Source organism: Thamnophis elegans, chromosome 3 (genome assembly GCF_009769535.1).
Source record: "Thamnophis elegans isolate rThaEle1 chromosome 3, rThaEle1.pri, whole genome shotgun sequence".
NCBI lineage: Eukaryota > Metazoa > Chordata > Lepidosauria > Squamata > Colubridae > Thamnophis > Thamnophis elegans.
In genome coordinates this window covers 103,870,124-103,942,212 of record NC_045543.1, presented here as the reverse complement: position 1 = coordinate 103,942,212, position 72,089 = coordinate 103,870,124, and the positions used below count along the sequence as shown (strand labels likewise).

The 72,089-nt window shown below is 39.0% G+C and overlaps 1 protein-coding gene across 1 annotated transcript; it reads left to right on the top strand.

Annotated features, from left to right (window-relative positions):
- Nucleotides 1-46,440: 46,440 nt before the first annotated feature.
- On the top strand, nucleotides 46,441-71,867 carry RGMB (repulsive guidance molecule BMP co-receptor b). Its single transcript, XM_032213972.1, has 3 exons — nucleotides 46,441-47,014; nucleotides 53,375-53,883; nucleotides 68,364-71,867. The coding sequence occupies exons 1-3, from the start codon at nucleotides 46,870-46,872 to the stop codon at nucleotides 69,018-69,020; spliced, it is 1,311 nt and encodes a 436-aa protein (XP_032069863.1). The 5' UTR covers nucleotides 46,441-46,869; the 3' UTR covers nucleotides 69,021-71,867.
- Nucleotides 71,868-72,089: the final 222 nt, after the last annotated feature.

Below are 72,089 nucleotides of genomic sequence, written 5' to 3'. Positions count from 1 at the left end.
TACAAAAGTTTTTAGGGGTCAGCTCTGCATGAGTTCTTGTGTATGCATGCAAGTGTGTCAATCCTATGAAGTGGACCAGATTGGGAAACTGAATCTGCAAAAAGACTAGAACTATGCTTTATTGCAAGCATAATCTCACAAGTCTATCTGAATTTTCCCTTCTTCTTCTACCCCATGGAGTCTGCAAAGAATATAGTATAGATAATCCTATTCCCTCAAGCATGAAAGCCCCACAATTCTGAAAATATAAACCAGCGGAACATATGCAAATTTAAGCAACAATGATCAATCTGAAGATATGTTAACAGTCCTGTGGTCTTCAGAATTCCACTTAAAATGTTGTGAGGAATCCAAATTAAAGAATCCCTGCCAAAGTCTATACAACTGTGAATACATCCAGCAATAGGGGGGGTCACCACAGGGAAATCACTCAGAATACTGTTCCATTGTCAAAGTGCTCTTACAATTAGAATATTAGCTCTCCCGTCTGATTTAGGTCCTGAGAAAAATGGGGTTATTGTTGTAAAAGAGAAGAACCTGAGCGACTCCATTTTTACATTTTACCTAATGCAAGCAGCACCTTTGTAACACATTAAATTAAGACCTTATATAGAGGTCTTAATTTAGGGGTAGGGGTAAAACAAGGCTATAAAGTTGATGGAGGAAAACCAGGCCAGATCAGCCTGACGTTACTGGAAACAACAAGAGTCAGTTTCCAGAAGCTGATGCAAGGGGATTGATTGTCTTGGTATGGTCCTATTATATCTTCTTATGTTGAAAGAAGTTGAGGTGAATTCCGCAAGGAGATTTTGGGTCTGGAAACCATTCAACAAGTTGCCAAGATATTGTATAACACAAAATTGTATAACACAGACATATAAAGAGGTAGACTATCACTCCAAAATGTATTTAAACCTTGTTTAACACGAGTTTCACACCAGTGGTGGGTTCCTACCAGTTCAGACTGGTTCAGCCAAAGCAGTAGTGGTTTGGCGGCCTGGATCACTGGAACCAGCCACGACCAAGGCCTGTCACACCCCAAAATCAGTTCTCTGGGTGGTGGCGTAGGCTCTGCCATCTTGTGTTTTGCTTCTGCGGAGGTGGCAGAACAATTTTTATTGAACTGTGCATGCACGCACAATGCACATAAAGTGCGTGCTGCATGTCCATGAGCAAACTAGCAGTAGTGACTGCCGGAACCCACCCCTGTTTACACTCCTGATTTAAAGGATTATCTAATTGTGTTGTTCCAACAGCTTCATTGGTTACATTCTGTTTTCTAACATAGTTCAAAGGGCTGTATATGACCTGTAAAATTCTACCCAACACTGTTGAAATATTTACCCAGGTAAACTGGCTAGGAAAGAGGTTAGATATTGGTCTTGTTCCTTTACCAAGTTCCTAGAAAAAAATCTTAATAGAAATTGCTGTTGGATTATGGAACTATCTTCTAAAGAATGGTTAGCCATCCCAGTTACTCTGTTTGTTGACAAAAGTATTTATTTATTTATTTATTTCAAAAAATGTAAACACTTCTTAAAAAATTAAAATTTAGATCTAGTACAATTAGCATCTATTGAAAAATACTGCCAAGTCATCAGCAATATATATAAGCTAAATAACTGTATAACATGCATATACACTTTCAACAAGTAAATTAATCTACTGTATTTTTTAAAAAAAATATTCAATAAAAAACATTATATACTAAACCATTTAAGGGGAGAAAACTAGGGGAAAATACTATCCTACAGAAACAAAAATCCAAAGAAAAGAAAAAATAAAATAACCAAACAAAACTGTAAAATGCAGACATAAAAACATATAAATTACTGTATATCTAATGCTGAATATGAAAGAAAATATTAAAAATCAGGCTATTCAAATTATATAGCCCTTTAGTTTCTAACATAGTTAGAAATTATGATTTAGGTATTTTAGTATAGTTAAGGTTGAGTAGGTGAAATACATATTTAATGTTCAACTCAAAATATTAAACATACTGAGAACCTTGAAAATGTTTCTTGATTCGTGAATGAAATTCGATGGTTAGCTGGTCTCATTTATTCATTCATTTTCCCCATTTTGGAGACGAATTCACCTTCAACAACCATATTATTTAAAACTCCTTCTCCAGCCTGGTACTTTCCAAATGGGTGAGAATGGCAATTGCCATAATTCCTATTTGGCATGGCTCAATTTCAGATATCTAGAGAACGTAAGGTAAGAAAATGAAAGTCCACTTGGATCAATAGTTTATACTTAAAGTGGGAAACCCTGAACAAAGACATGGTGACTAAGGGTTTGACCACAGATATTTCCTCCTGTAAGGTGGGATGTCTCCTTATTCCTCCTAGAGAGACTCTCTTCCCTTCCATTCATGATTTCACCACAGTATCACTGCTTTCTGATTTATAAGTATGTCCCACCCCACAAAATGGCTTTGACTGTAAAAAGGACATTCTCTTTACATTCTCCATGAAGAAGACTATGTCTTTCAGCAATTCCATATATGACATGCACAGAGCATGAAGATCAAACAACTATTTCCAAAAAAATCCCCAACTCTATGACCATCAAAAAGCATTTGTCCTTTTTCTCCTTTCACTTGGAAAAAAAATATTCCTGTTCTTTGAACTCTGGAGCATCCACTTCATTCAAGGAGATTCTGAACAATATCCAATTGAATCAGTAACCCGTCTATGAGAATAAAATAAAATCTGAAACAGTGCAGCCTTCCTTTATGAAATCAAGATAACTTTTAACAAAGCAGATCATGAATGAACAGGAAAAATCCTGAAGTTGTTTCTCAGAATATACCCTTTTATGAAGCTGTGCAATTTTTATTACATACAGAGATAGCCAAACTAGACTCTTTTGGTCACATGTTTTAAAATGTAAACAATTTTTCTTACAGTTGATAGACCTTTAAAGAATATTTAAAGATTCCACTTGAAGCTCTTATTTAACTATGAGGACTTACTTCATGATGGGTTAAGCCTAATAACAATGAATGTTAAATCTTTTATTCCAGACATAACTAGACATTAGCAATCATTTCCATCTTCATTCAGCAGAGTTCAATTCAAGCTTCCTTGACTTGCAGGAAATCCTTGTCATGCTTCATAGTTCATATTTAGGCATATCTGAACCAAATAAATTCTTTTTAAGGCAGTGATCAGCAAACAGAAACACAAATTTTAGACATGGGATATGAACAGAGGATAGACTAGAAAAACATTATTAGCTTGGCAAAGCTGAGGGGAGTAGTGTAAGGAGGAGAAAATCAATACAACGTAAGAACAGGATCAAAGATAGCAAGAAGGTGCTTTGAAGAGCTGTGAGTTGTTAGTAGAGATAGTTTGAGGTGACCAACATTTGTCAATGCAGTTACCCAGAATGTAACCCCTTTTGGGGGCACTTAGCTAACTTGTTTAGCTCAACTGAAAATCTACAAACTTGTTCCAAGAATTTAAGTTTCCAGAAGCTCTATCAAGCAAGTTGGCTAACAACCGAGGCCCAAAAACATGTATCAGGACAAAAATGTGCCTCATGCTTAACTCAAGTCTGCATCAGTTTACAATCCCAACTAGAATGTTTGGAAGATCTGCAGAGCCACAAATTGGTTACTATTGTAATGTTCTGCTGTAATCTATTTTCCAATCTTAGCCAGGAATACCTGTTTAGAAAAGCTTGCCAGGCCTGATTTTGGAACTAATTAGAAAGAGGACGCCAAGATCCATCTGTAAATAGAAATAACACAAAGCAGAGGGGCTCAATTCTGGAAAATGTTACAAAATTCCTCTCAGCTTTGGCAATTTTCTTCAGTAATTTTCAGGACAGCCTTTATCAGCTAGAGAGGTATTAAATTACAGCAAAAAAAAAACTTGCTGGAAAGATGAAAAGCAAAATATTCTTGGTCCCATATATTGAAGATATTTTTTAAAAAAAAATGGTTTCCATTCTTTGTGAAAACAAAAGATATCTTATTCCCTCTGATATACATTCCAGAACTCTAAAGAAAATGGCTTTTCAATACTTGGGAATTTTTGAGAGAACTGAACGTATCTTGACAGCACCACACTGAGAAAATGAAAATAGCACAATCTATTCTTAATACTATTTTGAATATTTCCAAGCAATGCTTACCAAATTCTAAGTACTGGTAAATTATATTCATGTCTCAGAGTAAAATAAATGGGAATGATAGATCAGCAGCAAAGAAGGAATATATTCATAAGGAAAATAAATCAAATAGGACATTCTGAGTTGAAGTTTAGCCATAGATATTTATTGTAAATCTTTTCCCTTGGTTTTCAGTTGTAAGACAGGAATATAGGTGCTCTTTCTCTTTGTCTATGAGCATTCAAATATTCTTAAACCTTAAATGTATTGAGTAAGGTACATGATAAGGAGCATTTCTACTTTTTCCACTTCTTCATTTTGTCAGAAAACCTGTCTTATGTTTCTTGCATAGCAGCAAATAGTTGTATTTACTATTTCCTCCCCATCCTGAGAAATAACTGTAGCAAATATTGCTTTGGTACAACCCTCCAAGAAAGTGGAGGTGATTTGTAACATGTGACAACAAAAGGTGGCATATTGGGGAGAAATAGGGAAAAGTTGAAATCTAGAAGATCCAGTATTTTTGATCACCAAATACTTATGTGGCATATTTATTTTTCATTCTTTTGAAAGCAGATGGGAATGATTATATAAAAAAAGAGTGGGATACCAAGGGAGAAAGCCAAAAACATAAAAATAAAACCCACAATCACACTTTTATTCTCAACAAAATAAACCCAGGCAGATTTAGAAAGGAGTGATTCATCTACCATGTCCAATATCTTTCTCCACAATACAAAGTCATTGGGATAATTAAATAATTCTAAATTTCCTGAACTACTACGGCACTTCTTGCTTCTCTGTAATTCTTATTTCAAGTCCCTTTTTTTCTTTTTTTAAAGGCTAAATGTATCAGTTTTCTTAAATTCTGATAATGTAATTATATCACAACAAATATAAGAAGTGAAGTTATGCCAAAGTATTGATGAAAAGAGAAAAATGTTGTCATTTGGGTGAACATATTAAATGTTACATATTATATAATCTTGAAATGCAGGATTTCCAAGCTATAATTATTCTACAGTTAAATGATGCTTGCAATGACATTGGTTCAGCTTTCTAAATAATTCCCAGAGTACTTGACAGTAAATATTTAAACAGCTGGAAGAATCATTGAAGAAGAATTTTATCTGAACCATAATCTTAAGAAAAATGCTGTGAAGTAATTTTGATGACAATCTAATTTGAGAATTACCAGATTAAACAGGGATTATAGTGATGAAATACAGAGAAGTCCTAGCTAATCTGAAGACAAGATACTGGCAGACACTAATCCAATTTCAGCTTTTATTACTCTTTCAACTTCATTGCCTCTTTGACCAAGTTACCGGTAGTATATGCAGTATTCCTTTGCTTAATTTGCACATCTATCCCAAATTCCAATTTCAGGAACAAAATAAGCAAATAGTAAGATTCTTCTAAATTGAGTAGGGTTATATAATATCATGGGACACAGTGGCTCAGTGGCTAAGATGCTGAGCTTGCCAATCAGAAAGGTCGGCAGTTCAGCGATTTGAATCACCAGCGCCGCATAATGGAGTGAGGTCCGGTTATTTGTCCCAGCTTCTGAGCCCCTAGCAGTTCGAAAGCATGTAAAAATGCAAGTAGAAAAATAGGGACTACCTTTGGTGGGAAGATAACAGCGTTCTGTGCACCTTCGGTATAGGTATAAGATGCACTGGAGTATAAGATGCACCAAGATTTTGAAGAGGCAATTTTTTTTTAAAAGGTTTTGCATTCTGCAGACCTCCCAAAAATGGCCCGTTTTTTGTCAAAAAAAAAAGGGCATGCATAGCCTTTAGGAGGCTTATCGAGTGCTTCTGGGGGCCTGGTGGGCAAAAGCAAACAAAAAATGCCCATTTCTTTGCTCATTTTTGCCCTCTCCAGGCCCCAGGAGCACTCTGGAAGCCTTCTAAAGGCTATGCACGGCCATTTTTGCAAAGGAGACAGGGTTTCAGGAAGCAAAAAAATGCAGTATTCAGTGTATAAGACACACCCAGTTTTTCACCCTCTTTTTTGAGGGAAAAAAGGTTTATCTTATACTCCAAAAAATACGGTAATCTGCTGGACACATGACCACGGAGATGTCTTCGGACAGAGCTGGGCTTGTCAGCCTTGAAACAGAAATAAGCACCACCCCCTAGAGTTGGGAACAACTAGCATATATGTGTGAAGGGAACCCTTACCTCATATAATATCTGTAAATAAGATGCTAACATATCAAATTTCAAAAATATTCGCACCAAATGCCTAATAACATTCTGTGAATTCATCCTTAAAATGGGTAGAGGATTCAGAGCACAAAACTGGAATAACAATACTTATATGGTTGTGTATTTCCTTCAGTAGGAAAGACCTTCAGACTTCCTTATCTACTGAGGCCTGTTGATTATGAGTTCTTTTTTTACAGACAGTTCTCTGTTCTGATTTGTAAATTTGCATATTTTAAAAAAACTTTTTTTGTGTAATTCATAGCATTTGGTAGTCTAGGAGATTTGTTTAGTATCTTTTCTTTAAGTATTAGATGAAAGATCCTAGTGCTTTAAGAAAGACAATGCCCATAAGGAGTGCAAAGGAGATCAAAGTGATGCAAGCAGTATCCCAAGGTATATTGAAATTTCCAGGTCTTTTCCGTATGCATCATGTCATTTATACAGAGTGTCCTTGAGTTGCAACTACAATTGAGACCAAATTTGTGTTGTTACTGAGATACTGGAGTGTGTTTTGCTCCATTTTATGACCTTCGTTGCTACATTATTAAGTGAATCATTGCAGTTATTAAGTTAGTAACATGGTTGTTAGGTGAACCTAGCTTCCCCATTGACTTTGTCAGAAGGTTGCAAAACATGTTCACATGACCCAGGGACACTGCAGTCATTATAAATATGAATACCAAGCATCCAAATTTTAATCATGTGACCATGGATATACCGTAATGGTTATAAGTGTGAAAGTCGTAAGTCACTTTTTTCAAAGTTGCTGTGCAACTTTGAATGATCAGAAAACAAATTGCTCTAAGGCAAGAATCTACGTATATATCCTAAAAGGTGGGAAACATGTTCAGATTGATTAATCAGATTGATTTCATGAGAGGTTGTATCATCTACAACAACACAGTACCACATTACATTTTCAGCATAGAAGATGCTAAAGTAGGAAAGCAGAAGTATGGGTCCTCTTTGTCTAAGATAAATTACAAGGCTTTGGTTGATGTTTCTGAAGACTGAAGTTAATATTTAGCATAAAATTTAAAGTGATGTCTGATTTGAAATAAGAATTGGATTTTTAGTAGGATAGAAATTATTCCTAGCATATACAGGTGAAACTCGAAAAATTAGAATATTGTGCAAAAGTTCATTTATTTCAGTAATGCAACTTAAAAGGTGAAACTAATATATGAGATAGACTCATTACATGCAAAGCAAGATAGTTCAAGCCGTGATTTGTCATAATTGTGATGATTATGGCTTACAGCTGAAAACCCCAAATCCACAATCTCAGAAAATTAGAATATTGTGAAAAGGTGCAATATTCTAGGCTCAAAGTATCCCACTCTAATCAGCTAATTAAGCCATAACACCTGCAAAGGGTTCCTGAGCCTTTAAATGGTCTCTCAGTCTGGTTCAGTAGGAATCACAATTATGGGAAAGACTGCTGACCTGACAGTTGTGCAGAAAACCACCATTGACACCCTCCATAAGGAGGGAAAGCCTCAAAAGGTAATTGCAGAAGAAGTTGGATGTTCACAAAGTGCTGTATCAAAACACATTAATAGTTATGTGGAAGAAAAAAGTGTGGAAGAAAAATAGCAGTAGACTTATATACCGCTTCATAGGGCTTTCAGCCCTCTCTAAGCGGTTTACAGAGAGTCAGCATATTGCCCCCAACAATCTGGGTCCTCATTTTACCCACCTCGGAAGGATGGAAGGCTGAGTCAACCCTGAGCCGGTGAGATTTGAACCGCTGAACTGCTGATCTAGCAGTAGCCTGCAGTGCTGCATTTAACCACTGCGCCACCTTGGCTCTTGCACAAGCAGCAGGGATGACTGCAGCCTGGAGAGAATTGTCAGGAAAAGGCCATTCAAAGTGTTGGAGACTTTCAAAAGGAGTGGACTGAGGCTGGAGTCACTGCATCAAGAGCCACCACACACAGACGGATCCTGGACACAGGCTTCAAATGTCTTATTCCTCTTGTCAAGCCACTCCTGCAGCCGTCTACCAGAAGATTTTGGAGCACTTCATGCTTCCTTCCGCAGACGAGCTTTATGGGGATGCTGATTTCAAGCAGGACTTGGCACCTGCCCACACTGCCAAAAGCACCAAAACATGGTTCAATGACCGTGGGATTACTGTACTTGATTGGCCAGCCAGCAATCTCACCTGACCTGAACCCCATAGAGAATCTATGGGGCATTGCCAAGAGAAAGATGAGAGACATGAGACCGAACAATGCAGAAGAGCTGAAGGCCGCTATTGAAGCATCCTGGTCTTCCATAACACCTCAGCAGTGCCACAGGCTGATAGCTTCCATGCCATGCCGCATTAAGGCAGTAATTGCTGCAAAAGGGGCCCAAACCAAGTACTGAGTACATATGCATGCTTATACTTTTCAGAGGTCTGATATTGTTCTATGTACAATCCTTGTTTTATTGATTGCATGTAATATTCTAATTTTCTGAGATTGTGGATTTGGGGTTTTCATGAGCTGTAAGCATAATCATCACAATTATGACAAATCACGGCTTGAACTATCTTGCTTTGCATGTAATGAGTCTATCTCATATATTAGTTTCACCTTTTAAGTTGCATTACTGAAATAAATGAACTTTTGCATGATATTCTAATTTTTCGAGTTTCACCTGTATATAACAGCATTCCTTTTATAAAGTTGTTATTGCTATAGTTGTTGTTCTATATTTTAAAGTTTTTATTGTGCTTAATAATACCGTATATACTCGAGTATAGGCTGACCCGAATATAAGCCGAGGCACCTAATTTTACCACAAAAAACTGGAAAAGTTATTGACTTGAGTATAAGCCTAGGGTGGGAAATGCAGCAGCTACCGGTAAATTTCAAAAATAAAAATAGATAACCAATAATGTTTTTGAATATTTATTTCAAAGAAAAACAGTAAACTAGCGGTGTATTCAATGAAATACTTCACTCACCTCATGATGCTGATGTCCCGCTGTGATGATGATGTCCCGTGCAGCCGCGGGAGCGATGTCCCGCCTCCTATGACACACGGCACAGTGATTCCTATCATTGGATCACTGTACCAGAGGGGGTGGGACATCGCTATGTGGCTGCTTGCCATAACAAGGAGGAGGTGGGACATCGTTGCAGAGCGGCAGGAGGGGGAGGAAGGGGAATTGTAAGACAGCCCTGCATTACATTAGAACGTGAGGAGGGGGGATGGTGCGGTGCGCGCTGCGCGGCAAACTGACACAGAGGGAGGGGAAACTCACAGGGGCACTGGGCCATTCACGAGTGTCACCCAGCGGCATGGCCCCGCCCCTTTTTCTCCTCCATTTCGGGCAAATTTTTCACTGACTCGAGTATAAGCCGAGGCGGCTTTTTTCAGCCCAAAAAGTGGGCTGAAAAACTAGGCTTATACTCGAGTATATACAGTATCCACTATGTCACAACATACGTTTTGTGTGTGTGAGGAGTATCATTTTGCTGTATCATCCTGTGCAATGTTGAAGAAACATGGAGGTAGGGCATAAAAGAACACAGAAAGCATGGATTGGACCTTCCGACCAAGTCTGCAAACTAAGTTCCAGGAGGAACTGTTCAAGGATATGGGGTATGTTTAGCTTGCAGAAGAGGTGATTGAGAATACATATGATAGTAATCTTCCAAGTATCTGAAGGTTTTTACCAAGAGGAGGTAATAGATCTTTCCTCTGTTGCTTAGAGGGTAAACAAGAAGCATTGAGTTGAAACTACAGGGAACAATGTTCATGCTTGACATCAGAAAGATGAAATGCATTGTCATATATCATGTGAGCTCAGTGAAATGGAGAACATATGACATGCTGTCTTTTACAAGAGCCAGATAGTTGTATATCAAAGATTTTATAGTTGATCCTGCATTGAACATAGAGTTGGACTAGATCAATGGTTCCCAATCTTTATGACTTGGCAGCCGATGAGGGGGCGAGAGGGGAACCAGCCCATGTAAGTGATGGCCAATGCACAAGTCACCTGCATGCCGGGCTGCCACTTGTGCAAGTTGAGATGTGCAAGTGCACATGTGGCCTGGTTCTGAATAGGCCATGGCCTGGGGGGGGGGGGACCCTGGAATAGATGACTTCTATGGTCTCTTCCAACTCATTCAGTGGGAGTCTTTTTTTCATTCTATAATTCTGTAGCACTTCCTTTCCATTCCCCTTTTTGGAATCTCAGGCTGTAAGACAACACACTGAGTGCAATTTGGAAGATGACTGGAAGGCAACCAGGCATGGGATTTATGGGTCAGCAAAACAAATAAACTTGAGGTTGGGACAGTGTTGACTGTAATCGCCAACAGGGCAAGATCCCAAATCTTCCCTCCTGTTTTTATATTAGTCTCCAAGACTGACTATTCCTAGAGTCAAGAAAATAAGAGAGAGAGAGATTGTATAATAGAACATATAATGTATAACACATGTGAACTGCTTTTTTAAAATTCTAGAGTTGGACCTAGTTTTTTTATTATTATTTAATTTTTACTCTAGGAAAATCAGGGAGAAAAAACCCTCCAGAAGTTGGAGGAATTTCATGGATAAAATTCTTATAGCTTGCTGTGTAATATGTAGTTATAATTTATCTATATTACACAATTATCCTAATTTCTATGGCAACAATACTATATTTAACTACCGTGACAACTTAGAGTTTTACTTTTTTTAACATTTGCTTCATAAATGTGGTCTCTATAGTCTGACATTAATTGAATGGCATTGATTTTAGGAAAAATAGGAGCAGAACACTAGATGATGGTCAATATCTGGGGAAAAAAAGTTTAAAAGTTTACAGCAAAACAAGGCTCATAAATGTCAAGGTTGATAAAAAGCGAAGTACAATTTACAAAATGCTACATAAAGAAGCTAAATAAAACAATGACCTAAAGAACAATGACCATGCTGAATTCTAAGACAAAGATGGGAAAAGTCTGAAAATACACCATTGATTCGGGATACCCTGGACAAATCAAAATCATATCAAGCCCATAATTCTGTCCTCACAGTGGCCAAAAATTGCCAAATAAAACCACCAATTGTAACTGCTATGCAGAAAAATTCTACCTTGATTCTGTACTACGTGAATTGGTATATCATGATTAATAGAAACTGATACTTTTATCCTGCAACAATATGACTAATCTGCTTTTAAGTCAGCATGCTGGTGGGTGATACACTCCTTTCTTTTTGCTCCTGAAAACAGGGACACTTAATAATTTTTTTTTAAATGTAATTCTTAGGCTTATACTACCCTTCTCCCAGGAATGCTGCACAGTCTTATCTGAGAATACATTCCATTGAATCTAAGTTAAATTATTTCTGAATAGAAATGCATCAGATTTTACTGTTGGAATATAACAAAACAGAATTTGAAAAATTATGATTAATTATTAATCATAATTAATATTATGATTAATACAGGAGTAATAAGCCAAGGAAAATATCTGAGTTTAGCCAATGCCTGAGCAGAATAGTTTGATGATGGTACCCAATTAATAATTTAATGTTGGAAAGGATGCTGAAAATAGGAATGTCTCGTACTGGATTATGTGCTGGGCCATTTTGCCTCTTTGTGTAGATGGGTTTGCATTTTGACATTATTTCACAGCCACCAAATTTGGCTATTGATTATGAATATTTATCAGCCCTTTTATCAACATTTGTACACCAAAATCAATCCTACAAGAGGAATTTTTAATTCATGGTAGCTGCAGTTATAGTGGAAACAGAAAGAAACTGGAAACTTAGCATTAAGGTAGTCTGTAAAGATAGGTAAATGACATTTCGAGTTAAATCAAATATTTGTTAGCTGAGATTATCACATTTGTGAAGCTTAGATATATGTTTTAATTTAGACTGAGTTGCTCCACTTAGAATAGATTGTGCATCAATGATTCAAAGCTGTTTATATTGAACAAAATACTGTAAGGGGCCGCTGAAACATAATTGTGTAATTCTATATCACAAAAGTTGGCTAAATGCTTGAAACATTACAGTTTGGTTACATATACTGTATAACTGGATTATTTTTTTATAGCTAAATGGGTTAACCTAAGCAAATAAATATAGTTTAAGATCTATAAGGTAATATATAAATAATAGGCTTTCTTACTCTAAAAGCAAATAGTTGTACTTGCAATAATTATTCCACATAATTTAGGAATTACTGATAGTGTCCTCAAAATATAGCATCTTTGTACATTAGAGTAACATATAGCACAATGATGTGAAAGTTTCCCCTGGGAAAAAACCCAGAGAAACCCACACTCACTCATCATTTTCCTATACTTTTATATTGAAGAAATATTAAAGTTTTAAGATATTAAAGGGGGGGGTGAAATGTCGTCACATATCTAGATGATTTGGGAATGTAAGAAAGATCTTTCCTTGGTGTCTTGGAAGATCAAAAATTCTAATGATTTTATCCTGCTTTGATCTGATCCTATCCTGAATACTGCATCTAACTTCTGCATCTACTTCTGAGCATGATTATTGAAGGAATCTGTGAAATTAGAAAAGATTCAGAAAAGAGCAATAAGATTGATCAAGTACTTAGAAACAAAATCCAGTGAAGAGAGGTTGAAGGAGTTGGGTATGATAAGCCCTGAGAAGATGTAAAAGATGTCGCCACTATGTAAAAAAGATGTTGAGACTCTAGAAAGAGTGCAGAGAAAAGCAACAATGATGATTAGGGGACTGGAGGCTAAAACATATAAAGAACAGTTGCTGGAATTAGGTATATCTAGTTTGATGAAAAGAAGAACTAGGGATGGCATGATAGTGACATGTTCCAATATCTCAGGGGTTGCCACAAAGAAGAAGGAGTCAAACTACTCTCCAAAGCACCTGAGGGCAGGAAAAGAAATAATGGGGGAAACTAATCAAGGAGAGAAGCAACCTAGAACTAACGAGGACATTCCTGACAGTTAGAACAATTAATCATTGGAACAATTAGCCTCCAGAAGTTGTAGGATAAGTGAGGGCAAATATAAAAAAATAATGACAATTTGAAAGGAAGTCTGTTATACTGTATAGCTGTTCTCCATCATGGAAAATAATGGACCCAAATTACAAGAAGGCAAATTTCTTGTTTTGGGGTAGAATTTAAACAGGTCTTTATACTATATAGCAGAATGGTCCTTTGCAAGTGTTTTAAATTGAGGAATAACATTTTCTATAAGAAATATTCTTTTGAGAAAGATACTGTGCTATAATCTAGTGTACAATTTGCTAAAGAGTTGTAGCTTTTGGGGCTTTACGAGATAATTGAACTGGTGTTCAGTGGTATAAAGCTCTTAAATCATTCTAAGATTTATCACTGAGCTTACAGTCCAACATTTAGAAGAGTAGCATGAAAAAAGGATTGCATTTCTTGCCCTAGCTGGTCCTTTTCTGAGAGTTGTCTTAATTTCAGAAATCCCCAGAATCATAAGGGAATCAGTTTTCAATAAGGGCAGAATCACAAATTTTGTTGGGATTAGTCCCTGTTTAGTTTTTAGGAAGATATGAGAATTTAATCAGTCTATTATAAATATTGATTTATATTCTCACTTTGGGATTCTTACATTCTTTTTTCACTGGTATTAGGATGAGCCCATGATAGTTTTCTGCCAAAGAAATAGTGAAGATGGTACCCCCTCATTCCAGATACAGAAGTTGACTGGTCTCTCATTTGAAATGCATTTTTTTCAACTGAGTTTAGAGGAGATAATTCAACTCCATTCTCTAAGCAACTGGGTAGAAAGAGCTGTGATGACAGTCAGTCTCATTTTTCTTAAAGACAAGCCAGGCAAGGATTACATTTTTTTTTGTTTAAGCTTTGGCAAAAAAAGAAATGTCTATGCAGATTTGTCTCCTGGAATTTCTGAGGCATCATACCAATGAGAGAAACTTTATTTGCACCAACTTAGATTCCTATATGGATAACATTTGGAAGGTCATGGTTGCAAGCACTATACACCAGGGGTGTGAAACTGGATTTCTTTGAAGGCCAGATCAGCATTATAGTTCTCCTCCATGGGTGGGGGGGGGGGGAGATGGTGCAGACACCTCCTGCAGCACCCAGGTCGGCCCTACAGGCCATATTTAAGGACCCCACGGACCGGATCCAGCCTGTGTGCTTTGTGTTTGACACCCCTGCTATACACCAATGACAGAAGAATCCAAAGGAGGGGAAAAATCAAAGGAATCACAGTCACATACACACATCATTCATAATCTTTAATTCATGCTTTCCCATTTCTGTATTTGTTTTATGCATTATATCATTGATGTACATGCATATTCCAATTCCATTGTGCAACAACTATAAGACTTAGATTCATCAGAAAGTGCCACAGGTTAATTACATGACCTAAGCTGATGGTTCACTTCTACATTTTAGATGATAAGTTCAACATTACACATAATGGAGAAAATGAGAATAGATTATGTATTTGGGTATGTTTTATGTATGATATCATTTTTAAGGCCCAAGAATAACTATTAAATATTATCAAGAAATGAATGTAAAGAAACATCATTAATATAATATCTATCAACAAATAAAATAAATTCAATCCATATTACTAAGAATCTATTCAGGTTAAATATCTTGTAAAATTGAAGTATAAATTTAATGCATAGATAAACCCAAATTGAGATGTGGTAACAATCAATGCATTAGGTAATATTCTAAAACCTTTTTTCAATTTGAATTAAAATCTATGTCAGGTTTACTTTTAAGTTTTGAAGTTGTTTGGGAAATTAAAGCATACTCTCAAAACTTTGTTAACCATTCTTTTGTTGAAGGAATCATAAACCTTTCCAGTAGTAAATATATAGTTACGCTTAACTATTTGCAACTAATTAATGGTATGTTAGAAACTTTTAACTTCCATGACATGTTTAAATTCCTGATTTATTATATTATTATTTCATTCTTTCTCATGTTACTTCTTATGCTTCTTTATATTTTCATTTTAAAGTTTTCAATTTAAAAAGATTTAATTCTTAAGATTTTATTACAATTTTTATTTATAAAAATGCAAATTGAGTAAAGTAGGCTAATGAAAGTATTAAGAGCTAGCACAGGTTCTATGTAGTGTGCAAGTTTCAAAACAATATCATTATTTTGGAATCTGATTTTAATAGCAAATGTACTTCTAGAAACTCTGATACCCAGGCCAATTTCTAATATCTTTCATCTTGATAATATTTTGTATCACTGATGACCCACTTCATATAGGTGCACATTCTATAACTGCATTTTTGAATGTTGAGCTACGGATTCATACAATCTCTCAGTTAGTTATGTGTTGTTTCTGAAACTTTCACTTTGATTGCAGAATGAATTTGCCTTTGACTTAAGAAAACAAAATTTCATCTTCAAAAACCTGTTCTTTAATGCAGGAACATTTTCTGATTTCTATCCTAAAGAGTTAAGGTAGCCTGCTTTCTTGGTATTTGGGAGATTTTCAACTCACTTAATATGGCTATGATTTAAATTCCCCATTAAATCATTTTATTCAAAACGAAAAACTAAAAGCTTCTTTTAAGTAGTTGCCAGGAGGGATTTCAGAGAAGGAGAGGAAGTATTTCTTTTCCCCATCCAGCAACATGGTTAGCAAATGATAGCAACTGAATGTACGATATAGTTGAAGAAAAATAAACTAATTTCTTAGAATATCTGTATTGTGTCATTGCATCAGGAGGCAAAATTATCCAATCAGAAAAAAGCTGTCCAAGTTGGAAACTACATGTATTGTTCATCTTGTTTCTACTGTTATTTCTTCATCCCACCTATTCTGTGAAAGCTCAAGATAGCTTATAGCTTCCTATAATTTTATCTTAGAACAACAAACCTAAAAGATACATTGGTTCTTGCATGATTGTTTGCAAGAAACTGAAATAAATGAAATAGTTGATTTTGGGAATTGATGATTAGAAGTATATGGGATTATAGAAATGATGGAGAAAATTAGAGTAAGAGTTTGGTGCATTTTTTATTCATATGTGTACCAAAGTAAGTCAGAAGTCATTCCCTTTTCTATTTTCTTTTTTTTTTTTTTTGCACTTCTTTTTTCTATTTTAATCTTTTTTTCTTTCTCAAACTTTTTCTTTCTTGTCTGTTTATTTTTTTAACTGTTTTTGAAAATCAATAAAGATTTTTTTTAATGTACATTAGTTTGCAAAGGAACTGGCCAAAAGTTATCAATGAGCTCAGTCATTCAAGTGGAAACTTAAATCTGAGTCTAATATACAGTAGCTAGAAGTCCCAAATAATGAACCAGACAACTAAAATGGAAGAAAGCCCAATAATTTACAGGTAAATTCACCCAGTAAATTTCCATGACTGATGATGAACTTGAACTGAAGACTCTTCAGTCTAGTCAATACCTAGACCCATGATGGCGAACCTATGGCACACGTGCCACAGGTGGCACACGGATCCATGTGTGCGCTGTCTGGCTGGCTTCAGCCTTCCTTTGAGGCTATTTTTGCCCTCTGGAAGCTTCCTTGAAGTGACTTCCAGTTTGCTCGTAGGGTGGTTTTTTGCCCTCCGGAGCCTTCAGGGAAGCCTCCTGAAGGCGCCTGAAGGCACCGGAGGGCTAAAGTGACTTCCGGTTTGCCCATAGGGTCGGTTTTTCGCACTCTGGAGGCTTCAGGGAAACTCCTATAAAGTCTCTGGAGCCTGGGGAGGGCGAAAAAAGCATGCCAAAAATGGGGGGAGGACTGGTCATGCGTATATGCGCGCTGGGGTCATGTGCATAGCATTATGGGTGTGGCATGCCCCTACACAATCCTCCTGTGCTCCCCCCTCGCTTTTGGCATGAGAGCCACAAAAGGTTCGCCATCACTGACCTAGACAATGCCCCATTAAATATTGTTATGGGGGGGTACATTTAGCCATGATATTTATATGTAATCTCAAGTTCAAAGACTATGTATATCATCTGCTAAGAGAAGAATAATACATCCTGTCTTTCTTTTGGGCTTCCTACAGAATATGAAACATCTGCATTCCAAGTAACACATCTGCCAAAAGCAGAACTTCCTCAAAGAACATGTTTATACAATACAATACAATACAATAGCAGAGTTGGAAGGGACCTTGGAGGTCTTCTAGTCCAACCCCCTACCTAGGCAGAAAATCCTATACCATTTCAGACTAATGGCTATCCAACATCTTCTTAAAGACTTCCAGTGTTGGGGCATTCACAACTTCTGGAGGCAAGCTGCTCCACTGATTAATTGTTCTAACTGTAAGGAAATTTCTCCTCAGTTCTAAGTTGCTTCTTTCCTTGATTAATTTCCACCCATTGCTTCTTGTTCTACATTCAGGTGCCTTGGAGAATAGTTTGACTCCTTCTTCTTTGTGGCAACCACTGAGATATTGGAACACTGCTATGTCTCCCCTCGTCCTTCTTTTCATTAAATTAGACAGACCCAGTTCCTGCAACCATTCTTCATATGTTTTAGTCTCCAGTCCCCTAATCATCTTTGTTGCTCTTTTCTGCACTCTTTCTAGAGTCTCCACATCTTTTCTACATCGGGGCGACCAAAACCAAGTGTGGCCTTACCAAGGCATTATAAACTGGTATTAACACTTCATGTGATCTTGATTCTATCCCTCTGTTTATGTAGCCTAGAACTGTGTTGGCTTTTTTGGCTACTGGCTCATTTTTAAATGGTTGTCCACTAGGACTCCAAGATCCTTCTCACAGTTACTACTATTGAGCAAGGTACCACCTATACTGTACCTGTGCATTTCGTTTTTCTTGCCTAAATGTAGAACCTTACTCTTTTCACAATTGAATTTCATTTTATTAGATAGTGCCCAATGTTCAAGTTTGTCAAGATCCTTTTGTATATTAAGCCTGTCTTCTGGAGTGTTGGCTATTCCTGCCAGCTTGGTGTCATCTGCAAATTTGATGAGTTCCCCATTTATTCCCTCATCCAAATCATTGATGAAGATGTTGAAGAGTACTGGGCCTAAAACAGAGCCTTGGGGTACTCCACTGCATACTTCCCTCCATGTAAATGCAGTTCCATTGAGGACTAGACGTTGAGTGCGGTTGGTCAGCCAGTTACGAATCCATCTGGTGGTGATGCTGTCTAACCCACATCCTTCTACTTTATCTAGTAGTAGGTTATGGTCTGTCTTATCAAATGCCTTACTAAAGTCCAAGTAAACTATATCAACAGCATTCCTCTGGTCCACTAATTTTGTCACTTTGTCAAAGAATGCAATTAGATTAGTCTGGCATGATCAGTTTTTGACAAACCCATGTTGGCTTTTGGCTATTACTTTGTTTACTTCTAGCTGTTCGCTAATTCGTTACTTAATTATCTTTTCCAGAATCTTTCCTGGTATTGACGTCAGGTTTATAGGTCTATGGTTTCCTGGATCTATTTTTCTTTCCTTTTTTGAAGATGGGAAACACATCAGCTCTTTTCTAGTCCTCTGGTAGTTCCCTGGTGTTCCAGGATCTCTGAAAGATATTGTTCAGTAGTTCTGAGATCTCGTCTGCCAGTTCCTTCAGAACCCTGGGGTATAATCCGTCCGGTCCTGGTGATTTGAACTCGTATTATTGGATACATCATATTGGCACAGCTAGTGAAACCAACTCTAAATGTTTCTGCATTTTTTAGCCTAATTAAAAGAACAAATTGTTCCCTCCCCAGATATCCCAGGCCACATTGTCCAATGTACATAGCTGGCAGGCTGCTTGGTCATTCCTCTCTTCTTTCAACTGCCACCTTGTTATGATGATCTTGGTTCCCACAGGAAAACTTTTTGTTTTGATTGTTAGCCTGTCTATTTTCTTCCCCCTTCTCTTTCCTCTTTCAGTGTTTGTGGCAACTATGAGGCAGCAAAAGATGGCTTCAGCCAGGTTCACTTCAGAGTTGACAGAGTTAATGCAGCAGAATTTTCAATGTTAGATTTTGGCCCATAAGAAAGCTAAAAAACTAACAAGTAAAGCACAGAATTACAGTAAAGCAAGACATAAAAAGAAATAATATATCTACTGAAGGTTGACAAAATATCATTCAAGGACTGGAATCTGCTACAGTTTGAGCTAAAAAGACACCTTTTTATTTCAACAGTGGAAGTACTATTATAAACAGAAATAGATATGTAATTTTAAAGTCAAGTTGTCAATATAGAAAATCGTTCATTCTCAGCAACTCTAAATCTTACTTTGTAGTATATTGAATTATTGTTATCATTGATCAACTATTTATGCCTCTTGACTGAAGTGCCTTTTGTTTGATTAGCAGGAAATATTCCATGCTCCTTTTCTGACAGAGTACTTGAAGGAAGAGTGGAAACCAAAGTGATGTTATTAAGTAGCTTGTTGAATATGGAGGAGCTTCAAGAATCAAGTTAAAATGAGTGAGCTACATATATAACCCATCAGCCACAGACTGTCAATCTTTTCTTTTCATGCAGAATAGTCCTGATTTTATTCTACTGTTACAATTTTACTTTTTCACACACAAAAAAGCCTGAATAACTCATATGGTTCTATGCCTGGAAAATCAGTCCACCAAGTAGACAATACTGAATTCTGTGGACAAATGAAGCCATTGGCATAAAGAGACTGAAGCTCTATCCTTTATTACCTGCAAGTATGTCTAATTTTGTTAGGTTTGATTGCTAATACTTTGAAGAAATCTATCTACAATCTCTTGATGCTTTTTGTCCTGAGAAAGAGGCTTCTATACTTTCTTCCACATTATCAGAATGCTTTAAGATTATTTGGGGCGGGGGGGGGGGAGTGTCTTTTGTTTTTGTGTATGTAAGTGTGGTTGCAGATATGTGTGTGGTTTAACTTACTATTAAAGGCTAAATCCACTTCTATAGTTTTTCAGCTTCCCTGGCTGCCAATTCCTCAGGAACACAATGGGAAGAGTTGATATCTTGCCTTAGAAATTATTTGAAGCATATGAAGCCATCAACACTGAAGGGATGCCTGTTCAGGATAATTACTTAAGATAAGTACAAGTAGATTTCGACTTATGGTCACAACAGGAACCAGAACTTCCAATGCTTAGCGAGACAGCAAAGTAACTCATGCCCAATTTTACGATGTCTTTTGCTGCGGTAATTAAGGGAACATCCAGTCAAACATATGGTTATTAAGTGAATCTGCTGTCCACCATTGACTTAGCTTGTTGGAAGCTGGCTAGGAAAGTCACAAATGATGATCGTATGACCCCAGGACACCTCAGCCGTCATAACTATGTGCTAGCTACAAAGTTCCCTAATTTTGATCATGTAGCTATGGGGATGCTGCAATGGTAATAACAAAGATCAGTTACAAGTCACTTTTTTCCAACACCATTGTAATTTGCAATGTTCATTAAACAAATCGTTGTATGTCAAGGACCACCTGGATCACAAATCTATACCACACCCCATGAAATTCTTACATGACTTTTCCATGCTTGGAAACTGACTTTTCTCTGGTTTTTTTTTTTTTTTTAGTGTATGGCATATATATGTATTGAATATTATAAGGCCACAAGTTCAGGCCCCTGGGAACTGCAGGAAGGGCTGGGAAAGAAAGCTTTCCAAAACTCTCAGTAGAGTTGTTGCTAGCCATTCATAAGATTCATGCAACACAGTTTGCCTTGCTTTGTTTTAACTGGGTTTTTTTTTGGGGGGGGGGATATGCTCCAATGCAAAGAGAAAGTGTCAAATAAGGTATTTGCACTGCATGTAGTCTGCATGGAATGAGTTGCCTTCTCCTAATCAATGTTGATAGTCCAAGGCTGAATGGGAATGAAGTGACACAAGGCAGCCTCCTATATTGATATTTAAAAAAATGAATACTGGTATTGAAAGGAATCCAAGCCTTAGGCTTAGGATTTGTCATCATATCCTCTAAACAATGATTTGTCTGTTATTTTCATTACTGCTTTTTTCTGTATAAGGGAAGAGATAGGAAGGTGCAAAATAATGATGACAATTATACATTCAATGATAAAAACAATTTTGCTTCAGGGTGAGAAATTCAGTTTCAGAGACTTGCCTACTCTTGGTCTTTCCAATTAGGGAAATCTTTTTTTAAAAAAATCTTAACTCTTGTAGTCCTTCACTCAGTTTTAGATCATTCTGCCCCAGGCAGACCCCAAAGATACATATCATTTTCTGTCTAAAGCTGTAATAAGTAATTGGAGTAAGCTCTCTGCATTTAAATCAACCTATGCTAGAGTCCCTGAACCCCAATTGTTTTTAAATTCAGCCATTTGAGCAATAGAAAAAAAGAAAATTAGCTAAAACTAACTGAAGTGAAGAAATATTTTAAGCCGGTATAACATTAGCTATAGTATTTCCATTGTTGTTATCAGCTCAAAAATAAATCCAGCTGTGCAGTATGAAGGAACACTGAAACAAAGCTTAAAATATAAACTGCTAAAAGTAGCATGAAAAGAGTTCTTAAAATAATCTTGTAGGATTTATATTCAGAATAAAACTAGCAGTCACACTCATTCACACTGGGAAATGGGGATTGATCTTGTTACATGCGCACAGGTAAAATTAACTTTTACGTATCATAAAATTCTGAGGATCCTGCTGAAGTCCTGGTGAACAATTATTATTGTCTAAGTGCAGGCTCAAGGTTGATCAAAGTATAATGTGAATATCATTTGAATGGCTAGCCCCACAAAAATCATCAAGTATGAGCAATTTTTTGTATGTGTATAAGGAAAGTATCATTCTAGTTTTATTGGCACTGTATAAATTAACCACATTTCTCTTCAGTTATTGTTATTGCAGGCCTTTCTACATTTTCCAAATGGCTAAGTTTTATGAATGTTTTCATGTTTCATTACTGATTTGTGAAGAGTTTGATAGCCCTGAAGCATTTACCCTATTATTCCCTAATAGGAACTTCAGCTATCTCCTGTAATTGTTTAACACCAGATTTCTTAATGAGACTGCAAATCCAATATTAGAAAGACTGCTGTATTAGCTACTTTATTTAAAAAGTAGCAACTACTAGCATCTTGGTTTTTCCCCCAAGAGGGTGTTGGTTGTATGACAATATCCCTTCTTAATAAACAATATTTTTATGAAATGGTATAAAATCAGTCATTCCTAGTACTTATGTTTCTTATAACATAATGCAGATTAATGTCAAATTCCTTAAGCGTGTCTTCCCACCTATGCTAAATTAATGAGTGAATCAGGAATTGAATTCTGGATTTTCTTATTAATGGCTACTGCTCTTAATGTTGTATGCATTTACTCTTTCATATAACTCTTTTATAACTATTAGAGCGGAAATACTGTAGGCAACTTATGACCCATAGCCAGTATGAACCTTCTTAAGCCTCAACTTTGAAAGTTTGAGAGCACCCAATGCTTCAACAATATATATAAAACACACACACACACACACAGAGTATATGTAGATAGATATAGATAAAGATATAGATATAAATATATAGTTCCAGAACCACAGATATAAAAAGAAATCATTACAAACACAAAATGAATAAAGATTATAAAATTAAATTCTGCAGCAAAATTTGGCTCAAGCAATGAATCATCCTTTATATCATTATAAATTATTTTTCATAATATGCACAGTCTCAGACAGAAATGTTGCCACCATATACGTATTTTGAATCAGATAAATGGAGAGTGATCTAAATCATATCTGATGTCTATGGCAATAACGGAAGAAATGTTATTAGTAATATTGGAATATTACAAAATACTATAGAATGATTCCCATTGACCTAACAGATTTCCAAGAACCAAGGACATAACTTTTCCAATGGACAACTGCTAATCCAGGGTTCCCCAGTCCCCAGTCCATGGACTAGCACAGTGACGTGCAGTCAGCTTTATGGCTGGTGAGGCACTTTTTAGACTTGTGGACTTCAACTCCCAGAATTCCACAGCCAGGCATGCTCAGTTCAGATTTAAAGCGACAGCATTTTTCCCCCTTGCAAAATATGTTTTCCCATTCTTTTTCTTCTCCCTCCCCCTCCTTCCTCCCTCCCTCCCTCCCTCCCTCCCCCATCTCTCAAACAGACACATGCACACAGAGAACTTGGATCCCTCTATCACTCACTCACTCACTCACTCTCAAACAAACACAAACACAGAAGTTGGATTGTATATATTTTCCAAAGGCTTGAAAGCAACTCCTTTGCCATACCCTCCCCCTTCCCCTGCTGCCTTCCGATTGGAGCCTTTTCAGTGAAGCTGGGCTTATATAGTTTTATCCAGCTCTCTCTCTCTCCTTCCCTCCCTCCCCCTCTCTCTCTCTCTCTCTCTCTCTCTGTGTTTGAAAAGGCAACGTGGGTTCTGCATGCAATCAAACTTTTTGAATTCCTCCCCCCTCCCCACACATGCACCTCTCCCAGCTGTTTCAGAGAGGATTTCAACTCTGCCCTCATGAAAGGCCAGAGCTTTGAGTCAGACTGAGCTAGTTGCTCCCAGCCTCTAAAAAGCCTCTAAAAATGCCCTCTACAGGAGGCGAGAGAACACGTGCCTCATTTGCATAAGGAATTCTTTGCTTTTTAACCCTTGGTTAACTCTTAAAAGGCGAAAAATTCCTTATGCAAAAGAGGCCCCTAGTTCTCTGGCCTCCTCCTATAGTTAACACTAAGCACTGTTCCAAGTCACTGTGACTTAGAATCTGGTAGCAACTACCTTGGCTTTAATTATTTTTAAAAAATTCTTTAAAATTCTTTCCTTTTCCTCATGACTGGTGAGGCCACGCCTCCCCTGCCTCTAGTGACTGCACATCCCTGGACTGGCACCAGGCCACAGCATGCCAGAAATCAGACTGCCAAATAAGCAAAGACCCATCTGTGGGATGCAGGTGGCATATGAAACCACGCCCCCTCTGGTCCACAGAAAAACCTCTTTCCATAGAACAGATCCCTGGTGCCCAAAGGATTGAGGCTGCTGTGCTAATCTACCTTGGATAATTGAAGAAGGCCATGCACTTAGTTGGGCTGGGCTACTAAAAATACAGGAAACCAGGGCAGAGATGTTAATAAAGTTGTTGATAGTGCAGCTTTGTGTTGTTCTGTTGAAATAGTCTTGTTTAAAGGTTCCCCTCACACATATGTGCTAGTCATTCCCAAATCTAGGGGGGGTGTGCTCATCTCCGTTTCAAAGCTGAAGAGCCAGCACTGTCCGAAGATGTCTCTGTCGTCATGTGCCCAGCGTGACTAAATGCCAAAGGCACATGCAACGCTGTTACCTTCCCACCAAAGGTACTTCCTATTTTTTCTATTTGCATTGTTACATACTTTCGAACTGCTAGGTTGTCAGAAGTTGGGACAAGTAATGGGAACTTACTATGTTACATGGCACTAGAGATTCAAACCGCTGAACTACCGACCTTTCCGATCGACAAGCTCAGCGTCTTAGCCATTGAGCCACTGCATCCCTTGTTTACTTGTATCCAAAATACACTGTTTGATAGCTTCTTTGGATTTTGCGTATCTCATAGACATAAAAGATGGTAACAAGCCACATTTCCTTAGATTTTTTCTTTCCAGACAACTTATCCACCTAAAATGATGTTGATTATATAAGATTAAAAGACTGAGCCTTCTAGGCAGTATAAAAATCTTAGCCAATACATTGGCCTATTTTTCAAAAACAGTCTTCCAGAAAAATAAGTCATGGGTAATGAATATATATAAAAACAACCATTACAATGCATTTATTGTTTGTTTTTTTTTGTTTTTTTAAATATATTTTATTCATTTTCACATTCCATTTTACAATCACTTATATACAGAGTATTTGCTATAAAAAAAATAAAAAAATAAAAAAAAATAAAAAAGAAAACACAACTCATCATTCACAACCCCACCTGACACTTCCATCCTCCATACACCCCATCTACCCCCTCCAACTTTCCTTTCCTCCCTCTAACACTCCCCTCCTACTTCCCTTTCCCCTCAAACCTTCCTTCTCCCCTTACTCCCAACACGCCCTCCTTACATTCCCCTTACTCCTTCCTTACTCCTCCCTCTTCTTTCCCTCTACCTCCCTCCTTGGTGTATGCCTTTATTCAAGTGTTGTTTAATCTGATAAAAAGTAAAATAAACCAAGGAAAAAAAAATATAAAGAAAAGAGAAAAAAAAAAGGAAAAAAAACAACCGTATATAAGTGCATTCTTGTTCTTATTGAGACTATGTTAACACCCACCCACCCACCCACCCCCCATAAATCCCCATCCCTAATCCTCCCGACTTCCCGGGGCCCACACCTGGCACTGCCTTCTATCTAAAGTATCTTGTGTTCGTCTGGATTAAAAATAAAAGTAATATATTAAAGGAAAGAAAAACAAGAAAAAAGAAAGAAAAGAAAAAAGAAAAAGGAAAAAAAAGAAAAAGAACTCTTTGTGTTAAGCTCAGCCCCCCCATCTTTATCTATGCTTAAATAGTGTAAGTCATTCTATCTATATTTTATTCTCGTCTCTTACTTCTTTGTTATTTACCCCAACCTCCTGTAGACCCTCCTGTTCCTCTTCCTTAACCTTGTATTCAGATAAACATTTGTACAAATTTGTATAGACATCAATATACAATCTAGCTCAAAAATAATCCCTTCTAGTAAAATTTAAGCAGCGTGGATCATTCCACATATTCAAATATTACTTTACAGAAGAATAATCAAACTTTCCCTTCTAATAGGATTTAAACAGCGTAAGTAATCTTTCTTAACCTTATTTTCAAACAGTAATTCAAAATAATCTAACCAAACTTTCCCTTCTTAGTAAAATTTAAGCAGCGTGAATCAAGTATTACTTTACACAAAAATCAGTTTACATTCTATCTTAAGATGATCCCGACCGGCTTTCCCTTCTAATAGGATTTAAGCAACGTAAATCATTCCGCATGCATTTTACCCTCATCCCTTGCTTGTCTGATATTTACCACTATCAAATTTATGCAGACATTAGTTTAAGATCTAGCTCAAAATAATTTCACCAAACTTTCCCTTCTAATAAGAATTAAATAGCATGGATCATTCCACATATTCAAATAATACTTTCAACAAGAATCAGTTAACCTTCTGTTTTAAAAAATAATCTCGTCCAGCTTTCCCTTCTAACAGAATTTAAACAACATAAATCATTTTGCATCCTTTTACATATATACATTCAATATCACCCCACCAATATACGTAAATCATTCCGCATGCATTTTACCCTCATCCCTTGCTTCTCTGATATTTACCACTATCAAATTTATGCAGACATTAATTTAAAATCCAACTCAAAATAATTTCACCAAGCTTTCCCTTCTAATAAAAATTAAATAGCATGGATCATTCCACATATTCAAATGATACTTTCAACAAGAATCAGTTTACCTTCTGTTTTAAAGTAATCCCTTCTAACAGAATTTAAACAACATAAATCATTCCACATTCATTTTACATATATACAATCAGTATCACCCCACCAATAAGTTCCGCTTTTTCTACCGGAGAGAGGTCGCAAACCCCCATTCAGTCCACAACTTTGGCAAATATTTTAAAAAGTCTAAATCCTCGATCTCCGCTTTTCTGCTTCTCCGAGGGAGGAAAGGCTACCCCCTCCATCTTGCAGCCATGTGGTCTGTTGCTTGCCTTCTCCTTCAGCTTGTCTCTCCTCTTTTCCAAGTGAATCAGGAAGTCCCGCCTTCAAAGTCTTGTAATAGAAATCTCGAGCCTCCGAAACAGAGTTAAGACGAAGTCTTTGATTCTCAAATGTGACCGTAATGCTGGCTGGGGCCTCCCATCTATATTGAATCTGTTGATTTCTAAGCTCTTTAGTTAAAAAAGCATAGTCTCTTCTTGCTCTCAACATCTGGAAAGGTATTTCTTTGAAGACAATCAAGTCCTGGTCATCAAATCGCAGACTATTATTATGAAACTTTTGCATAATCGCGTTTCTGGATTCTTTTGTGGAAAAATATATAATTATGTCCCTCGGGAGCTGTCGCTGTTCCGCTACCAACGAATTCTGGCGATAGATTTTCCGAATCTGCCAATCAAAGTTAAGTCCCGGGCTTCCCACCGCATGACTGAAGGCTTCAACAAAGGTCTGTTTCAGATTCTCTTGCTCCTTTTCGCGGAATCCTCTGACTCTTATTGCGAATGCCTTCTTATTAAAGTTTATCATCACGAGCTGTTCTTGAGTGTCTCTAATTTTTTGTTGTAATATTTGAATATTAGTAGTCAAATTAAAATTAGCCTCCTCCAAGCTTTCCAATTTATTCTCTATTTCAACAGAATAATCTGACAGGGCAGACACGGCTGCAAACGTATTCGCCTTCATTTGGTCAATTTTAGACTTTAAATCATCATATAGCTCCAATACAAATTCCTTAATTTCTTGTTTAAAATCATTAAGCATTTGAAAGAAAAATTCCTGTGTTAAAAATTCTCCAGTAGAGGGTGTAGGAGACAAGGGCTGCGATTCCAGTATAGATTCTTTAGATTCTTTAGGCACATTTGTAGAGAGACGCTTCGATTTTGACCTGGGTGCCATTATAAATAAACAAATAAACAGCGCTTTCGCTCCCCTCTGTTTCCAAAAAAAAAAAATTATTTTGTTAAGGAGCGGTCTGCAGGAAGGTAAAACCGGCTAAGTACATCCCCTATCAGTCACCAACGGGGAGAAATCGCCATTTTGAAGTCCGTTTAAACAAAGAAGCCTCTAAGACAAATGGTGCTGGTGTTTAAGATAGTAATAAAAGCATAAATCTCACAGGGGTGGGACCCGCCCGTATTAATCCTAGCTTCAAACAACTTTGCTTTGTCCTGGGGGGGGGGCTCGCCTGTCTGGGGCTGCAAAAAAGGCAGCTGAGAAGAACTGGCTGGAGATAAAAGCTCCGCTCATGCTGGATCTAATCTCTGTCCACAGCCAAAAAAAAAGAGAAGGCTGTGAATTACGAATAGACCCTAGCACACAGAGCTACTCCCTGCCCTTTCTTAGCCAAAAAGGGGTGATATCTATGATCTTATTTAGATATACAAACCAGATCTCTGAGAGGAGCTCGGTTGAGCCCTCCTCGGCAACAGGCTCCGCCCCCCCGGTCCGCATTTATTGTTTGTTTTTGAAGGTTATGTGAACCTTTGAAGGGGTGAGTTGGGTTCAAAGTAGATGTGATCAAAGTACCCTATCAAATCTTTGACTATCAGTTTGAGGCCTTGAATCAAGCTGATGTTCCCATGCTTTCCCCCTTCACCGATTTGCAAACATTGTTTCAGCCTCTTTTCCATGAACAGACAAAACAGAAAGGGACGAGTCTGAGTGATCAGTTCCCCCCATATACACACTTATCACAGTGCTGCTGTCTCACCCATTCCTCTAGAATTGGACAGGCAATTTTGGGGGGAGGGGGGGAACAGAATTACCATACTGCTTGATGCATATATCAAACATAATAAGGAGTCCCATAGATAAATTTACTTCATTTCTTCAACACTGTAATAATCTTTACAGGCACAATGCTGAATCTTATACAGAAGTGATGTAATTGTTTTTCCTGGAAATTCTCAAAGGTCAAAAGGAATAAAATAGCCACCTAGTTTATAGAAAAAAACTTAAAAGAGTACTAAATGATGACCACTGGACATTTTTGTGGCCTAGAAGTTTGGGGCTTTGCGTTTGCATACAACATGAAATTCTATTTTGTATTTGTATTGAATTACTTGTTCTATAGTGTAGTCACAAAGTCTCCAATTTTAGCATAATTTATTATAAGTCTTTCTTCCTTTCAACAAGGTATTAAGGACTATAAAGATCTTCACACAAACACGCCCTTCCAGTTCAGACAGAAAGGATAGCACAGAGTATGGCATAGAGTAAGAATTTGTCTAGTGGTCAGAAGCATGGATGTAAATGTGAACTTAGTAATTTGATTGTACAATTTAAATAAAAATGAAATACAAAGAAAGTTATTATGCAGTCCTATTTCATCTACTTATTTCTAGGAATATGTCCTTGGGCTTTATAGTGGAGTTTCAGATAATTGTTCTAATGCAGATTTTATACAGGAGATATAGCTTCCAGGCTATTGATCAGGCGAGCCATTTTCCCCAACACCTATCTAGCAGAATTGAATCAAAATGGGATTTAAGGGCAATAAAATCAGGATTTAAAGCCCCACAGAGCCTTGCAGTGTATTTTTCTGCCAGATGTTGGAATACTGAGTAATAGTCAATTGTTGACCTGCCAGTTCTAAAGCTAGATTGTTCATTTGCAATGCTGTTTTTGGATTTCTGCCAATCTCAAAGTTTTAGGAAAAGTTGTCTCACATTTGTTTGCTGATTATACTCAACAACTGGATGGGTGATAGTTTGTTGGGTCTCTCTGGAACCTTTTTTATAAATAGAAGAAATAATTGAGGAAGCCCCGTCTTTGGAAATTAACAAAGAAGAATCACTAACAGTAAAAAGTTTTGCAGCATTGGTGCCCAACGGAATAATACAAATTCAGTGGTACCCATATGTTTTCATCAGCATGATTTTTCCCCTTTCTCTTTCTTTAGTCCTTCCTCCAAATCTCACTGCCCCAAATGGGGAAAAATAGGCAGAAATTCAGTTACTAAAAAAAACCCAGCAGCAGCATCTTGCAGGTTGAAAAATGTTATCTAAATTAAAATATATATATATTAAAAATAAAATCAATGCCTCCATAAAAAACTAAAATTAGCACAGAAAATTGAAGGTGATTGTTAGGATAATTAGGAATTGTTTTTCAAATGACTACTGAGGGTAGCTGTGGAATTGTTCCCAGTTTCTGTTTCAAGGTTACTCTAAACAGTCATCATTTTTTAAATATATACAATCAAACTATTCTGCTGTAGGGGATAAAGTAGATGACCCACAGGAGATCTCTCCCCTATCAAACAACATAATAGACTATTTGGGCTGAAATTAATGAAATGCTAGCATCGTAGAATGAAAAGTATTAATATTCATTGCTTATCTGACATTCACAAACTAGAAAGGAAGGGTAAAGTATTATTTTGAGAGCACTATCAGTCTTCCCATGTAGCTCCAGAATATGTATATATATATTGCAGAATAATTTGAAGAAGAAAGGAATAAAAATAAACATTGGAGATGCTGAATAGGAGGTATATAGTCCATGTTTTAGTCTTCCAGGTCGGTCACCATCTAACAGGTTTGTAGAATGGGTCAGATGTACTCATCAACAGAAAACAAAATTATATGCTCTTTGCAATAATCATTACCATTGTCTTCCTTGAATGTATTCACATTACAAAGTATAGGCAAAAGGGGGCTATTTTTCGCAGGTGAGTTTCCAGGTAGCTATGCAACTTGCATTTACAGTATATTCTCCTCAGAATCCAAAAGGCTATGAGTTCTACATGCACTAAGAACTATTGGATTTCTAGCTATGTCCAAGTAACATGACCCACCAGGCTTTAGGTTAAACTACACACATCTAGAGGTTATCCAGGTCAGAAAGTACTTGTATAGATTCTCCAACATAAGTTAGATTGTAGATGAGCTTATTTAGATGTGCAACAAAATATAGCCCTGAGTGCCAATGTCCACCATTATAACTTTCCAAAGGGTCTTACTGCATTGATGTTACAGGATTCTGTAAAATGTTAAAATGGAAGTTTCTCAGCCACTTTCAATTGCTACATGTAAAATTGATTCTGTGAAATAGATCTGAATAAGCACTGACATTCCCAAATAGCGCCTAGCTGTGACTTGGATAAAACTGTAGTGTCTAGTACAGTTGTTGCAGTTGAAACCCCAGTAGAATGGATTCTCCTTTGACATTTCTGACTGGATTCCTTATCAAAAACTTTCTTTGGTGTCATAAGAACTTACAGAAAGTAGATTGCATAGGTTCCAGGAATGAAGATGGATTGAATTATAGTGCTAATGAATCACCATATTTAATTAAATAGAGAAAGAAAATTCTTGAATGCAAGGACAGGTACTAATTGACTAAACTGCATATTTGATTAAAAACTGTCAGAAACCTTTAAAGAGCAGAATTTGAATAAAATTGGATTGGGCAGAATTAAAAAAGGCACGCCTCCTAAAGCTACTGTTTAAAATTAATTCAGATTCATCACTAAAATATCAAATCTTTCCAAGAAATCTTTTTCTCTCTACTTATGTGGTATGCTCAGAGTAGCTTTAATTAGACACAACACAGATTTTGTCTTCTGTCAAACCTATAAAATAGTAATAACATTCTTTGCAAGAATGATATAATTAGCATCCACTCCAAAAGCCAGTTTATCTACCTTTGATTATCATCTAGTTTAGATGCACATCAAATCAAGATAGACCTACAATTATATACTGTAATTAACTTTTCAATGCTATCATCCCGATGAAGTTGATTTTGAAGAAAATGTATTTTCTTCTTTGATGTGAAAGATTTAGAAATCTTTTTATGATATTGGAGTACCAATGATGAACATTTAAGAACCTTAGCAGCAAAAACTACAGAAATTGTTAATAGGATCACTGCATTTTCATTATAAACCAGAAAACTTTCTTCATAATGCAGGTCCATCTACAAGACATTAGTGGGCTAGTCCATTCTGTTTAACCATGTCAGGTAAATATTCAGAAACATTCACTGAGTCAATGAAATTCACAAGGTGTTAGACTTATTATTATTATTATTATTATTATTATTATTATTATTATTATCATCATCATCATCATCATCATCATCATCATCATCATCATCATCTTAAAGCTAAGTGTGCTTGCAACCTGCTTATAATAAAGTTGGATTTTGAAGAGGTAATATTTCTTTATTGGTGCCTTCTGGGATAATCATATAAGCAGACCATATAGTATAGTCATAGAACTATCTCACACCCATTGGACGGAAAAAAAGCTCCCCCTCCATTATTCTAAACAAGCGTGGATTTTTAATTGTTTAATCTAAAAAAAAAAGACATTAGGTTTTCAATCACTTTGTCAAATTTGGAAAAGAAGTACAAGTTTGTTCATTCATGTCATGCATGTACTTTGGTTTCATTGAAGCAGAATAACTAACCCCATCAGGACTGATGATGAAATTTTTAAAAATTCCTACTGCCAAATGCGTCTATTGCTCTATAACTGTAACTTTTGTCTTTTTCTTAAAGCCAGTTTTCCATATAGAAGGGCACCTGAAATCTCCCATCCAATGTATTTTTTTTTACTTGAACCTTCTTTTTTACAGCTTAAGTCTCCAGAAGTTGTGGGTACTCTATCCTAGGAGGTTTCAAGAAGAGATTGGATAATCATTTGTACAGAATGGGTATAGGGTCTCCTGCTTGAGTAGGGAGTTGGAGTAGAAGACCACCAAGGTCTCTTCCAGCTCTGTTATTCTATGTTTAAAGCATCCCTAATGTGATTATTATCAGCTTTCTTCTGAGACATGTTTCATTTGTGGTTATCCTAATAAAGGTTGTTAAACTACGCCCCGAGGATTCAAATCTAGCCAACTGATCTTCATTCACAATCCTTCTTTCTCTTCATTTCTTATAAAGGCAATGTATATCATACATTTTATAGTATTGCATTGTACTTTTACATTCTATGAGAAAATGTTTTTGCTTTGAGAAATTTATCTGCTAATTCTCCCAATTAAATCACTGGAATATTTTGGTTTTTGTATGCTAATACTTTGTGTTCAACAACTTCCTTTTTTAACAACCTATTGTTTGGAGATGCAATGCTAATCAGAGAGAAGGGTCTGAACATGCTGCATTTAGATATAATTAAATTAGTGCTTAAATGAGTTCTCCCTAGCATGTAGTCTGGTAAGGATAAAAAAGGAGGACTGGTTAACGATTGGATATTTACTGAAAACTAATTTAGTTTTGAGAGCCACTTAGTGGTGGTATATAAATTTGATTGATCAATCAATGATAAAGAAAGTTTATCCAAAAGCTGAGTCCATAGTGGAACCGTTGTAGTGCAATGGTTTGAATACATTTTTGCAGGCTAACTCTGCCCACTGCTAGGAGTTCAATCCTGACTAGATCAAGGTTGAGTCAGCCTTCAATTCTTCTGAAGTCAGTAAAATGAGGACCCAGATGGTTGGGGGGAGGGCAATATGCTGACTCTGTTAATCACTGAGAGCGTGCTGTAAAGCACTATGAAGCAATGTATAAGGGCTATTGCTATTCACAAATGAAGATGAATATATGTGTCCCAGGATAATGCTGCAGGATCCAATCTATGTTGGAAACTCAGAAGACAAGAACTGTTCTGACCTAGGCTTCCCCAGCAGCACGAAGCCAAGTCCTCATCCGGATAAACCCCTTTTATTTAATTTACAGTGAATTCCTCTCCAGTAAAGTCTTTCCCCTCCCACAGTGTTTCAAGATAGTTCACAATTACTGACTTTTAACAGGATTGGAGAGTGGCCAGGGCAATATCTTTCAGATGCTGCAATACTTAGCAAGAATGCAGGAATGAACTAATAGTCTCCTGCAAACTCTTTTCCCCTTTCGTTCCTCTTTTATTTCCTATGGGAGGGGCCATTCACTGCCTACCTGTGGCCTTACTCCCAAGTCAACCCTTGTTCCTTAGCTGTTCCCTTCATCTGGCAACTCTGCACATGTGTACACTGGGAACAGACTCCAGCTGTTTGTCTGCCTCACTAATGTCTGACTCCAAAGGCAGCTGATAATTATCAGAGGATCCTGGCCCCATCTCTGCCTCCAACACAGAGCACTTGTAAGAGCCTTTCCCAGACTCCAGCACTGGCCCATGTTTCTCCCCAACCTCTTCACTGTCTGAATCTGCTACCAGCTCTGCTGGCCACTGGCGGGCCACAACAAAAACTCTGGATGGGTGACCAAACCAGATTGGATCCTGCTATTGCTACTGAATCCCTAAATTTAGTTTATCAGCATTCCCAACATATTAGACTGACTGGGGAATAATAGGAACAGCAGTCAAACATATCAAAAGTGCACTAATTTTAAATAAATACTTTGGTTGCTCTTAACAGATCTTTGGGTGCCAAGCAACCCAAAGGAAGCCTGTTTAGCATTGTATAAAAATATAGTTAAACTTTTTTCTCTTTAAACTTTGAAGGATAGCCAAATGAGATGGACAGGTTTCTCTGCATCTTCCTTTTCAATGTTTTCAGTTGCTGAAAGCTGAAAAGTAACCTCATAAGGGATCTTTCTTCTAAGTTGTAAATCAGACAAGGATCAACTAACAAATGGCTGCCAAAGCAAAGGTCCCTTGTGATGATAATGACAACAAAGGGGGAAACTCTGGACTGAATTACAATGTGTTTATCTCATGTTTACTTTAATCCCAACAAGCTAAGTACTTAGGCATGCTGCTTAATCTTTCTGGAGAGAGGGACTCTACTAGCCTTATTGAAATTCTCTTTTTTCCAGGCAAAAAACTCTGACATGAGAAGGAGTCAGAAAGAGGCTGGAGCTGCATTGGTAAACAGGCTCAGAGGGGATTTTCTGAAATTGCTTTGGACTCTTCTTCATCATTATTTTATTATTGTATGATCATTTTGATGCTCATGGTAGTAGAGGCAGAAAGAAGGAAGAGAATGAAAGCTACAGTTTTCTTAATTGCCACTGTGAATTGTGAGGATGGAGGAGTAAAATCTCAGGGTTACCTTTTCCAAGCAGTAGTCTCTCAGCTCTATAAATAGATGCTGATGCCGTATATATTGCCACTACCATTTTGTACAAGCTTTTGGGGAATAGGAGTCTTTCTTATATACCTCAGAAGCCTCTAGAGAAATTGCAATTTGAAATAATTAGGGAGGAGGAATGGGTATTCCGAGGTACCAGAGCTATATATGGTCCCCAAACATACATATGTACATACATACGCTTAAAATAAAATCATTTTAAAAAGCAAAAAATATTTCCCCAACTTATAACAGAAGTCATATTTACAGAATAAGGTGATTCCATAAATGAACAAATGAATTAAAATGCAAGGGGCGGCAATGAGCAAGGCAAGTGACCAAGACTCATCGTGAACCATATTGTGCAAGGTCTGAATAAAGCTAGTCCTCAATTTATACCGTAATGGGATCAGAATTTCCATTGCTAAGCAAGGAAGGTTGTTAAAAGAGTCATATACAATTTTACAATCTATTTTGCCATGGTTGTTAAGCTAATCACTGCAGTTCTTGTGTCATGCAATCAGTAAGTGAATCCAACTTACCCCATTGACTTTGCTTGTCAGACGCCAACTGAGGTCACAAATGGCGATTGCATGATCCCGGGATGTTGCAACTGTCATAAATACATGTCAAATGCCCACATTTTGTTCATATAACGATGGGGATGCTGCAACAGTTACGTAAAGACTGGATGTAAGTCACTTTTTTCAGTGCTGTTGTAACTTCAAACAGTTGCTAAACAAATGGAAGTCAAGGGACTACCTGTCGTTCTGGATTTTGAGATAAAGTTTGGACTTTGTACGCCTGAAGGTTTAATTATTGTATATCAAGTCAATTTTAAAGATTACAGTACAATTTTATTATAGGAGGAGAGCCACATGACTCTATGGTAGCCAATAATCAGAAAAAGTATAGTAACGTCTTTTCAGACTAACACTTTTTATTAAAAGGCATGTGCTTGTTAATTACAATTGAGTTCAGATGCATGGATTGGACTAACAAGAGGCAGGATTTAATCTGGAATGAGATGCTACACTTAATGGGAGGAGAAAGCATAGTGGGTATGCAAAGGCAGGTTACATATGAGACAGATTATCAGCAGCCTATCAATTAACAATTGTAGTGTGCTTAAAAAAATATCCATTGTGTTTGTTAAGAATTTCTGAAACTGTCTGAAACCTTTTCATGTATCAGAGTTCAGCTGTTCTTCACTACACTGTGCTGATATTTCTTTTGCTCCAAACCAGTTATTTTGAAATCTGTTATGGAATATCCTGGGAGGCTAAAATGTTCTGGTTTTACTTTGTCCTTATTTTGAGTCGTGATGTCAAACCTGTGGCCATTATTTCTTTTCTTCAAAGTGCAACTTCTTAGTCCTAAGAAGAATCTTAGACAGGCACTGTTGGCAGAAGATGGTGTAGACCACATTAGAAGAGCACGTGAAGGCACCCCTAATCCTGTGAGTGAAGTTGAGGCCTAAAAGAGGGTTGGTGGTATGGATATGTGTTTGGTTCCCATATTAATATCATTGTTCTTTTTTTTTCTTGTTGCCGTGGGAATTTTTTTCAGGTTGACTGGTTGTCTGTGTGCAAATATTGACTTGCTGTTCAGTATCTGAGGAGTGGTGATATTGTCCAAGATGGTTTGTAGCTTATTAATAATGTGTTTAAGTAGCTTGAGCTACGAGATATAGTTAACAATCTCTTTCTTTTGGTCTGTAGGTCCTCCCTGGGAATTGACTGACTCTGTTGTATTGTTTATTGATTTTATAAGGTGAGAGGTACAACCTCTTGGATGCCTAGTTTAATTCCAACAATTGAAAATCTCTGTCCAGTGGGCCAGAACTGTTATTTGAATCCACCTGGTTCCCCCTTTGCTTGACTATCCAGGAAGTACTTGTTAAACACACAAGGGAAGGAACCCTTGTCTTCCTTGGGTCCCACAGTTTCAAAAGCCTGTTAGACAACATTACAAGACTCTACCGCTGCCATTGGATTTGTATCCTCCCAATTTTCATCTCGAAGCAGATTAAAATAATTATATCCATGAAATGATTAGCTAAATAATAATGATTTTCAGTGATTGATCTCCAGAGCAAATAATCTTTTTCAAGCTTCCTAGGATTTGAAGCATAGGCTTCCTGTCCCCATAACATTTCCACATTATGTCATCTCACAAGAGGGTCAACTTAAGACTGAAGTCATATTCCAGAAATCTTATTTAAGTATTCAGAGGATTAATAAATTGTGTAAAACATTTCATAGCCACTAATTCATTTATATTTCACATTTCTAAGCTTAATTCTAAAGTAATGGTAGTGTGATGCCATCAATACCTGGATTCTTGAAACTTTTTTAAAACAAATATATGAAGTGAGGATTAGTCTCACCAACTTGTCTTCTCTTTGAAACTGCACACAACATGGCAGTTTTGTGAGAATGGCAACAACAAAAACATTCTTCAAATTCCAAATATATTCACTTGCACAAATATCTTGCTTACTTCTGTCAGTTATATGGTGCTTCTTTTAATGCATAACAACATATACCTACTGAGAAATATGACAATTGAGTTCAAATGGAACTTATTCTCAAATAAGGAATAAAAAAGTAGGCAGATTGCAACTAGAGTTGTAAACTGACAGTGTGTGATTGCTGCTGGGAAGAAAAGCCATAGACAATTAATACAAATGAATGTGGAAAGACATATAAAAGGCAATCATGCCTATTGGTGACTTTATATGTGTAATGGTATATGAAGATGACCTTGGGAGACAAGAGGAAGCAGGTCAAGAGAGGCAATAAATAAATAAAATTTGTCTCCAAAGATAGTAGTGGTGGCAAAAGCATCTCAGAGGGGCCTTCCCTAGGGGACAGTAAAAGTGAGAGATGGGAAACTTCAACTTGTAAGAGCCTGTTAATTTAACTTTACAATAAAGATACAGCTAGTACAGTGCTTGTGCTTCTTGTCTAGACTACCTCACAAGACTAACACTATGAACGTTAGAAATGACCATTTGTAAATCTGCCAATGGCAATAATATGTTAGACCACTTTTGATGTAGTCTGGGGTTTTGTTTTAGGCAATCCATAAACTATTGAGTGATTGTTTCATAACTATTTCCTTGACTTTCCTTATTAGGAAGCCAGGAGTACTAGAAATGACGATCATGTGGTCATGGCAACATAGCACACAACAGCACTGTAGCAGTTAAAACTTTGCCAGATTTTAATTCCATGGAAGTTATGGGTGGTGGTGGATTTTGGATGCATTCTGTAAAACCATGAGTTCAAAAATGGGTGCCCTATGACACAGTTTCATTCAATTAAACGTTAAGAATAGACCCAAGAGTGTTAGTAGTATATAGATCTTTTATTTTGTTTTATAGAACCAATGAAAATTTAATTTTAAAAGATTGCTGTAATCCGAAAAGCATACAGGTAGAAAGAACTAAAGGGACCCGGTGGCTCAATGGCTAAGACGCTGAGCTTGTTGATGAGAAAGGTCGGGCGGTTGGAATCCTTAGCGCTGCATAATGTAGTGAGCACCCGTTACTTGTCCCAGCTTCTGCCAACCTAACAGTTCAAAGGCATGGGAAAATGCAAGTAGAAAAAATAGGAACCACTTTTGCCTTTCCGGCCATATGACCATGGAGACATCTTGGCTCTTCGGCTTTGAAGCGGAGAAGAGCACTGCCCCCTAGAGTTGGGAACGACTAGCACATATATGCGAGGGGAACCTTTACCTTTAGAAAGTAATGGGAGAGGGAAGAGAATAAGATGAACTGCACTGTGAACTCGTGGGAAGTGAAGGCAGAGAGAAAGAAAAGAGCATGTTGAAAAGACGGCAGGAAAAAAAACATTTCCCCCCATCGGAAAGGATCACCTTTCAATGGTCCAGATGTGCGGGTAACATTGTGGGAGTTTCGGTCGGGGAGGGGGGAAGCGTTGAGGGGCGGCTGCGAGCCAGGTCGAAGTGTCCCTGCGCTCCTCAAGCAGCTCCGAGCCCACGTGCGTTTCGCTCCCGCTCCTTGTTTGCTTCACGAAACGACAGAGCCTCCCCCTCCCTTCCCTCCCCTTTTGTGTCAAAACTCAAACCAAGCGAAGAGGATCTGTCGCGCTTTGCGACGACGGAATCGCGGCCGTTCGCTGGCCACGCGGCGCAGGAGGCGCCCCTCCGGGCCTTGGTATCAGAGGGCGGGAGGAGGCGTCTTCAGCGCTGTGCGCTCCTGTTGTGACGGGCGGCTCTGCTGGGGCGGGAGAGAGAGTGCGGGGTGGGGGGAGAGAGCTTCGGCGAGAAACTAACGAGGCGATGCTTGCGGTGAGTGGTTTTGTTTGGTCGCCGCTGGGGCGGGGATGAGGAGGAGGAGGCGGCGGAGGAAAACCGCGGGGTTTGGGGTTGTTTCTTTTTTTGCTTTTTTCACCGGCTTTTCCTTAAGTTTGGAAGCGGGAGAGGGGATCGGGCTCCTGGGAAGGCGCGGTGGCGGGAATCCGCCTTGGGCAAAGCCAACACCTGGAGCTGGCGCGCCGGCGGGAAAAGCAAGGCATCCAGCGCAAAAACTGAGCGCAGCTGCCTGGCTCAGTCCCGCACGTCCGCCGCCCGGGAATGAACGCAGCTGCGCTTGAGGCCGCCGGAGACCCGAGCCGGGATCCGAAGCGTGCTCCTGAAGCCTCACTTACGGAAGGATGGCCGCTTTCACCTGAGGAAAGCTACCCTGAAGGACAAGGCGGGACCGATCTACCAGTCCGCCTCGTCTGCGGCGGGTTTCTCCTCGACGAACGGAATGGTCTGTTGAAGCAGGACTTCGGTAAAGATAACTACGTTTACGAAAAGGCGGGCCCGCTCCCCTTCTCGCAACACAATATGAAGTAGCGGCAGACTATTAATTTTTAATGAGAAATTGGAGGGATGTGGGTGGGGGGCTATGAGAATTTACTTCGAAGCCAGCCGCTTTCCATTTCTTTGGATGTCATCGCCAAGAAACCGTGTGGCTCAGATGAACGAGTGTGGATTTCAGTTGGAAGAAGGCTGGTTGTTTTCGCGGTTTCTTTCGTTTTCCTGAACTAAGCTTTGCTTTTGCCGAGAATGAAGTTGTGGGCAAAGTCCCTCCGATGCGATCTCCAGATCCCTTTTCCCGCAGCAGATGTTTAAGGAGAGCACTGCAGAATAATCTAATCGCCCGATCTGAATCTACCTTTACTTGGAAGTAGGGATTTCCAAAAATGTCACAGGAGGTTTTTCCAAATAAAATGCGTGTAGGATTTGAATGGAATCAGTCAAAGCGGGCTGATTCTGTAGGCTGTTCTAAACAAAATAGGTCATAATACAAGCTGATCATACACATATGATAAATACATGACTTTGTCTTGGAAGTAGAAAATAATATGAGATCGGTTTTTTTGGGGGGGGGGATCAATGGTAATATAGTTTATTTTTGTCTGGCTTTTTATGCTGGAATTTAAAAAGCACCAAGTGAACCTTCTCAGATTTTTACAGTTGATTGAAATAACCCTTTTTCTTCTATTTAAGGTGTCATAAGACTTGGATTGTGGGGCTTTTTTTAGTAAGATAAGCAGTGTGTGATGCCCTTGGCAATTTCAGAACTGATCTTCCAGTTTGGGCAGTCTCTGCATGGAGAGGCATTCATGTCTTGCCCACATTTTAAAGAAAAGGAAAGTCAGAATGGAAGAGAGCTGTCTTGAGATATATTAAGGACCTGCAAATCTCTTAATGCTGCCTGGTTAGTGAGAGGTTAATTTTGTTTCAGCAAGGCAAGGGTGCTGGTTTCCTGAGATAAATGGGCAGGAAGTGAATTGTTTCCCCTGCTGGCCAGCAGCTCCCAAATGCTTTTTGCACCTGCTACTCTGCATTTTTCCAGTTCCTGGCTGCAAGCCCCCCTCCCCTATTTTTCCCTTTGGCCGTGAAAAAAGGACCATATTGCTGCTGCATCTTAATTTTCATCTTCTGTTTGTCTTTGTGATTGCGGATCAGGTCCTGACTTACCAAGTGTCCTGTCCTCTTCCATGCAAGTATAACACGCTCCACAATCTACTCAACACAGGAAGAGTTAAAGATGATGATGTAAGTAGCCAAGTATTTCAAGGCAGATTTATTCAGCACTTTTTATGTGTGTGCATGCACACTGATATTTTCTTAGTAGGATGGAAGAGCAAAACAATGGCAATGGCAGGAGCTATAAAGGGCAGCTAGCCTTACCCTGAAGTAACCAGTTTGGAGCTCCATTTCTCTAGTTGCCTTCCTTTCCCAAACACCAGCTCCTTAATCAACTTTCAAAGATATTTGTCTTGGCAAGAATTTCAACACATGGGAATTAAATGGTGTGTCTGTTAAACTGATAATGGAGCAGGTTGGAAAATAAAATCACAGATTGTTTTGAAACTCCTAATGTGCCTTGCATATGTATTTAGCTATGTGCAGTGATGGTTCAATTCTGTTTTCTTTCTCACTTTATGTAGGATTTGTAGAGATCCCTTTTCTAAGAAGAAATTTAACAAATTCTATGTATTTTTACTGGCAAGTCCAGTAGTCTGTGTTCAGTAGATCTTGTTCCTAAGGAAATATCCATAGAATAAAAATAGCATGTTCACTCCAGTTTGATTAAATCAGAAAGCATTCAGGTTTTTTTGAGGGGGACGGGAGACAATGATTAAGGAATGGGGAGTCCACTGGCTAACTTTGGATCAGACATTATTTGAACCCAATCTTCCAAATTGTTGTAGGGCAAACTAGAACATTGCACTTATATATGTGTGTGTGCATTACAATTATTTTAAATTTAAAAGGATCCCTTAAACAGCTTAACTCCAAATGAAACCCTTAACATTTCAGTATAATCTATTCACAATAAAAATATTAAAACTTATCCCACTTTTCAAAAACTTGAAATAGTATTTAAAAGTAAAGTTGCTGAAACAAACAGGATTTATTTCAAAATAAATTATCTATGTTCTAGGCATCTGGAAGTTAATCTATAAAAAATAAATAATTGAGTGTTCCTAATCATTTGTAAAAATGGATGATCCATTACTGAACAAAATAAGATGTTATATAAGCATATTAGTAAGCAGAAAAAAATGTTTGTGACATCATTGTGTTTTCTCAAAGTCTTGGCCACACCCAAACAATGAAATGCATACATTTTAGTCATAGCTCACAGGAGAGTAAACCACTGTTTTATTAAGACTTCCTTCATTAGTTAGAATGTAAGTGCTAACGTTTTCTTTCAACTAAGTTATGTAGAACATAATTGACTTTGGCACCTAATGGTAGTCTTATTGCTAAACTGTTAGCATTACAAAAATATCCCTGCTGATTAGAGCAAACCTATCTTAATCTAGCATTTTGTTGCTCATAGTGGTCATATAAAAAACTTTAGGATGCTCACAAGCAGAAAATAGACATTCCTCTTTCCTGTTACTTTGCTTCTGCAACATGCATTTAGAGATATGCTGTCCCCAATCTGGAAGTACCATTGTGTCTTCAGAAGTACTAGCTTACTTTCAGGATCTGACATGTACACATACCCACCCCCTTAAAGGCATCTAAGTTAGTAGATTTTACAATAATTGTGGCAATTATGCATTAATAGTGAACAGAACAAAGGAGCAAGAATAGAACCCGATAGTGAATTTTTTTTACAGCTAATGTTTCTGTTGAATTTTTACACACTTTGAAATTTGTCAATCACTTTCAATATGCTAGCATTTCAAAAATTAAATACCACCTGTCAAAAGTAACAGTTCAACACATCAAAGTATTTCAATGGCAAAAAGTCCTATTGGGGGTTAACATTAATATCAGAATATTATGGTCATATTCTGTAATTGCAAAATATGTAAATGAAATGTATCAAATTCAGTATTTTCGTCATTTACAGTTGATCAATACTGTAAAGCCTTTTTGATGACATGTAGGTTTTTTTAAAGTGAAAGCAGTAATGTTTCACAATGTTTACAATAACTCAAGAATGCCCTCTACAGTATGAAGACTGTTGTGCAGTACAGTGTAGCATAGGAAATCTCAGCTCATACGTTTCTTCATGTGGAATTTGCTTCCAGTAATAATGCATTTACATTAATTTATTAACTGTACAAGGAAATCCTTCTTATAAACTAGTGTAAGCATTATCACAGAATTCATACAAAAATGTTCATTGCTGAAACCATTGATACCATTGAACTATTACTGTCCTTGAAATGTTTTGTCTATTGAATGCTTGATTTATATATTGTAATATATGACTTTTCCCTAAAATCTTTTAAAGTAGAAAATGTTACCTTTGTATTGATAAAAATAATATCCAATGAATAAGTATTAGATGAACTCACACACAAGGAAGAGGTACTCATTCTTTATTGCAACTAGAATCACAACAGATAACCAGGATTCAGACAAAACATATGAATAAACCCCAAATAGTTGTCTGTATATGATAAATTAGTTTGAAGTTTACAATTCTGTACAGTGTACATAAATTGATTTACACATAGACTAAGATTATGCACATTATAAAGCAAAACCAAATCATCTTCTGCCTCAGCCTGCACCTCGCCTTGCCAGAGTTATAGGGATTTCCTAGGGACAATCCTAGCCCAGCCACACCCACTTTTATTTTATTAGTTTTTTAAAAATACTAGCCAATCCCAAGATTCAAGCAGAAATACAAGAGGCCTCCAATAAATACTTGCTAAACAAAAGCATTACTAACAAACTCAGCTGTGGATATGAAACACCTGTTTAAAGTGGAATATGTTTAGGTTATCACCTTGAACACTAGAAGTAACTTCAACTGCAAGATACCAAAGTCTCTGGCATGCATATTTGAGTGTTGCACATTCATGCATTCATATCCCTATCTATTTATATTAAGCCAAGACTTTATAGAGCTTTGTATTCAGATAAGCAGTGACAAAAGTTGCTTTACCTGTGACCTTGCATAAAGAAAAGATACAGACTAAGGAGCCTTTTACAAGGATTCCAGTTGTGGGCAACAAATAAAATGAACTGGCTCTCTGGAATATGTGACCGGACTGCTCTTTCAGGCTTAAATACTGACTAGTGCAAGCAGTTTTTCTAAGAATTGATGTTTTTTCACATTAATTTTGATGTCAATGCAACATAAACTTAGCTTGAACATGTAATTTGAAAGTACATATTCACCAAAGTACCATCTTATACCTTTATTATGGAATCAATCCTATTGGATTCAGTGGGGTGAAATTCTGAATAAACTTTAGCAGAAGCTATTTTATGTCTAATGTACAAATAGTGATTCATATATTGTGGCTGCAGTTATAATAATTTAGAATAAATTATTTCAGAATTAAGCTAAAGTATGATTTTTTAAATTGCTCATTTACTTGAAGAAAAAATTGCCAGATATTGCACATAACTTTCATACTACTACTTTTTTTTACAAAGTGCTGAGATACTGCTCTTATAAATTTTACTTCAAAGATACTCAAGTACTTTTTCTTACAATTGAGGCATGCAGGTGCAAATTCAGCTCCATTTTTTGCATAGCAAGTATCTCAAAAAAGATTCTATAACTTGAGGGGAATGGGAAAATTAACCCACTGCTTGTATATCTTAAAGAATACATTGAGTTGCTAAAAAGAAAGATGTATAGCAATAGCAGTTAGACTTATATACCGCTTCATAGGGCTTTCAGCCCTCTCTAAGCAGTTTACAGAGTCAGCATATTGCCCCCAACAACAATCCGGGTCCTCACTTTACCCACCTCAGAAGGATGGAAGGCTGAGTCAACCCTGAGCCGATGAGATTTGAACAGCCGAACTGCAGAACTGCAGTCAGCTGAAGTAGCCTGCAGTGCTACATTTAACCACTGCGCCACCTCGGCTCTAAGCATCAAGATGATTCATGAAGATTAGATTCAATTTTACATTTACTGATAAGGAAATAGTTTGCTTCTCTACAAATTCATTGTGCTTCTGACTAGTATCAGTTTAATTACTGGTGAAAAAAAAGTTGCTCTCAAAACTCTAAACTTATTTCAGTAACTCCCTTTTTACTAGCCACCATTCTAACACCCCTAAGGAAATCATTTTTAAAATTCAGATTACCGTAGTTACTTCAGTTTAACCTTTTTGGGTGCCTTGGGGTCAGTTGCTGACTGTAGTTGACTGGACTAACCAATGCAGCTTTTCTTGGCCAGATTTCAGAAGTAATTTGCCATTGCTTTCTCCCTGGAGGTGAGAGTGAGCCCCCCAAGAGTAGATAGCTGGTTTTTTAGGCCTCAGGCAGGACTAGAACTCCCTGTCACCAGCCTAGTGCCTTAACCACAGCAGATTGGTTCTCAATTAACTTGTTTAAGCCACTTTAAAGTTGGCTAAATTGCAAGGTTTACTATTTCCTGAGAATTATCATAAATTGAAAGTAGACATTTGGCTAATGATAAACCACATTATACTAGTCATATAATTTTTGTTACCCTCTGCGACTGATTAAAATAGGCTTGTTCTAATAGCTCAATTATATCCGCATAAAAAATAGATTACAACCCCACTGTAGTGAGTTCTTGAACAATAGGAATGCTGCAATTTTAATTATGAACAAAAGATCTTGCATCATGCAGAATAATGGGAGTCACTTCTAACTGTGCTTTTCTTAATTAAAAACCAGCACGTCAAACTAATGGTTCATGAAGTAGTCACTGAATTAAAAAGAAAAACAAGCCTATTGCTCATAAATTAGGGGTGCCAAATTATTACTACTGATCATTTGCGTATTTGAAAGGCATCCGATCAACACGCCCCCCGCCCAAACAATCCCACTACTACACGCAACCAACCGCACGGTCTGCAGACTTGAGTATCCCGAATTGCAATGAAAGCTTTCCCAGCCTTCTATTTAAAGAGTTCTGTCTGAATTGTGCAGTTTCGTTACCGCGCGAAAAAAATGAGTTAAATCACATGATTTCCCCCTCCCCCCCCAAGCCTCAGTTTCTCTGAGGCCAGCGCTTTATTGGCCGACCGTTCTGCATTTCTTTTTTTTATTTAAGAGCACTGCCCACAACGACGTCCAAGGTCTTTACAGCACTGTCGACCACGGGTGCCTTGACAGAAAGATCCGTTTAACGATTTTTTAAGTTGTCCAGCATGCTCCTCTATACTAGGGGTCTCCAAACCTGGCAACTTTAAGACTTGTGGAGTTCAACTCCCAGAATTGCTGGCTGGAGAATTCTGGGAATTGAAGTCCACAAGTCTTACAAGTTTGAAGGTCTCTGCTCTATACCGTCAATCTTTTTTTTCTTGATGTTGTGTTCCACAATTAATTTAAAAAAGGCGGAGCACAACGGATCCTCTCCCTCTCCAAGCTGCCAGTTGAGGCGGCTCTGCAAGTTCCGGCCGCCTTCTCCTCCTCCAGAGGCCTGCCTTTGTTTTAATTGGACGGCCCCGCTGAGCCAACGGGAGCGTGCCAGGAGGAGCCTCGAGCTCGCGGGGGTGGGAGCGCGGAGCGTGTGCGGAGCCGAGATTGTTTCCAGTGGGCCGGACGGGGTGGCCCATGATTCGCGGTCAGCCTCTGCGGCCGCCGCTCATGGAGTAGCTAGGACGCTCTCGACCGACTGATCTCGTGTGTGTTGTTTTCTCCTTTTGCATCCGGATTCCTTCTCAACTGCTTTTGTGTGTGTGTGTCTCTCTCTCAACGCTTACTTCCCTTGTTGCCTCTCCGCGATGCCGCCCCTTCTGGGCCCTTCTTCCCTTGCGTGGCCTGGCGGCCTCTTTCCACCGTGGTGTTAATCTGCAAGGAGGAAAAAAAGGAAGCGCGAAGGAAGCCCGTGCTCCGGCTCATGCTTCAGCCCCGCCACCCCGCCGGAATCCCAAAGAGCTGCATGGACGGGCATGGGGACAGCGGCCCCTTTCTGCGCCATCGCCTCTGCCGCCGCCGAGGTTGAAGAGCAGCAACGCCGCCCCGGTCGTCAATCGCGCCCCCCGCCTTCGGCCGCCCTCGCCGTGCTGCTCAGCCTCGGGCTGCTTCTACACGCAGGTAATAACCGCCGCTGCCTCTTTTCGAGGGGGGGAAGAGGAAGGGAAGATTCGGGGTGGTTTGAAGGGGGATTTGGAAGCAAATGGACCACGAAGTGGCATGGGGGCGGGGGAGGCGGAGGGATGCCTCGGCGGTCAAAAGTCGGTATTTCGACTTTTTTTGTTCTTATGGAGGGGAAAAAAACGTGATTGTATTGGAAAATATTTTAAAAAGTAAACTTTTTAGAAGAAAGTCTGTCGCTAGGAGCGACGCGGAATCCGCCTGGCTGAAGTTTGGAACAATCCACTTTGGAAGAAAAAGGGGGGGAGGGGGAGAGTTTGGATCATTCAAGGCTTGTTGCGCCTGCTAGAATTTTAAAAAAAATCGCCTTTGTTTTGATCTACAAATCCGGGGAATCGCTCAAGGGCCTTCCCAGCTGTGCAAAAATTGCCCCTTTGGCCGTCTCTTTTTAAAAAGGGGCTTCGGCGTCCGCGGCGCGGAGTCGGCCGGGTTGTGGGGAGGGGGGCGGCGGCTGCGTCGGGGTTTGATTGGCTCTGGGCCCTCCCTGCCTTTGGTGTTTACTGAGTCGGAGCTGGGATCGGGTTTCTCGCTGCCGCTCCCTCCGCGGGCAGGAAGAGAGTCTCGGCTCCCGTGATGTGCTGCTGCCGCCGCCGCCAGTAAAGGATCTCGGGAGGGAAAAGCGAAGCAATCGCGGTGTTGAAAGGCGTCCTTCCAGCCTCTACTACGGGAGTTTTAACACCGATTTGCTTCTGGCGGCTGGAATCCTGCATATTTTCTAATACAGCCTGGCTTCTGAAAATGTTTTGATGAAGTTTGCCCGTCTGTTTATGCGAGGTAGCTTTGTGGGAGAGGACGAACCAGTCTTTTTTCCAGTGATATTCTGAGAGTTTAAGAGTTGCAAAACAACTGGCGAAGTACCAGGTTAAAGAAGGCTTATGGTAACCTCATCGGGTTAGTACAGAGAGGGATCTAAGCGTGGTATAATTTTTGTCTCTTGTTCTCTGTGAATAAAGATTGATCGGTTGCAGCGTTTCAAAGACAAAATTGATAGTTGGGGGGGGGGAATCAAAATGTTTATATATAGTGCAAAAGATTACCAAACATCTGGAATGGTAGTTGTACTTCTTCAGCAAGATGAAGAACAAGAACCGTGCAGTAAAAAAGTCGTTTCAAAATCTATGACTGTATTTAGCCATTCAGCCATAGATTAAGTGTTAATATTTTGAAAATATTAACACTTAGTTTGGATGGATTAGCTTAGCTTTCCTTATTTTTCCCCCCAGGAGAAAAGCAGTGTTAGTTTATGATAGCCAAAGGTCAGGAAGAGTGTGCTAGTAATACATATTATTTAAATAAACTTTATGAAAATCGGAAACAGTGCTCTTCTGACATTTGTAATTTGCAATTCATGTCTTATAATTTAATTTATTGTAGGAATACAGCCTATCCTCCCACTCCCTTTCCTAGTATTTGTGACCAACAGGAAACTTGGTATTTAGGTGTCTATATATTTAAAACATAGACACCCATCTTGTAACAAACTCTGAGCAGATAAATGTTAGCTATGTAGGTGTTTCTATAAGCTGTCCAAGTGGCTTGGAAATCAGAATAAGGAAACACTGTTTAACATATTATACATCTGGATTCTTTGTGAAGGATAAATTTAAACATTACTTAAATAATATTGAACTAAAATATCTGAGGTCACATTACACTACTACATTGCATGCATATGTCTTTTTAATGACAGACATTCAATTCAGTCAATGTGCCTTGGCTTCTGAAAAAGTATAAAAGTCCCATCAAATGAATTTGAGTCCTTTGCCATGACTTTCTTTGTGAACTGGGAGATTAAATCAGGCTCAAATAAACAGGATTGGGAATACAAATTAATCTCGCTATGTTGGTGAACATGAGTGTTGCTTTTGTGAAAAGTTGGATATGAAATTGGATTTCTTAGTCTATGATTTAGAATGATAGACAAAAAATGCATCCTGCATATCATATTTTTATAAAATGAAGGTGAGGAGTATGATAACCATGGGTGCAGTTTGTTCTGAATATAACTTTTCTTAATTTCTTGATATATTCTGTTGTATAGTTTGGTTAGAGAAAAACATTCAAATGCAATTGTAGAAGCAAACCCAACAATTTATCTACAGTTGCATGGTGGTTCAGTTATGGGATTGTAGGAGATTTGAAAAAAAGTATTGCACTATAGCACAGGTTTCAAACTTGCCACTTGACGTTTTGTGATATTTTTTACATTTGTGGAACGGGTGGGCGTGGCCTGCACGTGATGCTTCTGGCCCGTGGGCCACCAGTTCGACACCCCTGAACTACAGCCTTCAACTCTCACATTTTAACCAAAGTATCCATTTACTCCATTTTCAACCTGAGCAACAATTCCTCCCCCCCCCCCCCAGTTATAAAATAACTTTATGAAGAATTCTATTTCCATGTGCCTTTTTGAGTTTAATATGAGTTTGGAAACAATCACATGTCTGGGGAAACCACAATTAAAAATGGGGGTAAATAAAAGTAAATCTAGGAGTTAGGGTATTTAGCTTGATAGAAAATAACTTGCCATCTTTGACTTTGTCATCATTTTTGTTCAAAATATGTGTCGTCTTCCATGAGTATCTCCAAATTGGTCTTTGATATTTTGATTACAGTTTGGAAATAAACCTAGTGTAAATATAATGAATTTTTCAATTACTAAATAAACTTAAAGCAAATCTACCCAACCCAAATTGGTACAGTACTCTTTTTTTGCTAGCTGCTGCATGAATCTCAGGGGATATCATCAGAACACCTGTTAAATGTAAACATAAGTTCATTTCAGTTCAGTTAATATAATTATATAGCATCAGTATTCTTTTGCCCATTATATAGTCTAAATCAGGGGTCTCCAACTTTTTGGCCGTTTCAGCAAGTGCTCCTTGCGAGACGAATTTGCAGAGAGCTGATCTAGTGTCCGCAATGGACAGCAAAGGTAGGGTTAACCCCGGGCACTTCTCTCTGCTAACAGGTGGCCAAGCTAACTGCCTGAAGGACCCCATTCTATCTCTGTGAGTCAAAGCACTGAAGCGGGAGTGGTGTAGGAAACCTCTGCTGGGCTCATCCAGAGAAATGCAAAGATTTCTCTGTGGACCACCGAAACTGGACCACCGGTTGGTGTCCACGGGTCTTAGATGACTAAAAACTCCCAAACAGTGTTTTTGCTTCATTACTGAATATTTCTTAGTAAATACATAAACCAATCAAACTTTTATCATGGTCACAGAATAGCATATTAATTCATAAGCTAAATATATTTAGCTTTTTCTCTGAAAAATGGGAAGTGAGGACACAGATTGGTTGAGGACCAGTAAGGAAGTTAGACAGGGATGTATTTTATCACCATTTTTTTGTTAAATCTGTATCATGAAGTGATCATGCAGAAATTAGACCTGGAACTGCCTTCGTTCGGAGTGAAGATTGGAGGAAGAACCATAAATAGTTTGAGGCATGCATGTGATATCAAACTATTGGCTGAAAAGAAGACCTGGAAAAACTGCTCTGGAAAATCAAAGATGAAAGTGAAAAAGTAGGGTTGAGTCTTAACTTCAGGTAAACAAAGATAATGAAGAACATGAGATGTTAAAAATCAACAAAGAAGAAATTGTATTAGTTTGAGAATTTATTTTCCTTGGATCAAAAAGTTCACAATGGCAGTTCTACTCCTGAAATCAAATGAATTTGATAACCATAGGCCACACTACAGTGGTTAACATGAATAAGATCTGGAAAAGCAGAGATAATTAGACCAATAGTCTTCCCTATAATGATGTATGTATGTGAGAGTTGGACACTAAGAACGGCTGATTGAAGAATTGTACTTTGAACTGTGGTACTGATGTAAATTACTGCATATACCATGGACAGCCAGAACAACCAACATAGAGGTGCTGAATTGCATAAAAGCAGAAACTTCTCTAGAAGCCAAAATCACAACACTATTTCTTGATTTACTTTGGCCATGTCAAATTCAACTGGGGAAGTCAAATTATACTAGTAATGGTTAGTGGATCAACAAGGAGGGTCAAGTAAAGAACTCACTGGCTTGAAACCATCAAAGCTGATATAAAGATGAACATTTAACAACTGAAAGAAGCTATGCTTGACAAGGTAGTATGGAGATCACTTACCTATAAGGTTGCCAAGAGTTGAACAAGACTGAAGAATGGAGAAGGAATTAATAGTATCGTTGGTACATAGATTCGTAGTGATTCTTATTAGAGCAATTTACTTTAAAAATATGAGACAATAAATGCAATAAACTATGTGTTTTGTCACCTATGTGCTTGGTTCTCACTCCATCATAAATCTATTATGAATGAATTAATTAGACTTTACTAACTATACAAAGGCAAACGTTTCCCCTGTCCAGTCATTTCCAACTCTAGGTAGGGGATGGTACTCATCTCTGTTTCCTAGCCAAGGGAGTTAGCGATGTCCAAAGACTTTTCCGTGATCATGTGGCCAACATGAGTATATGCCAAGGCGCATGGAACGCTGTTAAATTTCCACTGAAGTGGTACCTATTTATTTACTCGCTTTTGCATGCTTCCAAATGGGAGCTCACCCTGTTCTGCAGCACTCAGATCTTGAACCAGGCTGTCAGTCTTTAACCACTGAGCGACCAAACCCACATGCTGTCTATATAGTGGATATCAAATGTGGACAATGCAAATAATATGAGTAGTAATTTTCATTGTAATTGTACAAGGCTGGAATTTAGACAAAATGAACCTTACTTTTCAATTTAAGTATTGCAATGTAAATGTTATCAAGGTAAGGTATTATAGACAGTTACTGAAATATGAAGGGGTGATAGAGAAGTTTTTAAGTGCCCTGAAGCCTGTTGGTTTAAAATTGGTACTTAAGACAGGAACTCCAGCCAGCCAGAGTTGAACAAGCTTTTAGTCCCTTTTTTCTTGAACAGAGTTCTGAATTCTCTTCCACTGATTTTCTCAAATGTCTCTCCTGACATTTGTAGAAAGAGTACTTCATTTGGGGATCAAACTGTATTCTTACTGTTCTTAGTATTGCTTTAAGATATTTTTTTAAAACAAAATAATTCTGAGTGGATTTGATAAACACTTGTGCTGATTGGAAATTAATATATTGGAAAATATTTCTAGAATTGGGGAAACTGAAGATATGTCATTCAGTAGTCTGTTGTGCTAGGGCATTGCACAAATAGAAGGATTCAGCTGAAAAGGTGTGTGTTAGTGAATTACATAGAGAGAGATTGGAGGATTTTTTTAAAAAAAAGTTTTATTGTCACTGAATATTTCTGTAATACAGATAAATAGAAGCTAGTAACATCTTGCATTTTTTGATTAATTTAAAAATTGAATTGAATTGTAAATATTTGGTGAAGCAGTACAGACTCCTAAAAAGCTCTACGTTTCAAAGAATAAACTTGGTGTGGCTGTTAAAGGAAGTACAAATAAAGATTGTGTGCTGATAAAACACTGTAAAACCCTTTATACCTCTTCTACGATTACAATCATGTCCTTCCCCCCCCCCCAAAATATTTGGGGTCAGTTAGATTCTGTATTAAAGGCTTTTTTTAAAAAAAACCAATACTTTTGAATATACTGTTAAACTTGTTTACTAAAAAACACGTGATGGGAAACTGGTTCCAATCGGATATATTCAGGATCAGACAAAATCATTCTAGATCAGGGGTGTCAAACTCAATTTCATTGAGGGTCGCATCAGGGCTTTGGTTGATCTGGGGGGGGGGGCTGGCGGTCATTGCCAACTGGGTGGGTGTGGCCAACTGGGTGGGCATGGCCAGCTTGACTCCACTCCCTGGGCATGGCTGACTTGGTGGGCATGGCCATCTTGACACCACTCCCCAAACTGCTGGCATGTTTCCTCTTCGCATTGGGTAGACTGGGCCGAAAACACATGGGTAGGCAAGGCAATGTGGGTTGGCTCCTTACATTTTCCAGGATTGCCCCGTGGGCCAGATTCGGCCTATGGGCCTTGTGTTTGATACCCCTGTTCTAGATTATCTGATTGTCCAACAGTTAGGAGGGATATTGAACATAGATTAAGGATATATTCCTACTTGTCTTTTATTAGGAAGAATTTCTTCAGTAATTGATAGGATTTATTTTTGAATATCCGTAAGATAATTGGCTATTATATATGCACTTAGGGTCCTGCATAGATGGAGATAATTTATTAAATTTGTACGTCACGCCTTCAGTGACTCTATTGTGTTAAAGGGGTTTGGGGTCTTTTCTCAAAGAAGTTAATTATATCAAATGCTAATATTTCCTTGTTCAATCTTCTGCCCAGGTGATTGTCAGCTGCAGACACCATGTCGAATCCAGAAGTGCACTACAGACTTTGTATCCCTAACGTCTCACCTGAACTCAGCTATTGATAGCTTTGATGTGGAGTTTTGCAAAGCCCTCCGGGCCTATTCTGCTTGTACCCAGCGCAATTCCAAAGTCTGCCGTGGCAACCTGGTCTATCACTCTGCTGTGTTGGGGATTGGTGATCTCATGAGCCAGAGAAACTGTTCTAAAGATGGTCCAACATCCTCTACTAATCCTGAAGTTGTTCATGATCCTTGCAATTACAGTGGCCGTCAGGCAACCAGAGATTATCACGGAGGAGAGCAGATTCCCCCTACTTACTTTTTTTGTGGCTTGTTTGGAGATCCCCATCTACGGACCTTTAAGGATCATTTTCAGACATGCAAAGTGGAAGGAGCTTGGCCACTGATAGACAACAACTATCTATCAGTGCAAGTGACAAATGTTCCTGTGGTCCCAGGATCCAGTGCTACTGCAACAAATAAGGTATGCTTTGTGTCAAATGATATCTTTATCACCTAGCTTCAGAAGCTCAGAAATGTTGTGAAGATTAATATTTTTTTTTCATAATACCTGAAACTAATAACTCTTGTGGTGTACAATCTATTGCCAGTGAGAAAAGTGAATTGATTCTTGGCAACTAAAAATGCATAGTTGGCCAGCCCTTCAACTACAATTTGCAACTGATTTGAAAAAGTTTGTTCTTAAGGTACTAGTGTGCATACAATTTTGGAGAAGAGAGTAAGTACTCAAATTTTTGTGTTTGCTTTCAGAATTTTCATGGACAGGATTTTGGTGGTCAATATCTGTTCACATTTTGAAGAACAGTGTAATAGGAGGGGAAGGGTTACAGAGTGGCCTTGGTCATGCATGTGGGTAGGACATGGAGAGGTGAGAGGGATGACCTTCAAAATTTGAATAATTTGAAAGGTGGAAAGAGATGGCCTTCAAAATAATTCCAGACTCAATTGTGGTCAAGGTGAAATTTGCCTGGATTTTGGGTAACTGTAATACTGGACATAAAACTGCTGGCTTGGTTCACTTTAAGTTGGCTTAGTGTGGGTAGTGGTTCCTGAGTATGGAATTTTGGACATGCATTTGTGAAATTCTTGGTGGTTATTCAGATTTCAAGTCCCAGAATTTCATAGTTAGCCAGGCTGTGATCATGTGTTGGCAAAACACTTATGCGCTTTCCCTGATAAATGAAATGCACATTTGCTATAGAACTGCAGAATGCTTTGTTGAAGAAAACTGCTCAATAGAAAATGGTGAAGGATGTAAGGCACTAGAAATAAGGTTTCGATGTGAAGGGTGATGCATTACTTTCACACATGATAAGTCAGAAGGATCTTTTATACATGTATTGACAAAATAAGTAATAAAAGGTTGATTGCTTGTTCCTTTAGTCATTTATCTGTGAGAATGTTACTCATGCAGTGTGTGATATGTTATACATGTACCTGATTCTGAATATGTTTTAATCCAGTGTATTTATTCAGGTGATATGCCTAAACAAGTCTGTACAAGAGATATTCAAATGACATGTTTTATGTGCAGATTTAACACTCAGGTATTTTAGAACTGTGTTCAACAGGTTTACCACCATTAGCTCCAAAGGAGAGAAGGGGCACAACAAAAGGCTGGGCAGTCAAAAATAATAATTTTATCTTTAAAATGAACACTCCAACTGAAACATTAGTAATGCATGAACCTTTGTTTGCAGTTCAAGGAAGATTGTGAACAATGGGATTTGTTTTTTATCCAATCTATCTGAAACAATGCCAGTTTGAAAAGACTGCTATTGAACTAAGTTTAAGTCTTTCTGAGCATTGTTTCCTATCTCCCCAAAGTTGATACTGTTGTGATGGTTGCTGCAGATGGACTTTAGGACACTCACTGTATCAGATAGAGAAGTTGGGGTTTATCATTAGCATCCAAATCTTTGATTCTGAATGGACTGACTGCCTCATTGGAATCCCCCAGAATATGGAGCTAAACAATAATAGGTGTCACTATTTTTTTAATGAAAGAAACCAGCACATCAAAGAAAGTGTCTTTATTTATTGTTGGCTTCACTTTCTTGAAACTGCAACCAATAGGAATATTGCAAAGTGTCTTTTGAATTGCTGTCTTTGTAACTCCTATTGGGAGAAACTTGTTTTTTCCATATATTTCCTCTTTTTCCCATGGACTGAATCTTTCATCTCGGGTATAATTGAATAAAGTAGGCACTTTCTTCAGTGGTGTTTGCCCTTTAAAAAGACTTGGAAAGCCAGTATCTTTTACAAATCTCCTGTGGCAGAAAATGCAGGAAGTAAAAATAATGAGAGGCTGTACCGTTCATGATCTGAAACTGCCTGTTCAGCAGTCTGCCTTGCTGTGTGTTGAGAGCATAGACGGATATGCCAGCTAGACAGACCTGTTCCTGAAGTTCCATCTATTGGCATGTCAGGTCAATTACATAAGAAACTTGGAACAGTAAAATACACAGTGTGTGATTGAACACAACAGGGAAAGGTTTATGCATTAAAATGAATTGCATAATTTGTGCACCTGTTCTTTCTTTTGTCATTCCATTCTTGTTCATAAATTGTTGATATGCTGATAACCTAATTCTTAATATTAGCAATTGGCTAGTCTGCAGTAACATCACATTGACCTGTACAGATAGAGATGTTGAAGCAGGGAGAACTGTTACATTGGTATTCTGAGTTTTATGAGCCATTTTTGTTAAATGTAACTGCTGAAGTGTTTTAATACACTTAGTGAAAGGGAAGTTGTGCTGTATACATTGTCTTGCTGCTCACACAATATTTGCCCTAGGCTTTTAGTTCAGTATCTACAGGAGCTGTTTCAATATGAATGTATTCTAGGCATTCTACAAAATTAGGATGCTTGCATGTTAAGGAAACCACCAGATATTGCCCTGAATAAGTATAAAGGACATCTAAAGGACATTTTACTTTACATAAAAAGGGTGATAGTGCTGTGGTAATATTTATTTTACCTATAGGTGAAATCATTTGAGGCATTTTCAGAAGATCGGTGAAGAATCTTCATTTATTAGTAGGAGAGTAAGATGCAGATACATTCCTTGATGCCACCTAGTGAGTTGGGACTTCAGCCTTACACGTTAAGTGTAGAATGCAAACATTTCTATTGTGGATTATCCCTGGAGGCGTAGAATTTAGCCAGGTGTACCTTACTGGTGAGCTGCAGAATCAATTGGAAGAGATGTATTAAAAATGAATGAATAGAAGCAAAGTAGTTTAGGAAGAGAGTTGGCAGGAGGGGAGGTGAAATGTTTAACAAAAGTATTGATGTTTTAAATGCACAGCAATATCATCTATTAATAATAAATGGTGTGGTATAGAGCAAATGTGCCAGAGTAAGTTATTGCAGTTTATGGATTAGGTCAGAGAAACAAGTAAGCAATGCAGATGGTGTTTGGAGGTTCAGAGACTTTCAAAAAGCATTTTCATGATCATGCTCAGAGGGTGAGGGGGTATGTACTGAAAGGTTTCATTTCAAGAAACCTTTAAAGGAGGAATAATTGACAGAGCAACCCAATATGCAGCTAGATGGGATCTTTCTCTGGGGGGAAATCAGCTGAGTTCTGATAATATTAGTGTCCATGAAGAAATGCATTTGCTATTCTTCTGTAACACTTTTGCAGTAATGTGCAATATATGTGCATATAGAACTATCTCTAGTTGGGTTGATTGACAGTTAGCACTTTAAAAGGAACATTACAAACCTGTATGCGTTTACTCTGAAGCCAAGTCTCACTGAATTCACTGATTGGATTCCCAGATAAATGAGTGTAAAATTGCAATCCAAGAATAGTAAATTCTTTCTTTTCACAGCAAAAGACCAAATAGTAAGGTTGTAAATTGACCGTCTTTAAATCTCTACAGGTGAAGAATGACTTCTTGTCAAGTTATCATGTATAGAGTGAGATTGTCCTGTCTTTTCTCTATTTGAAATAATATTAATAAAAAATTATAAAGGCAAAGCAGAGTAGAACTCTGTGGAATGAGACTGTGAAGAATCAGCTGTCAGGGTTCCAAGTAACAACCCCAACAACAGAAAACTCTGAGGCTTGGATTTCCTCAAAGTTACATTTTATTTTATTAGAGATGTCCTATTGGCATATCTGGGGAAACCTGAATCTGAAAGTTTCCAGGTTTTCTCCACCCAAAAGAAAGTTCAAGTTCTGCCCAGCATCCACATGTCCATCACATGATCCAATCAGGCACCATCCAAAACTGGAGATACCTCCCAGTCACGTCATCGAAGGTTCAGGGCAAGATGGCCTTGACTTTCTGAGAAAGAATGTCATTTTGACTATATCACCCCCACTCTATATAATCCCACCTCCCATTTTTCCACAGTAGAACATGTGGCAGGCCTGAAGGCCCAAATGTAAAAGATGGCTTCCAGGTCTGGCATCAGCAGCCTTATGTTGAAGATCTCCAAAACATTGGAGAAGCCCAGGGAATCAGAGCAAAGGATCATTTGCTCCAGAAAAAATTCTTTCTCTATGAATAAATACCTATATCCAAGAATAATTGCTGTCCTTTTATTAGTGTTCCTTGAATTGTCTCACATTTTCTGGGATAATTTAGATGCATTCTTATTTCTTCAGTATAACAGTAAATTGTTATACTGAAGAAAGAGTATCAAGACAGATAACACGTGAACGTCCTATTGGGATTATGGTGGAATACATGTGAGACACTGTCTGAAAGATAGATGGTGCTAGTAGAAACTACTAAGCTAGTTGTCAAAAGAAAGAAGCGGGACTAAGATGAGAAAACCCAGAGGATTTCTGGGGAAGAAGATTTAGGTCCTCCAAGCATTTATGTTCCAGGATTCAGCATCTGGAAGAAGCTCATGTTAATTTTGCACATGCTTGGGAGAGAAGGACCATTGGATTTACCTGAAGGGTCGTTTTCAGGGTGCTGCGAAAGAGAGTCCAAGCAAGGGTTAAATACAGCCAAACTGCCCAGAACTGAATTGAAACTTTAAGCCACGCCTCTGGTGCTGAATATCTCCAGATTTTTCAATGAAGACATGGAACTGTTGCGCGCTGAGAAGTCCAACATCAAATCAACCACAAACAGAACAGGAACAAGTCCAACCGGAACATCCAAGAAAAAAAAAACATGATAACAACGGAGCCAGACCCCAGGGTGGGGTGGACACACCTTTGCAGTTCCCTGAAAACGACCCTTCCGGTAAGTCCAATGGTCCTTTTCCAGGGCACTGCTCAGGAGAGTCCAAGCAATGGACATATCCAAGCTAAATGTCACTGGGGCGGGAAGCAGAAGCAGACAGGGTCTCTCCGCTGGAATGAGTACCCTGCAGCACACGCATCCCAAAGGCTGCTTCCGCTGAAGCAAACTTGTCCAACTTGTAATTCCGCACAAACGGAGATAAGGAAGTCCATGTGGCTGCTCTGCAAATCTCCTCGATGGGAACCTGAGTTGCCCAGGCCGCGGTGGTAGCAGCACTTCTGGTCGAATGCGCTATGATGTGACTGGGTACCGGCTGAGACTGCAGAACATGAGTGAGGGCAATGCAGGCCCTAAGCCACCCGTCAATTGTAGACAAGGAAACCTTCTTGCCCTGAGACGACGGCTGGAAGGATACAAATAGCGACTCAGAATGACGAAAACCAGCCGTACGCTTGATGTACATGCGTAGCATCCTGCGTAAATCCAGCTTGTGCCAGCACTTCTCACGAGGATCCCTCAGATGCGGACAGAAGTCGGGAAGGATGACCTCCTGGGCTCGGTGGAACCAGGAGTTAATTTTAGGCATGAAAGAAGGATCCAGTCTAAGGACCACTCTGTCCTGGTGAAACAAATACAAGTCCTCACGAACAGACAAGGCAGCCAGCTCAGAGATATGTCTGCCCGAAGTGATGGCAATGAGAAAAACCACCTGCCCTGAGCTGCGGAAATGAGCCCCCCAACCGTACAGACTGGCATCCGTCGTGATGGTGAGCTGGCTCAGCTCCTTGAATGGAGACCCCTTCTTCAGGGCAGGAGACAACCACCACCTGAGCGAGCGACGCACCATCACAGAGACCGGTATGAGCCTTGGCGAGCTGCTCTCGATGCCCTTTGATAAGGAAGGAGGAGCCACTGGAGGTGACGAGAGTGAAGATGTGCCCACGGAATGATGGACAGGCATGAAATCATCTTGCCCAGGAGTTGCGATAGCTGAACGATCTTGGCACGAGGTGATTGCCAAACCTACATGACCATCTCCCTGAGGCTTGCCACCTGCCCCGGCGAAAGGAAGACCTGGCAGGCGACGGTGTCAATGACGGCCCCTAGATGCTGAAGCCTGGTTGTTGGGTGAAGGTGGCGTTCCAAGTTGCTGGAAAACCCGTGAGTCTGAAGAACATGCATCATGTAATGCAGATCCCTGACCGCCTGCTGGAGGGATGACGACTGGGTGAGCACATCATAGAGGTAGCATCGTTGAGGTAGCAGTGCAGCCACACCAGGCGCAACCTGAGGAAAGCCGCCACAGCTGCGAGGACCTTCGTGAAAGTCCTGGAGGCCGATGATAGGCAGAACAGCAGGGCCTGGTACTGGTAGTGCTGACTGGCGTAAGTGAACCTCAGGTATCTGTGGTGGGCTTTGTGGATAGGTATGTGGAGGTAGGCCTCTTTTAGGCCTATGGAGGTCAAGATGTCTCCCGGCCTGATGCAGCCCAGGATAGATTGGAGGGACTGCATCTTGAACGTCTGATAGGTGATATGATAATTTAACCTCTTTAGATCTAGGATCCCCCTCCATCCTCCGGAGTTCTTAGGGACCAGAAACAGGATGGAGTAGAACCCTGTCCCCTCCTGACCAGGTGGAACCGGCTCTTATCGCCCTGATATCCCTGAGATGTCTTACTTCCTATTCCATGAGAGACCTTTTGACTGGACACGAAGTAATGGGACACCTGATGAAATGATAGGGAGGAAGAGATAGGGACTCTAGGGTGAGACCCAGCCGGATCGTTTGTAATACCCACTGGTCTGACATGACAATAGCAATAGCAGTTAGACTTATATACCGCTTCATAGGGCTTTCAGCCCTCTCTAAGTGGTTTACAAAGTCAGCACATTGCCCCCCAACAATCCGGGTCCTCATTTTATTGGAAGGCTGAGTCAACCCTGAGCCGGTGAGATTTGAACAGCTGAACTGTAGAACTGCAGTCAGCTGAAGTAGCCTGCAGTGCTGCATTTAACCACTGCGCCACCTTGGCTCCTGCTCCCATTGGGCGCAGAACAATTGGAGGTGCCCTCCTATGGGAGCTGACTCCCGACAGTCACTTATACTTTCTGAAAGGCCGGGAACCAGAACCCCCCCCCCCAAAAGGGACGTCTGGAGTAATACTGTTGGCAACCCCTGTCCCGAAAGGACTGACGGTCCTGGGACCTGTCCGCCTGCTGGTTGAATGGCCGATGTGACAGAGCAGAACTGGACGAAGATTCCGTGTTCCGAAAGGACTGCCTCCTGTAGGAGTAGAAGCCCTTCTTGTCGGATTTCTTAGAAACCGACGGCAACACCTTTTTGTCCTTATTTTCCACTAGGACTGGATCCAGGACCTCCCCAAAAAGCTTTACCCCTTTGAAAGGGGCAGAAACCAACTTCCACTTGGAACGAATGTCTACGTTCCAGTGCCTCAGCCACAAGAGACGTCTGGTGGTAACATTTGAAGCCAGGGCCTGAGAAGCGAACTTAGCCGCACTGAGGGTAGCATCGGCTATATACTCAGTGGCCGCCATGATTTTGTTAATCTCCTGCCTCAACTTGGTATCCTTAACCGGAACCCTCTCCATTAACTGCCTCAACCAGAGGAGAGCGGCCCTGGAAAGAAAGGAAGCCGAGGCGGACGTCTTAATTGCTCATGCAGCAGCTGGTGCGTTTTATGATAGGCATTCTCGGATTTCTTATCCTCAGCTTTAAGACCCTCTAACAGATCAGGCGGAAGCACTGACACTGAGGTGAGGGCCGCTACCAGAGGATTGATAGGTGGCAAATCCTCCAGGCTGGCATCCACAGTGTACAGTTTCTTATCATTGCTAGAGGGGGTAGCCATGGTAGCTGGCTGGCCCATTGTTTCTGAACCAAATTAAGAAACATTTTGGGAATAGGAATGATCTCCTGGATCGAGACAGGTTCCTCAAACAAATCCCCAGAAAATTCTTCCAGTTCAGCAGGATCCTGAATGGGTGGGATGGATCCCATACGGGTAACCAGTTTGGCCTTGTCCAAAATGGTTTGAAATTGGCAGTGTTAAATAGCCCCGAAGAAGTGGGCTTTTGAGCCGAGCACCTTCCTCCCCCGAGAATTCAGCCTCCTGAACAGGAAGAATATCCTCCCCCTCCTCCCAGTCCAAATCCATGGAACCCGAATATGAATGGGGTGAATGCAAGGTACGTGGAGGAGATGCGACCACGGGAACTGGCTGGGGCTCTAGATGCTTAGTCTTGCGGGTGCGTGCGCCCTTGTGCAACATGCCCACTTCAATGCCCTGGGAAATGGCCCCATTAATAACTTCTTGCATCTCCACTGAAATGTCAGGCCCAAGATCCTCCATGGGGTGAGCCCTAGGTTTGGGCCTGGGAGGTGGATGTTGAGGGGCCAAGGGACACGGGGCAGGGCCTTCCTCCAGATCCGAAGGGCAAGCGAAAAGATCAGCCTGATCTACCATCGAAGGCCCTGGTGATACAGCCCTGACATGGAAGCCGTGGGGGAAAACTCCCGGCCCTCATCCTCGCTGTCTGAAACAGGCCTTGGCTGGGCCTGAGGAAACTCCATGGCGGGCTCCTCAGGAGACACCGATTGGGAGGATTGTGCTTGGTCCTGGGCCTTGGAGAATTGCTTCTCAAGGGCCTTTTGGCGACGCAAGGTGTCCTTGTCTGGCCCTGATCCCTGCTTAGGCCCGGGCCTGGAGTATGGTTTGGAGCCCCTGATGGCCTCCCTGCAGCCATGCCAGCCTGCCTGGAGAAAGCCCTGGAGGGACCCCCTGTCTGGGTGGAATCCTCGGGAATCTGCTCAGCCATATAGTAAACTGTGGCCAAATGATAATCAGGGTTACCTCCACTCACCACCTTGCAAAAGCCCTGCAGACCAACAGACGCTCCAAAGAGACGTGGGGGTGGTGTCGCAGCACCAATATCCAGCAGTTGGAATAAAGCGTGAGCGTTAACAGCTCCCAGCGCCGCAGGAATGAAGACTTGTGGCCAGCGGCCCCAATCCTTGCCGCTCAGGTGGAAGGGACACACGCCAAATTGCCAGCCAGGCCAGACAAAGAATGGCTCCTCACGGCTCCTGCTGTGAACCAGGCTGCAGGCAGCTGCGGCACAAGGTTTAAAGTAGAAACCAAAACTGCAAATAGCTCCAAAATGGCAGCCGGAAGAGAACTAACTACTTTAAAAGTTGCCGCCAAGTAATCCGGAGGTCTGAGGCACCGCACCTGCATGCTGGCCACCCAAGGCACGGCCGCCAACCACAAGAGCCTCAGCGGGGCTTTCCCCCACCCAGCTGGGGTCGCAACAGCGCTGGTGTCAGAACTCCGACCCGCGCGCTTGCCCCAGCAGCTGCCTGTGATCCAAGCGGCTCCTGGGTGTTAATCAGGACGCTGGAGGAACGAGAGTGAGCCCAGAGTGTAAACGAACGAAAGTTTAAATACACTCACTCAGCCTGTTCACACCCTAAACTAAGCAATAATCACAATAAAAAGTTCAAGAGAGTCCGAGCTAAGTAATAGAAATGAAGAGAAACTCTTAAGCGCGTCCTACTGGGCTAGCTGAATTAAAAAAATCTGGAGATATTTAGCACCAGAGGCATGGCTTAAAGTTTCAATTCAGTTCTGGGCAGTTTGGCTGTATTTAACCCTTACTTGGACTCTCTTGAGCAGCGCCCTGAAAAATGTGGTTGCTGTTTTTTAATACATTGGGGTAGTTTTAAGTTTAGTTTCTCGTGTTTTCTCTAGCAGGATCATGGGAAAAAATCAAGAGAGAGAGAAAAGCAAAGGTTAGTTGAGAAGAGTAAGAGAATGCTATTTTCAGGAGGGGAAAACATCTAAGCAAATGTTCTCTACATATCCACCTTACTGTTTACGAAGTCATATATTTTAAAGATTACTTTATTCCTTTCCTAGGTCTCTAGTACTATATTAAAATTCAGAATGCCCCCTTCCCCCCCCCTCTCTCTCCCTCCCTCCCTTCCTCCCAGGATTAAGTGTTTTGCTCTAAGGTACATATTTATTCTATATTGCTGTGTTTCTTCAATCAAATGCATCTAAGCTGTTTATAAGCTTACGGAACAACGTCATTCTAACAAAATAACTAGATTTTGTAATCTGTTTCCTATATTCCACCTAACTTCTCAGAAACCTTGAGAATTGCCCCTCAAAATAAAAGGAAGTGACTGCCCCTTCCAAATTTGACCAAAGAACTCCACATAGCTGTTAGAACTTGAACTTTGAACTTCATGTTCTTTCATTTTTAATATAAGCTGTCAATTAAAGGTCAAATATTCATGTAGGAAAGGCATCACACAATATTTTTATCAGATACTATCAAGAACATTTAAGCATTCTTCAGCTTTTACTACATTCGGGATTTTCTCCCTCCTTTATCATTCTTCTTCTCCTACCCCGTACTTGTTTTAGCTCCACATATTCCCCCTTGTGCCACGAGATTGGAATTTTCCAGCAATTTCTTCTGTGCAAATCACTTACGAGGTTTAGCTGCTTTTGCCCAGCTGGTCTTCACTCTCTCAAATGCATAGCCACAGGCCATCACCAGGACTGTGCGGCCTTGAAAGGAAACACATGTTTACATTGTCTGGTTCTGAGCAAGAATTGAGTGCTCTCAATTCTACCAGAGAACCATAATTTCTTTTTGAATAATGTTAGAGTCACCTCACAATCTCTCAGGAAACCATTCTTTGGAGAGGATTTCACTAGTTATTGATTGGATAAGCCATTCTTCCCTTGATTTCTCTCAGGAAGAGAAGGAGAGAATCAGGTAATACAATAAAGCTGTGAATGAAAATATGCTATGAACGAGCAGCTACTTTTAGTGGCTGAAAAACTCCAGTCTCCAGCAGCATAGACATGGGATCCACTTTGTAATTAAACTAATGCTGCTTAGCAGAAAAAGCTAGCAGCCAAAGGAAAATAAGAATCCTGAGCAAGTTCACTCATACCTAAAGAGATCAGTTATACAGATTATGATTAGAGCTCTCCTTTCCTTCTTCTGATCCCTTCAGCCTCACCATCTTGCCACAAGTCTAATTGCCATAATTCTCCCCACTAATGTCACTTTGAGCTATGTACTCTTCCATTTCATAGAATGATTGTAGTTTTGTTGTCAAAACAGCTGATTCCCGTATTTTAACAAGCTGCATTTAAAGGCCTGAGATGGAAAATTTAAAGCAAGCCCCCAAAGAGTAAGCATAGCTGCTTCCAATGACTATTTAACATTGGAGGGGCAACCCTGTAGTATTAGGCCAAATTTCATTTTTCTACATACTACACCAACTCTTGCCACATCAAATGGCAGGTTTCCCTGGCATCCAGCAGACAGCTTAGCAATGTAATTCCCAGATTCCCCTTGCTAGGACAAGCTTTGGAATATGATCCATGTCTTGAGGACAATGGGGAAAGCCATCCATAAAACTCACTTCCCTTACTATGTGTATGTTTTGAGTTTCTGAGAGACGACATGATCTCATATATTCAATGCACAATTGTTCTGGCTCTCTCTCATTTTTTTTCCTGTAGCTCATGGGCCATTCAGAGGACAATAGTTCCCTATCTCTGATCTTTAAAAAAAAAATCAAAGTGATCTCTTTTGAATTCTGTTCTTATTATCATATCGCAAATATACCGTTTCTCCCAAAATAAGACCTCCCTGTATAATGAGCCCTATCAGACTTTTGAGCACATGCGCTAAAATAAGCCCGAAAATATTGCAACACAGCAGCAACCATGAGATGACCATGCTCGTCACCTCCTGCACCTCAAAAATAATAAGAGCTCTCTGAAAATAAGGCCAAGTGCTTATTTTGGGGGTCAAAAGAAAATAAGACCCGCCTGTCTTATTTTGGGGAAAACACGGTATCATTATCCAAAATAAGGCCTGCATAAGACATTCAACTACATTGGTGCTATAGTATTCTAGGACCCATGCCAAATAGTTTGCTTTCTGCTTGCCACAAATGGAGCTGTTCCTCTCAATGTATCTCTAAAGGCACATGTTGCCCATTAAAATTCAATAAACTTTTCCAATATTTTATAACAAGGGATTGCTAAATAAAGGGATGTGATATTAGAAAGAGATGGCAATATATTGCAGTGCAATGCTTTCAGTTGAACACTCTTTTATGATCTCATTCATCCATTGTCTTCAGTATTGGCAAAGGAACCACAAGGAAGATTACAAAAAGTTATTTTTTCCAAACATTATCTGGCTTTCTAAACAAACAGAAGCTATCATTTTTATGTTCTGTTGAAGCCTGTTTCAGTAAAAATTTCAGTAATTTACATGTTCAAAGACCTAACTTTAGTACCGATACATTCACTTTACTTTTTTCACATAAATAGTATTTGTATATCAACTGCTACATTTCATAATGCAAACTAATTTAAATGAATGTTTTCAATCATGAGTTCAACTGAGTCACATTTTTTTTACTACATGATCAGAACTGCAAGGAAATTTGTTTCCATGCCAGTGAGAATTCCCATACTTCAAGAATTTCAGGCATGTTAAAACTTCCTCTCAATGGGTAATGCTAAATCCAAGAGGTGGGGGGAGGGAGGGAGGGAGCATGGGAAGAATTCAAATCAAATCCCAGAGATGGCAGATTGAGAACTGCTGCTATAGAAATAATATGTGGAAAATTGTATCCATTTACAAAGTGCAAACGCAAACACACTTGTGCATGAAAGTATGACATCTTTCTTTCAAGAAGCACATTCCTCTACTTGCAACAGATCAGTTCCAAAACACAAAATTTGTGTTTAATAAGAGCAAAAGTAGATGATTAACATGTAGGTATTGTTGATGTCAAAGGTAACTTTCTGGCAAGTACTCATTATTATACTATCTATTCCCAAAGTAAACACTGACTATTCATCTCATTTAAAGCTATCTGCCTTTGGTGTCTGGAATTGTGAGAATTGATAGCAAGACATCTGAAAGACCTTAGATGACATAGAAAGGGGACATTTTGTTTAAATGGTTTGCTTGAATTTCTCCTTTCTTTAGGGTTTTGGCTAAGTATGAGTTGGGTAGCTGTAAGAAACTAAACTTATGAATGAATAAAAACATTCCTATTTTGACCCCCATTCTCTTCAGTGTATCATTTCAGATCAGCTCTATAGTACAGGAGCCTATGGTGGAAATAGACAGTGTATTGCTTTAGACTGCATTCCAACAATCTTGCTGTTAGTCATTTTGCTAAAGTTAAGCGGAATTGAATCCAAAACATTTGGAAAACACCGTTGCCTGTTTTAGGATAAAGATTTTTAGACTACATTTATCTTTATTATGGTATGTTAAGGCTTAATAAAAATGAGCCACTAGGAGAAGTGTCCTGGGCTAAAGTTAGTGAATAATAAATTCAATAAAATAAAGATTAAAATATTATTTGTCTTGCATTGACCAGTACCTTTGAAGAAAAATGTGAAATTGTTAGCAGATGAGCACATTTATTTCTTTGCCATCCTCTTTTTTTCCTCCCCTCTCCCAACCATAGAATAACTGTTCAGCTGCTCTGAACTCTGTATCCATAAATATCCACTGTCTCATCTAGTGAGTCTTTTGAAAACAAAACAAAATCCATTTTGATTAATTCTAAAATATTACTAAAGTTTTGTGGATGAATTTTATATGCATACCATTCTGGATATTTTTCATTCTCAATTTTTCTTCAACTTGCCATTTTTTAAATAATTGAAGACTTTGTACAGGAGATTTGCTGCTAAAGTTTGGTGACAAATGAAGAAAGAACTATAAGGCCTCATAGCGTTGCATAACCTGTTTATTTGCCTGAAAAATGCCTGTATTATGTAGACAGCAACTCACCAATATAGTTGCTTAAGCCACTGATCAGGTGATTGGTACTATAATAGTTACGATTTATAGTATGGATAATTTAAATATTGAGCCATATTTTTTGTCACATTGGTTTGGAATAATTCTGAAGAGATACTTGCAGTCCACTAAGATAAGAGTGCTTATTTCCATTAGATCTTATGAATATGATGTATTCTGAAATGGAGTAAATTTATCATTATGTACATTGAAGACACTTGTGATTCTGCACTACCTTCATTATTGGTATTTGGCTGGAAACACCAGCACAGAATTAACCATCTTGTCCCTACTTTTACTCTTAAGGAGCCCTACTTTTTAAGTAGCAAAGTTCTCCCTAAGAGGTTTAGCTGTTTTAAATAGTAGCATGATGGACTTCTTGTAACTTTGAGGATAAAGTAGTTGTGCTATAATGATTTGGAAATGTTGCACTCTGTGAATTGACAAACTTGTTCCTGAAATTTGTATAATTACATTCCTCTATTTTTAACAATAGATGCTCATCTTTAGGACTTCTTAATAGCAATTAAACTTACATACCGCTTCACAGCGCTTTACGGCCCTCTCTAAGAGGTTTACAGAGTCAGTCTATTGCCCCCAACAATTTGGGTCCTCATTTTACCCACCTTGGAAGTATGGAAGGCTGAGTCAACCTTGAGCCTGGTGAGATTCGAACTGCCAAATTTCAGTTAGCGGGCAGTCAGCAGAAGTAGCCTGCAGTACTGCATTTTAACCACTGCGCTACGGTGGCCCAGAATTTATATATTCTATGATTATACTGCTGAACTGTCATGTGATGCGCCCCGTTATAACTCTCTTGTTTCTTTTGTTTTCCCCGCAGATTACAATTATCTTTAAATCCTACCAAGACTGTACAGACCAGAAGGTGTATCAGGCAGTAACCGATGATTTGCCAGCAGCTTTTGTAGATGGCACAACTAGTGGTGGAGATGGGGACCCCAAAAGCTTGCGTATTGTGGAAAGAGTGAGTGGCAAATACGTGGAAATGCATGCTAGATACATTGGAACTACCGTGTTTGTGCGACAGCTTGGCCGTTACTTAACACTATCCATTCGCATGCCAGAAGAGCTAGCCCTGGCTTATGAGGAGAGCCAGGACCTGCAGCTCTGTGTGAACGGCTGCCCTTCCAGTGAACGCATTGATGACAGCGGGCATCTTCCTTTACCAGTGAAGGGGCATCTTCTTCCATCTGGTGCTTCAAGTCACACCCGTTCTATATATACACTGGAGAGTGCAACCACCAAGTGCCATGAGAAGATGCTGCTGAAGGACATCTATTTTCATTCTTGTGTGTTTGATTTACTCACCACCGGTGATGCCAATTTCACAGCTGCTGCACACAGTGCCTTGCAGGATGTTGAGGCGCTGCATCCGAGAAAGGAGAGATGGCACATCTTCCCCAACAATGAGGGCAGTGTTCAGAGGGGAGAATTTGGACTTGGACTTGTAGGCTTTCTGCTTCTTGTGTTTTTGTAGGATCCTCCCCTATTTGGTGGTTGTTGTAGAGAACAAAGTTTTAAAATATATATTGTCATAATATATTAAGAACATATATGTATATACCGTGTATATGAAGGGATGCTTTTTTGTCCTGGGAGATCCAGAGGATTGTATATAATTGTGTTATCCTTTTTCTTACGTACGTTGGATGTAATATTCTTTTGATTGTAATATTTTTTTGCTTTGCAGTTGGTGAAACATTTTATAATGTCCTCTCATCAGGACCTAATAGAAAGCACTTTATTTTTTTATATATTAACTATTTATGTGTATCTAGGTACAATGTAAAGCATATATCCATCTGTACATATATCATACCCAGTATGCCCTCTAGGTATTGCCTAGCTTAATTCATACACTTATAAGTTTTATTTGATTCCTTTTCATTATTTTTTGCCATTCTTTTGGCCAGTTATGGCAACATAAGAATCTAGCTAGGTAGATAATGTAGACCTAGGTCTAAGACAAGCCTAGGGCTTACATTGGACCCTGGGCCAGTAGCCTCCATTTCATAGGAATGCAGCAATTATTTGCCATCAGCCCTCAGAATTAGTGCATTCACAACTGCATCTTATTGTTTACTGATGCAGCAAATCTCTGCTTCCTTCAAAGAATTGCTCTTTAAGATTAAAAATTGTACATGGGTTCTAATATACAAGTTTTGTATACAATATTTTGTATACAAAATATAGGTTTTCTATGAATTTTGCGAAGGACACACATAAGAAAGTGGTGTCTCTCTTCTTTCCAGATGTATATGAATGAGGCCTAACGACTTTCCAAAACTTTTTGGGGCGGGCTAGGACTCAAATCTTTTTCATATCTATATGGATGTCTTCAAGTGGTTTGTATTAAATGTTGTACCCTAAGATAGTGGTAGGCCTTACTTGCTTACAACAACAACAAAAAAACATAAAAATGGTTAATGAGCATAATTTTTGAATTGTCTGAAAAGACAGGTAGAAAATTAAGAAAATGGATATTGCTCAGGAGGTTAGGACTACTTGATTACCATTCCTTTGTCAATTTTAGTAAGTTGCTCAACTGCAAGACTTTCTGCATTGGTCTAAGTACAAACATACACATAACCAGTGTAAAAGACTGGCAGATTTATTGTAACATCAGTTTTGATAGACTACAATCTTATATAGTGCATCTGTGATACAAGCTGCAGCCAGTAAGAACTTAACACAATTAAAACTTTTGGGTGCCCAAATGCCCTTTTGGTTTTTTTTTCCCTTTTGTGTAACTGAGGAGACTGCAAGTGTTCATACTTACAGTGTTTTATTTCCTGTGTGAAAATAGCTCCTTCTAACACTTGCACTTAGATCCTTAAAATATACTCCAGGCACAGAGAAATCTATATAAAACATTCACTGCCAGCTGAACAAAAGCATTTTTTTTTACTCTTCTTAGCAGAACATCATTTACTATGCTAGCAACTAGGCTGACAACAAGCCTACTTCAGACCATTTCAGGTTAAAAGTGATTTAAGGATTGCTGGAGTTTCAGCTTGCTAAAAACACTCCGCTTTAGCTACACTTAATGAAGAGCAATCAGCAAAACCAGGCATTAGGAAGGCATGGTGGTTCCTTGGACTGTGTAATGGTACATGCTCCTTTGGAAATGGGTTGCTATGTTTCAAGTAGGGATTTTACCCAGCATTTGAGACTGGAAGAGTCAAAGATTGAAGCTGCCACCATTATCCTGTCTTTGGATTTAGTCCCGTTGTCCTTCCACGTGCTCAGTATCTATCATTGAAGTGGAAAAACATTGGTTTGTAATAATGATTAGAATTGTATCCTAGTTATGCACATACTTCTAACTTGCTTGGCTTGGATTCATGACATGCAAATTCTTGTTAAGCTTGAGTAAATCCTCCCTGTCTGCTTTAAAGTGACAGCACCATAATAGTATAAACTTGTACTTAAAGTCACCAAATACAAGCAAAATTGCTTGCTAGTTTGTATATTCAAAATGTGCCTGATGTCAGAGTGTTAGGATGAACCTAAGGTTCAGTTTTTGTGGCTCAAGTAAATGACAATTTTTTCAGCTACAAAATGTTTTAAAATTCTGCCTTTGGTCAGTTGTTAAGGCAATAAGGCAACAGAATATGAAGCCAATCTTATTGTATTTCTTCCCCTGTCCCCTTTCCAGTCTTGTATGGAGAGAGACATGATGGTCTTAGAATAGTTGAATTTTTTCATATTTTTATGTGCCAAGTGAAAAGGTATTTGTGGAAGAAGTCTGGTTAGACAAGTCTAGAGTTGTAGCTACAATGTAAGCCCATTGTAAACAACAGGTGTATGCTAATTTTCTGCATTCCCAAAATGTGCATACATGCATGCACTGACAAAGATACATAACAAATAACTAAAAACTATGAAATACAGAAATGAATCCTATTTTGGAAAAATTAGTATTGGGAATGCTTTTTTGTTTCTTGTCCTACGGTGCGATTTCTTAAGAAAAAGTTATTCGCACATATTGGTTTTTAACAGTCCACCATAGCCAAAATAACTTTAGTTAATGCCAAACATATAGATGTTTGAAGTTAATGAGTGGTCTCTGGGAGAAAATATATACTTAGAGGGAACACTGGTTTTCACAGATACACTCCAACTGTCTCTTTCTTTTAGAAGGCTTCAGACTTATGATTGAGAAAAAGCAAAACCCACAGTATGCCCAATATTTTGCAAACCGTTTTAGATGTGCTTCATGGCTATACTATTAAGTATATGTTTGTGTGAAAAAGAAAAGTGACCGTGCAGTGTATACTTTAAATTATGATAGAATAATAAAGTTACATATCATGCTGTGGAATGTTTGTGCCATTACTGACCCCTGCTGGTTGCCAGTATATAATAATTGACGACTAGTAATGTAACTAAAGGTGTGTTTCAATCAAATCCAACCAATCTCCAAATTTTGAGAGGAAAATGGAGGCCTGAAACCAAAGCAACAGCTTATCGAGAGGAGACTAAAGCCCCACAGAGCAATTAAGTGAACAGTGAAGCTTCATGAATAATGTAATGGTTTGGGGTG

Coding starts and splice junctions, on each gene's coding strand:
- RGMB (XM_032213972.1), top strand. CDS start 46,870: ATGGGGACAGCGGCCCCTTTCTGCGCCATCGCCTCTGCCGCCGCCGAG. Junction 47,015..53,374: donor CGGGCTGCTTCTACACGCAG/GTAATAACCGCC, acceptor TCTTCTGCCCAG/GTGATTGTCAGCTGCAGACA. Junction 53,884..68,363: donor GTGCTACTGCAACAAATAAG/GTATGCTTTGTG, acceptor TTTTCCCCGCAG/ATTACAATTATCTTTAAATC.